The sequence below is a fragment of the Coenobita brevimanus genome, chromosome 38 (genome assembly GCF_032717465.1).
Source record: "Coenobita brevimanus isolate Jiangsu-jjx chromosome 38, ASM3271746v2, whole genome shotgun sequence".
NCBI lineage: Eukaryota > Metazoa > Arthropoda > Malacostraca > Decapoda > Coenobitidae > Coenobita > Coenobita brevimanus.
The window spans coordinates 13991866-14063954 of NC_136991.1; the positions used below are offsets into that span (position 1 = coordinate 13991866).

The following is a 72089-nucleotide window of genomic DNA, read 5'->3' on the forward strand; positions in this document are numbered from 1 at the left end:
CAGCCCTGTCGCCGCTCCTCTACCCCCACACACTTTGCCAACCTTCTCACCACACTCGACTCCAATACACTGCCCCCACACACCCAACTCACCACCCACACCCACCCTAAAGACCACCATCACATGCTCCAGCCGCCTGTTATGCCCACCCACATGATATGCCCCCACCCCCACACCACCCAGCTCACCAGAAAACCGCACTCCTTCTCCTAAAATGAGCCCCATCACACTCATGCTACACCAAGTGCAAATCTCAGCCACCACCACTCCCCAGAGACACCACGTTGCATTGCCCCATCATAAAACCCCACTTTCCCCTGTGATCTCCAACATTCAGCACAGCTCTCTACAGGAGACAAGACCTACCAGCATAAGAATCCGACGAGCCACATGGGCACTGCCCTTCAGACACAAACATTGCGTCCATGGGCCCCTCCACCTTCTGTGACTCCTCTGCACCACCACCGACACATCCACCCTCTTCATCACCTGTGCCACCCAAATGGACGAAAACCCGGCCACCACAGCATGGATTGCCCTCCTCCAACATCTCCAACCCATGAACCACACCGACAACACCAAAGTCTATCACCTCTAGTAAAGGGGACGTGACTTTTTCCCTGACGACGGTGGTAAAATGCCGGGAATAGTCACTGAGGGCAACACAACACCCCTGGGAGGAGCCTACGGAGGGGCAGACAGAGCGCGACCCGACCCCGGGTGACAGGGACATAGGTCCGCCTGGGCTGTGCACCCCTATGACCCGGAACTTGCCCGCCACCACCACAGCAGGAAATGGAGACTACCTTGCGGGCGAGCTGACCCTCGACAGGATCCGGGTGGAGCTACTTCTTTAGATCCAAGCAGCACCCCAGTGATGGCCAGGAGCCACACCCTTTGTGAGATGGCTAGTAGCTGCTCAGACCTCCCAGAGACAGCTGGTAGCCACTCAGAAGGCTTCCCAGAGTCGGTCTGCAGCCACTCTGTCCTGCACGAGACAGCCAGTTGCCCTTCCCCCCTAGGAGCCACAGCCTGTAGCCGGGCCACACTGCAGGAGATGGCCGGTAGCAGCTCTCCCGTCAAGTGCTTGTATACCCCTCTACAGGAACCAGCAACAGCTGGTAGCCACGCTGGGGAGAGAAGAGTATGTCTCCTCTCCTCCTGTAGTTGCCTCAGAGGACAGGACACAGGCAACGGCCGGTAATCGCGCCCGTCAGCAGGAGACAGCCTACAGCCGCTCCTCATCGGCACGTCGTCCTCTATACGGGGCTCAGGCGACGGCCGGTAGCTGCGCTGACAGGCAAGTGATGGCTGGTAGCCGCACTTCACCTGCATCTCCATCAGGGAGTCAGGCCCAGGCAACAGTCGGTAGCTGCACCTATGATGAATGGATGGCTGGTAGCAGCCCTCGTTTCGTTGCCCACAGGAACCCAGCGATGGTTGGCAGCCACGCCAGGATGGAGCTCCAAAGCCCTTCGCCCCCTGTGACTCCACTATGAGAGGGCGCTCTGCTATCAGACCTGCCAACCAGTGGGGACGCAGATGACCCTACTGTCCACCACCAGTGAGGCAACCTTCAGTAGGAAGGACTCAGCCTCGAGGATCCGTGGAGAGGCCCTGTACTATCTCCAGGCCTATTCTCCGCACAGTCGGCTCCAGAGGGATCCTACCTGAAGGACTCCCATAGAGGCCAACACCGCAGCCCACCCCTGACGGCATCCCTGACAGCGGGAGACTGCAGCCGACGGGCCCCCGAGGCCGCCCCCAGGACCCCCGGGCGAGGCCTCTCCTCACCTTGATGCAGACGACACTTGTTCTCCATCAGGTGCCTGAGTGAGTGCTTCAGGAAACTCTTCGGCCCCAGTCCCGAAGGCCAGACCCCAGTTCCCAGCCCCAACAGTGTGGGGCCATTCGCCGCATGCAGCCCCGGAGAGAGGATGCCCCTGATTGATCCCGTGGCTGCAGGACATGGAGGCTCCTGGCGGGGCTCAGCCTCCTTCAGGAGCCAGGCTGTGAGCTCTCTCGCCGCCCTCTGCCAATGCCGCCACCCTACCCAGTCCTGACAGTGAGTGACAGTGGAAGTGCAGTGACAGTGCAATAGTGACCTAGATATCGGGCAGTGTGTTAGAATAATAAAGGGAAACTAGGCCCAAATTCTGTGAGTGTTACAGTACTGGGAGAATAGACCAACAGTGAAAGAGTGACAGAGTGGGACGGTGAAAGAGTGAGAGAAGCGATGCAGTGATTACAGTGACCTGAGTAAATGTGTATCTCGGCTCTAGTAATATAATTCTTCCGCGTCATCAGACCTATAGCCAAGTCACGTATTCCAACCACAGTGTACACTTCCCTTCAAGTAACAGCGATCGATTCCCCTGCCCAACACCTTAGTCTGTTCATTGTACCATTCACTTTTATCCTGAAGTATTGTCTCAACTGTATCCTGCGAGATACTGCTACTCCCGATCTCAGTACATGCTATATAATTGACTAGATTCCTGTTTGTGACACCTACCTGTTCCACACTTAGAATTTACTAATATAAGTGTAAGATTGTTGCCCTGAGTTTTTGTGCCCTGTGTCTCTCTTAGTGTACTAAGCTCCAGTCTAGATGCAGAACAGGCGTTCAAGGGACGGGAGGCCGACCCTTAAACACCTAGGATAACAATTTCCACATAATTTAACAGCGCTCCAATCGCACTGAGCCGGTGAAGGTTTATATCCAAGGGATGGTTGGGGTTGATTGCTCATGTAATGCCACCCAAGGATGAGTGAGGCTGGTCACTCTCATCTTAAATGTCGGGCCCAACTGCCTAGTCCCGGGCTCCTACGCTCCTCATGGGGCAATGTAGGATTAGATGATGGATGGATGGATGAAAAGCAAGCGGTGCCAGGTACAACAAACCTCGCTCGAGAGTAGTTATTTTATTGCTATTAAATACTGACTCATTGCTGCCTTTTAGTGTCAGTACACTATTAAAGACTATGGTAATAGTCCAAATGAATTGAACTTAGACCCTCTGAAAGTCTGTAACCTTGCTTTGACCTTTCAAAAGTCACTCAAGGTCAAAGATCATGCTGCCAAACGAAAGCCCATATGAGACTTCCTATATCATGGTATTAGTAAATATCTCTATCTTCAATGAGTTTCGAGTTATTGCACACTTGAGTTTGACCTTTCAAGGTCACTAAAGGACATAAAGATCAAGGCATCAATTAAAAACCCATATGGAATTTCCTACATGTTGATAATAGTAAATATCGCTCTATTGCGAGTTCCTCTATGTTCCTAGTAGTAAATATCTCTATCTTCAACCGTTTTCAAGTTACAGCCCTCAGAAGATCGGTGACATTGATTTTGACTTTTCATGGTCGCTCCATTACCTCTAAAATTTAATCACTTTCTTTGGGGACCAGTGCCCACATATCTAGCTGAAAGTTTTATGTAATTTCATTCAGCCGTTTTTCCATAATGTTGCTAATAAACAAAGAAACAAACTCGACCAAAAACAATACTTCGTCGGACTCCTTCCGGGCAAGGTAACAAAAAAAAAAAAAAAAAAAAAAACACACACACACATACAAAGCTGACCAAACATTTAACTCCCTCGTTTTTTTCGCATGTCGGTATTGAGAAAAAAGTTAAGGGAACCGTGTGGTTAACCCCCGAACTACGTGAGGCCTCGCTAATCCAATAAGGAACGTATCGAAACCTCGAAAACAAATTTCTACGCCCGCTGTGATACGATACAGGAGAATGGTTTTATTTAGGAAGTGCACGTGTGTGTGTGTGTGTGTGTGTGGTAATGAAATAAACAGTTCTGACCCGATTATATCAAAACGTGCCCATTCAGAATCAGCCACAGCGTTAACCAATCATTTTCGATAATAACATAGCAGAGGTTTAGATCAGATGGCCAGATTAATATGAACAGGTTTGTCCCGATTTATATCAAACTTGGTAGAAAGGCTGAGGGGAGGACAAGGATGAAGAGATTTGATTTTTTTTATTTATTTATTTTCTAGTCAGCCAGTCAGAGGCCAAGATTAAAGGTCAACGTTCGCCCCGAGTGTGTCTGTGTATGACAAAATATCTAAAGGCAGATCTAATTTGAACAGAATTTGGTGGAAGAGTTATGGGTTAACCACGAGGTTGATCTGTCGCTTTGGAGAACAATAGGTCAATGGGAAAGCCACAGAGCAAAGTCAGTTTAGTCAGTTTTGTCTGATTTAAACCAAACTTTGTGGGAGGGATTGGCTTAAACGAAAGATGAAAGAATCCTAATTTCAAACCAATCCACTAAATGTTATGGTCAGAGAATAAAGTCAGATAATCCACGCAATAGTTCAGGTAATATTTATTTGATCTGAAACAACCTTGGTCAGAGAAATAAGGGTCAGACAAGGGTAAAAGAGATTCAATTTTGTGAATAACAAGTCAAAGATCAAGGTTACAGAATAAGGTCAATTGCTACAGTTCTGATCCGATTTCGACCAAGTAGGAATTGTGTGATTTGGGGACACTCGGTCAAAAGTCAAGGTTGCAGGGCAAGGTCAAATATTCTGCCCTTAAATCCTCTTTCCGGGTGCTGGAGTAACTAAATGCTTTTCTCTGTATTAATATATTATCGTACTGAAGGGATTAGTATAAGAGAGAGAGAGAGAGAAAGAGACAGACAGACAGACAGACAGACAGACAGAGACAGAGACAGAGGGTGGCATAACTTACGAAAAAAAAAAAAAAAAACAGAAATGCATCTATACCACTAGAATAATAAAGGAAATGAAATGAAAGCAAGAAAGCACATTGTCAAGAAGAAGGGAAAATAAGAATGAGAGTGAAAAATAATGCGAGAGAAGATTTTTGCTCGGCCACACGATCCATTTTCTTTTTTTTATCTCGTTCCCTTTTTAGATCCCGACTCTTGTTTTTCACGGTGGAAGCTGCCAAGATTCTTTTTTTTTTTTTTTTTTTCCTAATCACCTGTTTCGAGGAACTGTTTTGTTCTTTCGTGGGGTTATTAAATTTTATGGCGATTTTATACTGGTCTGTGTGTTTGTTTTATTGTTTAGTGTATTTTTTTGTCTGTTTCGTGATGTTTCTTTTAATTGTTTCTTGGATTCGTTTCCTCCTTGGTGCTTGATTCTCTGTCCTGCGAAATTGTTTACTTCTTCCGTGGCGTTGCTAATTTTCACGGCGCTAGTTTTACTGGTCCCTAGATTTGTTGATTTGTTTTGAATGTTGTTCAGCTAATTCCGTGGTTTGTTCATTTGTCTCGCAGGCTTCCAACTTTTACATCTGTTTCACGAGTTTGTTAATTTGTTTAGATTTTTTTCGACCATTTTGCAGGCTGGTTGTTTGGTTTTGTGTTATTTGTTTCCTATATTTATTTGTTTACTCACTGTTTTAGCTGTTTTGTAGATTTTTTTTTTTTTTGTATTGAACGTTTGCTTAGCTCTTTATTAGGTGGTTAATGATCGTGATATTTGCTGTATCGGTTCATGAATTTATTCAGTTGTTTCGTGTGCTCACCGTATTCATTTCCTTATTCTGCTTTGACTGCGATGGGTTTCACGGAACAATAAAACCATCTGGCGTTCACAGGAAAGATATATAGAGTTCTCAGTGTTTCGTGAGACGTCAATTGTGATGGATTAAAACATTTCTTTTCACAGTGCGTTCCTCTGAGCTTTATACAACTGTCAGACGTTAGACTTACTGAAATACGACTTAGAGCAGGCGGAATAGTTGGTAAACTTTGTCTTTTGTCCAAGTCACCCTCACAGGATGTAGCGTCAAACAGCAGAGACAGAAAGACAGGTAGATGGAAAGAGAGACAAATTATCGAATAGTCAGATTCAGATAGGAAGACTTAGTGAAGCCTTAGGTGGTCGGGTATGTAGCATGTTTGTGCCTGAGTCACAATACCTAAACAAATGAGTGCAAAACGAGCGTGTCTTGCCCTTGTTTTTATCTTTGTTCTTGATGATGGAGAAAAGCCTGGGATAGACCGTCACTGCACTCATGCCATTAATGCTACAGCACCCATTTTCACAGGGGATAATCTCATTGTCCCTCGCCATCCAAAACAACAGTGTCATCTCACTCGCGCATTTCTCTGATCCTCATGTCCATTCCTTTACCCTCCACCCAACCCCTTTCACTCTTGGATATTATAAAGTAGTTTCATTTCTCTCAGATCGCAATCCTAGACCACCTGCTTCCGCAGGGTATACTTCCTAACCCAGTCTTATTGCCGACCAGTATTTATATGCACCCCTCCTATTTCTTTGCACACAATGCCCATTTCTTAATCTCCACTCCATTAACAGATACTCTCTCTCTCTCTCTCTCTCTCTCTCTCTCTCTCTGTCCAGAAAAATAACATATCCATCAACGCGCTTGTTCTACCGCTTCTTAATAATACTTAATTCAGTATTACCAGAGAGATAACATTTAACGCTTTTTGTCCTAGCCGTCCCTACACAGCTGAATAAAATCGTCTGCCGGAAGGAATAACAGAATAAATATTGTCAGACCGAAAGGGTTAATGGTGACTGCTTGCAACCCCTTCAATGTAAAAAGCCTGTCATTCTTTTGGCAATATCAGTTGGTAGTGGAAAGAGGAAAATAAAAGAACACGAAAGTAAAGTGCACCGTAGTATGTCCTTGCATGCATTCTGCAATACTCGCTCTCTGATATTTGGAAACTCTCTCTCTCTCTCTCTCTCTCTCTCTCTCTCACACACACACACACACATACACACACACACACACACATATATACACACACACACACACACACACACACACACACATACACGCACTCACACACACCCCAGAAAACATATCACTTGTAAACATGTAGAGATGTATGGAATGTAGAAGGACTACTGCGCCTTGGGAGCTGGCTGTGAAGCCTATGCATAGACTCGGACACACACAAAAAAAGGAAGAAAAAAATAATACTGCCACACCTGTTCCCAAGAGTGTTGCACGGGGTTGGAGGCGGGTCACTTCCCCAAACAGCAGGAAGTGTTGTCCCTCGGCCGTACAGATCAGCTACCCCTCCAGGATCCAATAAACAAGGCCTGAACGTGTATAGAGCAAGCCCTTGTTCATGTGTAGCCGGCCGCTACAAGCCTAACGTGTACATTATATTCTCGCTCTCTTCTTCCCTTCCCCCCCGTGTGTGTGTGTGTGTGTGTGTGTGTGTGTGTGTGTGTGTGTGTGTGTGTGTGTGTGTGTGTGTGTGTGTGTGTGTGTGTGTGTGTGTGTGTGTTCATTTATCTGTTTTATCTTTAACTTCTTCCAATGTCCCTGTCCTCTCTCTTCTCACCTGTGTGTGTGTGTGTGTGTGTGTGTGTGTGTGTGTGTGTGTGTGTTTACTGATGTGCTTCATCGTTAACTTCTTCCAATGTCCGGTTTCTTTCTCTCCTCTCTTTCTCTCTCTCTCTCTCTCTCTCTCTCTCTCTCTCTCTCTCTCTCTCTCTCTCTCTCTCTCTCTCTCTCTCTCTCTCTCTCTCAGAATGGCATTGTCTGACCTTTTCTCCTCTTGTTGTAACCATCTGTAATACTATGTAGTATATAAGTATAGCATGTAAATGTATTGTAAGTGTGATCTAAGTAGGGCGCTATTGATCCCTTACTAAGGTCTGGCCTGATTCAAATTCTGCGTGAGTTTAGGGGCACGCCAGCCCTAGCCAGCTCTCTCTCTAACAGCAACAGCCAGGGGACGAGTAAGGGTGGTGATTATACGGCTGTGTGAAGATTATAAGGCTGTGCTTAATATATTATCAGAAATCCACTCCAAGACTGAATTCACCGACAACTGACGTCAAGGGGGATTTAACAAGTGGTGCTCGCGAGTGGGATAAGCGTCGCCGGCGGGCAATCTCGGTTTTATTGCCCACTTTCCCACGCTGCTGTTTCTCTGACAACGACACAGTCTATTTCCACTCCAGCCTCCAGCCCTTTTGCAGTCTTGGTGTGGTTCTTCCCTGGTTACGGGATCATCCTTGCAGTTTTGGTGTGGTTTTAGGACTCCTCCACACCAACACCCCACCTACCACCACACCCATTTAAGCCTCCACCATTACCCTCGCTACCTACCTTAACTGTTAGTCCTGTGTGACCTGTTATATTATCAAGCTGTACGGGGTTAGTTTTTGTCCCCCCACAAACTCCAACCAAACCCCCACTTCAGGAAGTAGCCCCCAACCGCCGCCCGACGCCGTTGTCATCGTCCCCCACCCTACCACACAGCCCTGATGTCACGCAGAGAGCGTGGCCACTCACAGCCACCTGCATCACACCCTCACGCTCCTATTAGCTTCTCCCATCACCCAATGCTTGCTGCCGCCCAGTTACATCACGAGTGTCTACGTCCAATCAACACCGTCAGGGGGAGGAGACAGTGTCGGAGAGAGGCTCACTCGACGCCCAGCTATCACATCGAACAGATCTTACCACAAGTATTATCCAAGTATTTTCTATGTGCATTTCCATGCATTTTTTTCTCTTCACATTAATCGATTCCTTTCTACAGAGATGGCGAGCTGTCTCTATAGATTGTGATAATTTATTCATTTACTCCTGTTCATTCATTGCACTTCTCGTCCCTCATTTTTCGTTCACTCAGATATTTCTCGTTCACTCAGTCCTTCTTCATCCCATTTTCTCCCATTTATATTCATTCTCATCTGTAAATAACACTTTCATTTCTACTTTCCCCCCTGGGGGTAGGGGGGTTTCAAGAATACTCCCCCAGTATCCCTGGTTGTCGTACGAGGCGACTAAAAGGGTTGGTGGTGGGTTAGTGCCCCACCCCGTAAAAAGAACTAACTAAAAATGCGAACAAAGCGCCTCGGACCCGGACGGACCATACGTTGACGACTAAGGAACGGACAAAGGACATTCTTAGGGTGGGAACGTGGAATGTGAGAGGAATGAATGATGAAGTGAAAGAGAGAGAGATTGTTCAGGTGCTTGAGGATGCAAAAGTGGATATATGTGGATTGACTGAAACTAAATGAAAAGGTGAAAGGGTGAGAGAATGGGAATATGGTTTAGGTATATGTGCGGGAGTCAATGAAAATGAGAGGGCAACAGAGGGAGTATGTCTGATGATAAGCAAGAAGTGGAAGGAGAATATAAGAGAGTATGGAACAGTGGGTGCAAGGATTGTATGGGTGAAGATGAAAGTAGGTATACAAGCGTGGGCGACTGTATGTGTGTATGCCCCGACAGAGGATCGTGTGGCAAGAGTGAAAGATGAGTTTTGGGCGAGTGTAGAAGCGTGTATGGACAAGTTTGAGAGGAGCGAGAGAGTGCTGTTGATTGGAGACATGAATGGCAAAGTTGGGAATGTACGAATGGATGGAGTGGTTGGTCAGTGGGGTGTGCCAGCTGACGTAGATGAGAATGGAAGTGCTTTGGTGGACATCTGTGCTGGTAATGGGTTGGCAATAGCCAACACCTACTTTCGGCATAAGATGATCCACCGGTATACACGGAGAGTAATGAGGAGGATGGATGGTGAACTTGTTGAACGAAAGGCAATGATAGACTACGTGTGTGTGGATGAGCGAATGAGAAGACAAGTGTTGGATGCAAGAGTGTGGAGAGGATGGGAGAATGGAGTCTTGGACCATCACTTAGTGATGGCCAAGGTAGAGCTGCAAAGAAAGTGGTTGAGGAGACGAAGGGGAAGACAGGAGGAAGCAACTCCTGTAAGAAGAGTGCAGAAATTGCAAGATATTGAGCAAATGACAGAGTATAAGAGCATAGTGGAAGAAAGACTGGGAAGGTATGAGCTAGAGCAGATGGAAGGGATGGAAGACGTATGTAAGATATTCACGGAAGAGATAGGCGCAGCGTGTGAGGCGGTTTGTGGAGTGAGGAGGAGATGCAAGGGTGTGCAAGGGACAGCATGGTGGAATGATGAGGTAAAACGAGCTGTGGAACAAAAGAAGAAGGCATATAGTGAATGGTTAGCGAGTAGAGGTAGGGGAGAAGATGAGAGAGAGAAGAGAGAGGTAAATGTGAGCAGGAGAAGGGAGGTTAAGAGACTGGTGAAGGAGAGTAAAAAGAAAGTGGATGAGGAGTTTGGGAGGAATCTGAGTGTGAAATGGAGGGAGAGTAAGAAATTGTTTTGGAAGGAGGTAAAGAAAGTAAGGCAGTGTGAAAGGGGAAATAGTAGGGGAGTGAAAGATAGGAATAATAGATTGTTGGTGGAGAAGAGAGAGAAACTGAGGACATGGAAGGAGCACTTTGAGGATTTGTTGAATGTGGAGAGTGAGAGCAGTGCGAGTATAAGTGGTTGGGGAATGGCTGGGAGAAGAAGAGATGAGAGGAGGGAGGAAGAGATCAGTAGGGCGGAAGTAGTGGAAGCGATGAAGAATATTAAGTTGGGAAAGGCCCCAGGAATTGATGGAGTGTGTGGTGAAATGCTGAGGTATGGGGGTGAGATTGTTGTGGAGTGGATATGGAAGTTGTGTAGATTGGCTTGGGAAGAGGGAAGGGTTCCAGAGGACTGGAATTCAGGTATAATTGTTCCTTTATACAAAGGAAAAGAGGAGAGAGAAGTATGTGGTAACCATAGGGGTATTTGCCTACTTAGTGTGACTGGTAAAATATATGGTAGAATACTCATTGAAAGGGTTAGGCATATGACAGAGGAGCTAGTTGGAGAAGTACAAGGGGGATTTAGGAAGGGAAAAAGGTGTGTAGATCAGATATTTGTTCTAAGATGTTTAGTGGAGAAGTATCTAGAGAAGAGAAGGAAAGTGTATGCTGCCTTCATGGACTTGGAGAAAGCTTATGACAGAATAGATAGGCAAGGTATGTGGAAGGTATTAAGAATATATGGAGTGGAGGGGAAATTGTTGAGTGCTGTGAAGAGTATGGACGAGGAAGCTAGGGTTACGGTGCGAGTGGATGGTGAGCTGAGTGAGTTCTTTGATCTCAATGTGGGACTGAAACAGGGTTGTGTGATGTCTCCATGGCTGTTTAATATATACATGGATGGGGTTGTAAAATAGGTGCAGGGTAGGGCAGTGGATGTGGGGGTGGCTCTAATGAATGTGGGTGAGATTTGGAAGCTTCCGGTGTTGCTGTTTGCTGATGATACAGTACTGTTGAGTGAAGATGAATGGGAGTTGCAAAGGTTTGGTGAATGAATTTGGGACAGTGTGTAGGAAGAGGAATCTGAAAGTTAATGTAAACAAAAGTAAAGTTATGGTGTTTGAGAGGAATGAAGTCACAGAGTGTGCAGTGAGGTTGGATGGTGAGGATATGGAGAATGTGAGTGCATTCAAGTACTTGGGTAGTGTGATGAGTAAGGATGGAACTTTGGGGGATGAAGTGCGTGAAAGGGTACAGCAGGGAAGGAAGGTTGTTGGTACACTGAAAGCAGTGATGAGAAATAGGGAGGTGAGTATGGAAATTATGAAGTCACTGCATGATAGTACTGTGATCCCTACCCTGACGTATGGAAGCGAGGCATGGACCTTGCAAGAGGGGAACAAGTCAAGAGTGAGAGCAGTGGAAATGAGTTGCTTGAGAGGAGGATGTGGAGTGACGTGGAGGGACAGGTTGACGAATGAAGAAATGAAGGAACTCTGTGGGGTGGATGTGGATGTGGTCGAGAAGAATAGGAGAAATACACTGAGGTGGTTTGGACATGTGAAGAGAATGGAGAATGAAAGACCGATTAAGAAGGTGTATGTAGGTGAGGTGGAGGGAGGGAGAGGGAGAGGTAGACCGAGCATGAGGTGGAGGGATGGAGCTGAGAGGTATATGAGGGAGGGGGGGTGAGTTGGGGGGAGGGTAGTCAAATGGTGGGTGACAGAGCGACTTGGAGGCGTTTTGTCTGCGGCCACCCTTTGCGGGATTAGGGCATCGGGCTATAGATAGATAGATAGATAGATTTCTATTGATATTCATTGTACTGTATATAAATCATTTCTTCATATACTGTAATTATTTTCATTTATCCTTCCCTTCATTCATTTAATCATCCATTTATTCATTTATTCATTTACGTGCTTCCAATTCTATTGATGTCCTTTTTTAAAAGAGTAGATCTCGCCCCAGTTGAATCTGATAGTGAAACAGATGGTCCTGTGTGTAATGATAGCGTAAAGTATCTTCGTAGTGGCAGATCTTATAGTAAGCATGCCATAAGTTCCCTAACTACTACTGTTACGAGTACTCCTACTACTCCTGCCACACCTACTACCACCTATATTGACGCTACTATCGCAATCCTTAATCCAGATATATCGACACCAGATACTCTATCATCTTCCCCAACTGATTCTCTTGAAGTCACACAACCTTCTCCACAGCCACTATCCTTGCCTTCTACTACACGTACACCACCACTAACCACGATACACACCACTACCGCTACCACAGTTCCTTCTCACGCACCGTCTCAGCCTACTACTGTGCCTGCTTCCTCACCTTCGCAGCCTCACTCTCTTCCTACGATGCCGAATCAGGATCCCCCACCTCCCCAGTCCAAATATTTGGACGATACTAACCTACCCAAATTTACGGGAGATGACAGTACAGTTTCCATCTATGACATCCTCAGAGAGGTCGAAACAGACATTCGTAATCAGCAAATCACAACTGAACCCTTAAAAGTTTCTTATCTAAAGGCTCCACTACACCAAGGCAGGTCACTAATAGGAGCTCCTATTTGTGCAGGGCACTTCGAAGATTGTGAGACATTTGATGCCTGTTGCCAACAATTAATTCAGCTTTGTTGTCAACATTCCAATGCCGCATCTCTCATTGGGTTGACAAACCTTCTTAAGCAAATGGAGGAGGATATGAAAATATCTCCCCAACATGCAAAGGTAATTCAAGCAGCCGCTACGATGAAGACGACGACTTCTGAGATGCGCCAATTGTTCTGTGGTACTCAATGGGTAACCGAAGTTAATGGAGACCTTATGGTTTCACTAAACAAATTTGGAGATTTGTGGGGTTACCTAAGATTTATTAACTGGCTTACAGACCATCAGAGAGAAACAGCACTACAGATTGGCTTTAACCCTGGTGACAAAATAGTTAACATCTCAAAGGCCATAGTAGAAAGATTGGGATCAAACTTCACTTGCCAGGCCAGTACTCACACCTCAGCATCTCACTCCGCGGGTAGTACTGAGAGAGGACTGCACACCACCACTACTTCATTGGATTCCTCACGTTCGCGGTCAACTATAAAAAGCAAACCTAGCAATCGGTCTCACTCTCAGCACTGATCACCGTCTAGCAGTCGTGACAAATCCTCGATCGTGTGCTGGCACTGTGGTAATGTTGGTCATCGAGAGTCTAGTTGTACACGCAAACAAAGATGATTTCGCTCATGGGAACGGCAGCGCTCACCTTCGCAATACTGTCGTCTTACATGCAAATATCACAAGAATAGTACAACTCACTCCACTGACGAGTGTCGTTACCTTAAGAGCCATCAGTCGGGGGAAGAGAAGCACTCGGATCAGAAAAATGTAACCTAATAGCGAAAGATCTGTCAGTGTCTGAAAGTAATGTAACAGAATATCAACTCCCCATTTGCCAGGTGGGATCCAAAACTTCTTTAGACCTAGTCATTCTAGGATGGAGTGAAGGGGTATAAAACTCTTTTTTCATGGACACCGGATCTATGGTAAATTTGACTTCTGATTCCTCTCTAAATCACATTAGGGGAACAACTAAAAGGGTTGGGTTTCTTGAACCTCCTGACATTCGCCTATGCGGTGTAGATGGCTCAGAATTTCAGGTCAAATGAAAGATCACTTTAGAAGTAAAATTTGATAAAGCCTTAAAACCCTTCGATGACAAATTTCACTTAACAAATGATCTTAATTATCCAGCGGATATTCTCATTGGCCTTCTGACAGTGGCTCAGCAATCAATTGCCCTCTTACCGGCTTGTCATAGCATAGATTTCAATGGGTTCCCGATATCTAGCATGGAATATCCACGTCCGGTACTCTCCCAAATAAACTCAGTTATTCACTCTCACATGATTCCACCATTACCCGGGAGTAAAGAGGTAAACACACCACTACCTGAACAGCCATATTTACTGACATCTAGTACTACATCATCTGAGCATTTACCGGTGGATACACCCTCTGAGCATTCAGCTGTGGATCATATCAATCCCTCTAACAGTGGCACATTTGCCGACTCAGACACGTCTCATTTAACTACCTCACATAGCGAGAATGATGTTTTACAACACGCAGAGACAAGGCGTGCAGTAACAAATCAGTGCACAATTTTGTTGCTGCATAAATTTACCAAAGTCTCTGTTCGTGTTGTGTGCGAAAGAAGGTGTGGATGTACTAACCTTACCTGAGACGTGTTGTGTGAATGGCTAAGCTTATGAGTCGGCATTGTGTACGGTGCTGGAGGATAACTTACGCTACTTGTATCTAACCAACACTACTAATGCTCCACTTAAGCTGCATACAGGGACACAGATTGGTGATTTCTTGGTATACCCAGTGGCCGTACATGTGTGCCAAAATTTCCCACTCTCTGTTGCAGATGTGTGCTCAGTGACTCAGTTCACCAACATTCTGTCTAATCTTGAATCTCATATGAAACAGAGTGATCACCCAGAATACAGAAGTCAATTGCTTAATCTCCTGTGAGACTATTGTGATGTAGCCCTACCCGGTGAGAACATGGGCAAAACAAACTTAGTCCAGTACCAAATTACGTTACAGCCTGGAGCTCAGCCAGTATATATACCTGCCTACCATTTACCACATAGCATACGCCAACAGGCTGATCGTCTTATTTGGGACATGTTGGACAACAAGGTCATTGAACACTCTGATAGTCCGTTGAACAGCCCACTATTTCTCGTTTCAAAGAAACGAGGTGAGTTACGACCAGTGATAGATTACAGATGCATGAATGAGCTGACTCTCCCGGACAGATTTCCAATTCCTGTATTCACTAATTTGCTGGAATCCATAGGAGAAATCAATTGTGTTTTCTTCTCCCTAGATCTTTTGAGTGGCTACTGGCAAGTAGAAATGGAGGAATCATCTCGTCCTATCACTGCCTTCAGCACCATATCCGGGCATTACCAATTCCATAGACTTCCAGTCGGCTTGAGAAATGCACCATCGGCGTTCATGAGGCTAATTCATACAGTTTTCACCGGCATGATAGGTCACTCAGTCTTTGCTTATCTAGACGATGTCATAATTGCTGGTCACTCAGTAGAGGAACACTTAGAAAAACTGGCTGAAGTATTCACAAGACTCAAACAAGCTGGACTTAAAATCAAACTGTCAAAGTGTCACTTCTTACGTAAGAAACTCCAATTCCTAGGACATGTTGTCAATGCTCACGGAATTCATGCATCAGATGACAAGGTCAGAGCCATAACAACCTTCCTTACTCCAACCAACATCGATGCAGTATGCAGTTTCCTTGGTCGTAGTGGCTATTATTGTCGTTTTATTAACCCGTCACGTCCCGAGGTTTTCCGTACCTATGACATCCCCCAGTCCCGAGCCCTTTTGGAAATTTTTTTTTTTTTGCTAAAACTTCCGCTTAGGTCGAGAAACGAAGGAAAATCACAAAGAGAGTGGTTCCCGCGGTCTATAAGTGGTCCGTACAGGTGCGGTTCCCCCCCGCAGGTATGGTGTTCTCTAATGGGCTGGATATGCGTTTACGTTTTCTATGGTAAGGAATAATGGGAGAAACAACACACAACGCCTCTATATTTATTGAATTTGAACTAATAAACAATAACAGTAACAATATAACGGATTTCAGACACATATATATGAAAAATAAGCATTGTACCATCGCGCGAGCATAGCGAGTTTAGTCCGAGTCGTAACATGCTATATGCTAAGTGTCTGGTAGGAGTCAACCTATCTTTTTTTTTTACTTGTATACTTCTGTTTCAATGACATTTTACCAATTACAACTGTTTGTAAGTGTTTTCAGATGTTTTCATTCATTATGATGACATGCAGCATAAGTATAGCGCACATCAGCTTAGTAAGCGCACTCGCTATGACTCGTATTTCAACATACCAAATTGTTTTATCACTTTCCAATTATTTTCCCCTTTACATAGAACCTTTCCCCCACCACTGTAAAGGTTTTCAATTATTTTCATTCATTACGAGGGCATTTAGCGATATGCTAGCGCATATTCACGTAGCAACCACGATCTCAAACACTCCTGTTTCAGCATCTACTTTATTTATTCACTCCACTTATAATTTCCCACTTACATTACACACGTTTACACCCCTATAATGCACTGTACATACTTACTGCCATTATTTATTCAAGTGAGCGTGAGAATATCGCCTGAAAATACCCTCGCAAGGAATGTTTCGACAAACATAATACTCACACACTTATATACTAATTCACTCACACACTTATATACTAATTATTCACTTTATCACTTGCTGACTTTTATTTTGACTAATACGTGCCTTATTCATTCAACTGAGCGTCAGGAAATCGCATCTCTATACACACGCTATGAATATTTGACTTAGAATATATATCATCACATACAATAATTTGAACTTATATTATACCCGTAAGAATGTCCCATAATAATAATTATATAATTACGGGCCGTATTTATTGCACTGAGCGACAGAATATCGCATCATAAAACCCTCGCTATGTAAGTTTCAACTTAGGGCAGATTTATATACTTACATACAATGTTTTCACTTATGTTCTACCCGTATGCACTTTATACTAATATTTGGAGATCGACATGACTGATAATTTCACTGAGCGTCTGTCTGTCGCATTTACCTCATAATTTCAGCGTCCTTTCGCATTCACACCATACTAAAATTGCATCAACGTGTGATATTCACTAAAACATGGGTGAATACAGAGACCCACGTCACACTGCACGCACTCATAGCGGGTGTCCTTCCTCTGTGTCGTGAGTCTCACCTGGGAATTACTGCACACGTGACACCTGCGTTGGGGCCTAGGTCTGTTTGGCTGGGGAGGGATAGGAGTGGGGAAATGGCGGCCGGATATTCTCTGGGGAGTTTGGGCAATATGGGCAGTGCGGGTGCGATGTTCGGGCATTTCAACAGCATACTTTGCAAAGATTTCTCTTGTGAGCTCCCTCACAAACCTTCAGATGTTTCCTGAACTCCTGTGGTCATGGCGTGAAGGTGGTGGCAATTCAGAGCAGTGATATCTAGCAAGTGAAAGAACAGTTTTTTATACCACTTCATCGTGGTCCAGGCACACTCTACCGTCGATATCATGGAGTCTGACTGGTCCATGAGGCACATGTTTGTATTGTAATCCATAACACACTCAGGTTTCCAAACACGACGCCTGCTCTCGCTACGGTAATCTACTGAATCAGTACGGTGCATCAAGGGGCGGTGAACCGTGGACAAGAGGCTTACTTCTCTGTTGTGGTTCCACATTGTTGCAAGAATGTTGTTGGCTTTGAAGAAGACAACCTCATTCCTTGCAAGTTTCCGCCCTACCTTGGCCATGTGACGCCGGTTCACCTTTAAGGTTCCACAGACTCCCGTTTCATGTGTGTGAAGATAACGAGCGAGAAGAGGGCTAGTGTACCAATTGTCGAGGTAGAGAACGTGACCACGATGAAGGTAGTCTTCTATCATCGTCTTTACCACTGCTCCCGACAGTCCAATACTTCGATCTTCTATTATGTCTGTCTGTGCACCGGTGTACAAGACTATGTCTTGCACGTATCCAGTCCTACAGTCACACATAACAAAGATTTTGAACCCAAAACGGTGCCTTTTGCTGGGTATATACTGTCTGAATGAAATATTGCCTCTCCACAACACGAGACTCTCGTCTATGACGAGGTCTCTATAGGGATAGAATGAGGAACGAAAGGTTTGCCTGAGGTGATCAAAGACCAACCGAATTCGCCTCATTTTATCAGTGTTGTTGCATTTGCAGGGTCATGAGCATCATAGAAATGGAGGCGACTTAGAATTTGTTGAAACCGATTACGGCTCATCACTTGACCAAATATGGGGGTAAACATGACAGGGTCCCTAGTCCAGTAAGCAGGAATTCTATTCTTTCTTATAATACCCATCAAAAGGACCAGGGCAAAAAATAAGAACATTTCTGGAAGGGAGACAGGGTAATCATAGATCATAGAATGCCTACTCCTTGTTCCCAATCTTTCACTCTCTAGGCGCTGGGCGCTTGCAAACAGGTTTGTTTGGTATACAATCTGATCAACAAATGTCTCACTGAAAAACAGGTGGAAAAAATCCAACCTGGTGGAATTACGGTCAATTCCTGGTGCAATGCAGCCAGATCGCCCCTGCTCAGTGAAGGGGTGAATGAGGGGAGAAAAATCACTCCCATCCTCCCAATCCCACGACACAAATCCCTCGTCCCCATCAGCCCCATCACCGCCTTCGTTTGGGTGGGGAGGAGATCCTGGTTGGGGAGGTTGGGGAGAAGGAGTGCGGAGGGCTTCCCCACTGTCACTCCTCTTCCCTTTGCCTTTACCCTTTCCCTTTCCCTTACCCTTACGGCCTTGAGGAACATTAGGGGGCTGTGGGGATGAAATAGGGGAATATTGGGGAGCAGAAGACGTGCTGGGGAGTGGTTCCTCCCCACCTTCCCCCTCCATTACAACACCACGTGCTCTCTCATGCAACTTAGCTCGACCACGTGTTAGGGGATATTGGGGAGCATAAGACGTGCTTTAGAGTGGTTCCTCCCCACCTTCCCCCTCCCTCACAACCCCACGTGATAAGGAACGCTCCGCACTGGCCCACGTGATCCACTACGCCGCCTCACACTACGTAGGGAGAGCAATGACTCACTCACATCACTGTCACTTTCCCTAATCCTCCCTGGACTTTCCCTTTCACTCCCCACTCCCTCCACTTGACTTCCTAGCTCCCCAAACAGAATGCTAGGCCCATACCTGCTCATACGACGTGGTGTGCGCTCTGGGCCACGATGTGTAATCACCTCCCATCCATACCACGTGGCAGCACGTCCCACGGCTCCGTTCTCGCCCTCGTCCTCGAATTCTGGTTCCAAATCACGCTGGGGATAGGGATAGGATATAGCACGTGCCTTCTTTGCCTCCTGCTCCTCTCTAGCAGCACGGTAAGTCATGTACTGCCGCTTCCTGGGAGACGGAACTTCCTCGTCACTGCTGGTGGTTTCTTCCTCCTCTGGCTGAACATAATCCTTGTCCATATCCTCGTCGTCCAGTGGGGAATCACTGTCGCCGGTAAAGGTGTCCAGGGCGACTTGAATTTTGCTGTCTGAGAGACCTCTCTTAGCCATGTCTGAGCAGGACCGTGGCTACCAGGTGAGTGGACGAGTGGTGGGCTAGCGCGGGTCGCGCGGGGTCGCCGAGTGTCCCCGCCTGGTGGCAGGTAGGGGAAGGTCATGCGAGGGTACGTACCACAAATCAAGGGCGAAATTTGAAAATTGTCGAAATTATGCAAATTGCAATTGCACGACGTACTGGTATGTCACCGGGACTGGCAAATGCAAATCGTTGCAACGTACCCATACGGTGACAGGACGGGGCGGGTTAAAGGGTACGCCCAGATAGCTGTGCCGTTAACAAAACTGCTAAAGAACGATGCGCCTTTTGTATAGGCTGATGAACAAGCAACCGCATTTACAACAATGAAAAATGCCCTGGCACAAGTCCTGGTTTTGGCATTCCCTGATTATTCAAAACCATTTCTTCTCAGTACTGATGCTTCCAGAGTAGGCATAGATGCCATTTTCATGCAAAATGACTCCGAAGGAATGAAATGTGTCATTGCCTATGCCAGCCGTTTGTTAAACTCTGCAGAAAAGAATTACAGTGTAACTCATTGGGAAGCTCTAGCCATGGTCTTGTCTCTTAAACATTTCTGCGACATCATCTGCGGTCATCCTGTTCACATCCAAACAGACCATCTTCCCTAATGTGACCTGTTTTGGGGATGTAACCTTACCGGTCGACTTGCACGTTTACCAATCACTGTGAATGACTATTATCCGACATTTGAATACGTTCCTGGAAAGTCCAGTGTCGCAGCCGATGCCCTTTTGCGGCATGTAGCCACAGTCTCAACTGGTTGTGTTGTAAACTTAGCCTTCAGTTGTGACACACTCCATGGGTTCCAGCGCGTGAAGCCTATATGATCACAGGTTATATATTTTCTAGAGTCAGGCTATGATTCTTTCTTGCCCAAGTTACCAGTCCCTGTATCTGATTTCTTCCTCAACAATGAAATGTTCTATAAACATTCAGTACTGAAAGGTATACATGGAGAGTAATGCGGAGGATGGATGGTGAACTTGTTGAACGAAAAGCAATGATAGACTACGTGTGTGTGGATGAGCGAATGAGAAGACAAGTGTTGGATGCAAGAGTGTGGAGAGGGTGCGGGAATGGAGTCCCGGACCATCACTTAATGATGGCCAATGTAAAGCTGCAAAGAAAAAGGTTGAAGAGATGAAGGAGAAGACATAAGGAAACAGCTCATGTGAGAAGAGTGGAGAAATTGCAAGATAGTGAGAAAATGGCAGAGTATAAGAGCATAATGGAAGAAAGGTTGGGAAGTATGAGTTAGAGCAGATGGAAGGGGTGGAAGACGTATGTAAGATATTCACGGAAGAGATAGGTGCAGCGTGTGAGGTGGTTTGTGGAGTGAGGAGGAAATGCAAGGGTGTGCAAGGGACAGCATGGTGGAATGATGAGGTGAAACGAGCTGTGGGAAAAAAGAAGAAGGCACAATAGTGAATGGCTAGCGAGCAGAGGTAGGGGAAAAGATGACAGAGAGAAAAGAGAGGTATATGTGAACAGGAGAAGGGAGGTGAAGAAACTGGTGAAGGAGAATAAGAAGAAAGTGGATGAAGAATTTGGGAGGAATCTGAGGGTGAAATGGAGGGAGAGTAAGAAATTGTTTTGGAAGGAGGTAAAGAAAGAATGGCAGTGTGAATGGGGAAATAGTAGGGGTGTGAAAGATAGGAATAATAAAATGTTGATGGAGAAGAGAAAGAAATTAAGGAGATGGAAGGAGCACTTTGAGGATTTGCTGAATGTAGAGAGTGAGAGCAGTGCGAGTATAAGTGGTTGGGGAATGGTTGGGAAAGAAGAGATGAGTGGAAGGAGGATGAGATCAGTAGGCGGAAGTAGTGGAAGCAATGAAGAAGATCAAGATGGGAAAGACCCCAGGAATTCATGAAGTGTGTGGTGAAATGCTGAGGTATGGAGGTGAGATTGTTGTAGAGTGGATATGGAAGTTGTGTAGATTGGCTTGGGAAGAAGGAAGGGTTCCAGAGGACTGGAAATCAGGTATAATTGTTCCTTTATACAAAGGAAAAGGGGAGAGAGAAGTATATGGTAACCATAGGGGTGTTTGCCTTCTTAGTGTGACTGGAAAAATATATGGTAGAATACTCATTGATAGGGTTAGGCATATGACAGAGGAGCTAGTTGGAGAAGAACAAGGGGGATTTAGGAAGGGAAAAATGTATGTAGATCAGATATTTGTTCTAAGATGTTTAGTGGAGAAGTATCAAGAAAAGGAAAAGAAAGTGTATGCTGCCTTCATGAACTTGGAGAAAGCTTATGACAGAATAGATAGGCAAGGTATGTGGAAGGTATTAAGAATATATGGAGTGGAGGGGAAATAGTTGAGTGCTGTGAAGAGTATGTACGATGGAGCTAGGGTTACGGTGCGAGTGGATGGTGAGCTGAGTGAGTTCTTTGATCTCAATGTGGGACTGAAACAGGGTTGTGTGATGTCTCCATGGCTGTTTAATATATACATGGATGGGGTTGTAAAAGAGGTGCAAGGTAGGACAGTGGATGTGAGGGTGGCTCCAATAAATGAGGGTGAGATTTGCAAGATTCCAGTGTTGCTGTTTGCTGATGTTACAGTATTGTTGAGTGAAGATGAATGGGAGTTGCAAGGTTTGGTGAATGAATTTGGGACAGTGTGTAGGAAGAAGAATCTGAAAGTTAATGTAAACAAGAGTAATGTTATGGTGTTTGAGAGAAATGAAGTTACAGGATGTACAGTGAGGTTGGATGGTGAGGATATGGAGAATGTGAGTGCATTTAAGTACTTGGGTAGTGTGATGAGTAAGGATGGAACGTTGGGGGATGAAATGCGTGAAAGGGTACAGCAGGAAAGGAAGGTTGTTGGTTCACTGAAAGCAGTGATGAGAAATAGGGAGGTGAGTATGGAAGTTAAGAAGTCACTGCATGATAGTACTGTGATCCCTACCCTGACGTATGGAAGCGAGGCATGGACCTTGCAAGAGGGGAACAAGTCAAGAGTGAGAGCAGTCGAAATGAGTTACTTGAGAGGAGCATGTGGAGTGACATGAAGGGACAGGCTGACGAATGAAGAAATGAAGGAATGTTGTGAGATGGATGTGGATGTGGTTGAGAAGATTAGGAGAAATACACTGAGGTGGTTTGGACATGTGGAGAGAATGGAGAATGAAAGACTGACAAAGAGGGTGTATGTAGGTGAGGTGGAGAGAGGGAGAGGGAGGGGTAGACCGAGGATGAAGTGGAGGGATGGAGTTGAGAGGTAGATGACTTAGGGGGGAGTGAGTTGGGGGGAGGTTAGTCAAATGGTTTGGTGACAGAGCGACCTGGAGGCGTTTTGTCTGTGGCCACCCTTTGCGGGATTTGGGCTTCGGGCTATAGATAGATAGATAGACTGAAAGGTAATAACATACCTCATTGTGAAGTTAAGCAACTAGTCATGCCAACAGACTTAATTCCTGCTGCTCTTCATTTAATCCACGACACCCCTCATGCATCACACCCTGACAAAGACAGAAGCTTACGGGAAGCACGTCTGTCATATTATTGGCCCACAATGCGAAAGGATATAGAAGCGCACTGCGATGGATGTTTATCGTGTGCCCATCATAAGGAAACAACATGTCAGCCTGCTCCTATATTGCAGTACCTAGTACCGTCAAAGCCTTGGCAAACTCTCTCTCTTGATCTTCTGAAGCTGCCTCGTACAGAATCTGGCTTCGTCTACCTATTAGTGAAAGTCAATCATTTCTCTAGATTTATTATCTTAGCCCCATTGTGGGACAAATCTGCTGATGCAGTGGCACGTGCCTTTCTTAATTCAGTAATTTGCCATTTCACAACACCAGAAGTAATTTTAAGTGATAACAGGTCAGAGTTCAATAATTCAGTGCTGGAAGAAATTTGTCTTTAATACAGAATTAGGAAATGCAACATAGTGGCCCATCATCCAGCCTCGAATGGCCTAGTAGAGTTCCAGAATAGGAAGATATTGGAGAGTCTGCATCACATAGTGGGATATCAGACTTCCACTGGGACTAGTGGATCCTGCACGTAGCTCCTTCAATTAATTCATCCATTAATAAGTCAGTTGGTGAAACACCATTCTTTGTCATCTATGGCTTTGACAAAAGACTACCTTATTCATTGTTGCAATCCAGACCTGATCCGATCTACAACTATGATGACTATGTACAAGTCCACTTGTCCAACTTCCAGAAAATTCATAAATATGTTCAGGATAATCTGGCCCTTACAAATGCAGAAATGATACATAACCAACATGCCGCTGCCTCAGATGTTACCATCCAAGTAGGTGACTTAGTTTTTGCCCTAGATCATGACCAAGATTCATAACTGGATAGTAAATTCTTGGGTCCCTTCTGTGTCATATCTCGTAAGAGGAATAAATTCGAAATAAAAGATCCATACAAGGCAGAGACAAAATGGGTGCATGCAGATGATCTAAAACGTGCATCGAAGCACATAGTCTTGGAGGAGCCACTGGGAGAGGCCACATCTCCTCAACAAGGAAATGCTTCTTTTTCAAGTCCTGCTTCTGACACTTCTACTCCACCTTCCCCTGCTACTGATAACTATCGTGAGAAATTGCGTTCTGCCACTAAGTCCCCTGCATAATGCCATCATCTCACACTCTTGCCATCCTCTGCATTAACGTCACCTCTAACATCAACTAATTTTATAGGAAAGATGTTGTGTGTTTACGTGCTGGCAGTGCTGGCATTGGTCGGGTCTGGATTGGGTGAGGACGATGGTGTTGTACGGCCTGGGGCCTCGGTTGGCGCAGGAGGCAAGGTAATGATGGTGAAGGATGTAGTCTCCTTGCGCTACGACCTAGAGCCGATGGCCACCATGACCATCGCCCTTCCTGACTTTGCATGTCAGCTAGATGACCTACAGGGACTCTTGTCAGGTATTAATTAAAGACAAACATCCTACAGATACATTTTGGTACCCACTCTACCTACCAATCTGCTGGAAACTGGAGTATGTTCATTACCAGTTCAACCATCTCCCAGATTCCTTCCCTAATCAAACACATGTGGGCCGTTCACGAGTGAAACGTGGACTCTTTGATCTTGGAGGAGAAATTATGAGCGGATTATTTGGTGCAGCGACTACCCGTGACCTTTCTGGATTTAAGGAAGACTTGGTTCAATTAGAAAATGCTTTACAATCACATGAAAAGGTAATAAGTGTTCAACATTCTATGCTACAAGAGATCACACACCATTTACATGATGTTACAGACACGTTAAGTAATTTTACCGGAATTCTTAAGCATGAAGTGTCGAAGGTAAATATTGTATCATATTTGCTCTATGTCAGACTACATGTAGATAATTTGCAAGGTTCTGTGGACTCTCTTGTCTCCCAAGTATCTAGCTTAATTCGTATTCTAGTCAATGCTGTCGATGGTCGTGTCACCCCATATTTAGTACCTATCTCTGACCTTTGCTCTACATTGGAATGGGCTCACTCTACTTTCGACTTGTCTCCTGTGATTTCATTTTCTTCTTTAGAATACTACTACCCCAATAACTGAGGTCACATTCCTTACTAAAGATATAATTGTTCATATCCCTCATCGTTCTTCTATCGTATTCGACCTCTTTCACATCATTCCCTTTCTCTTTTGGTACAATAATTCCCTGGTACAAGTCTCTGTCTCTTCAGAGTACTTCCTTCTCTCCCATGATCATCTCTATATTGCCTTCACTTCCTCCAGTGACCTTGACAGATGTGCTTTTCTTACACCAAACTCTCGAGTTTGTGCTGCATACCTCCTAACAATCTTTCCTGGCAGAGTTGCTCCTTGCGAATCTGCCTTAGTCTGTAACTTCTCAGTACAACCTGTCTGTACCTTTGTTCCGGCCCCCAAGCTCCAAGTGCACCATGCTTGTCTGAATCACATCCGCTATTTCTTCTTTAGTGTCTCAACTCCTGTCAGTCTTATTTGTCCAGGAACTCCTGTCCGCTCACTATCCGCAGTTGGTTCGTATAAGGCACTTGATTACTGTACAGTAAAGTCTGAATCAGTAATAGCCCACCCTACATATTATCACATCGCACTTCGCTCCCACAAATATGACATCTTTAACCCCTGTACCGCAGGCTTGTTTACCAATGACTTGCGTGTCCCGCGGGGTTATTTGGGCTCCAACAGACTCTCAAAAAATATTTGCCAAAAATCAGTTATTAGTCCTAGAATAATAAAATTACATATGCTTATGGCACATACCTTCAGCTTTCACCTGGAATGATTGTTGAGCCTTCGTCTGTTACCGTAGGACTTGTGGAGACCTCTGAAGTAGGGTAACGAAGTCTCCACTTTACACTTCCCGACAACCCGTAATATGATTACCACAGCCAGATTCAAACACTATAAACACTATTCTACAATTTTCAAGTAGTTTGGGATCCATACTAAAAAAAAAAAACACTGTGAAAGCAATGGAAATTATGAGCACGTCTGATCGTCACACTTGCGCTAGTTCGCTCTAGGCACTCTGTCATTTATTATTCATAAAACCCCTCACACTTAATATTTCTATTACTATATCACACTTATATATATCTGGAGTCTTTCTCCATAACTTTCCTTCAGTCGTATTAGTTTATTGTCACTGAAGTCATTAAATTTTTCAGTCAGTAAAATACGTAGAGAGCCACGGATTCACTCTCACTGTTATAACATAAATTATTTGTACTCATATTCTTATATTACTAATTACTTACATTACTATTTACATTTTCTATTCTATTTTCAATATTTACCCTGCTATTTTACTTGCACTATGTTATTCACTGTCACTTTCAGTAAGATAAAACTATAATACACTGTTCAATCACATGAACTGAACATCCATTGCTTTCACCTGCTATTTACACATTATTTGCACATTATTTCCAAATAATTCTGCTTCCACACTTACACTGTTAGAACTGCTTCTGGCTGTGGTAATCGAAGAAGCAGGTAACACAGAGGGGAACCTGGCACTCAGCGCACTGCCAAGAGGTGCGTTTATGCTCAGGTGTGCGGCGTGTGGTATGCGCACATACCTGACACCTGCGAATCGCAGCCTTCCTTTTCCCTGTGGCAGGCATTAGCTCAAGTCTGTGCCGATCCATATACGCCCTCTGCTCAAGTCGGTCGGGAAGTGTTACTGGATGGCACCTTGGAGTTGCTGCTTTCTCCCTACCATATCTTTCCAGCAGCTGCTGTACACAAGTCCTGGTGAACAACCTCAGGGAGAAGGACTTGGGTGGCTTTACCTTCATCTTGTACAGGATGAAGGCGTTCAGCATCGTCATATCTATGAGATGCAGAAAAACTTTCCTGTACCACCTAGTGTTCTTCCTGAGGCAGTCGATCTCACCAATCATCATGTCGGACTTGTCCACCAGCTGCATGTTGATATTATAGTCCAACACAGCATCAGGTTTCATCACAGGTTCGCCTGTCCTACGGTCGACCTTCCCACTGTCTCTCATCTCCCCCTTATGTACGGTGGTGAGCATGTGCACAACTCTCTTGTCATGCCACCGTATTGCCAGCATCTTCTCACACTTGCATAGGTGCACGTCTCCTCGCTGCGAGGTTCCCGCCTCTGGGAATTTGGGTAAGTTGGCACGATTACTTTTCAGAGAGCCGCAGGAGCCAATGCCGTGCTCAGAAAGGTATTTGGCAAGTTTCGGTGCTGTATAGTAGTTGTCTGTATACAGCACATGATTCCCACCAAAATACTTTTCTAGGAGCACTTTCACTACACAGCCTGAGAAGCCAAGGGGGTGTGTTTTATCGAGATCGACAGTGCTGGCTGAATATATGACGAAGTCAAGGATGTACCCCGTCTTACAGTCGCACAGTACAAAGAACTTAATTCCAAAGCGATGGCGTTTGCTTGGAATGTACTGAACAAACCGAAGACGTCGTCTGAACAAAACCAAGGATTCATCAATGACAACCTTCTGAAATGGGTGGAAGAATGACATGAACTTATCCTTCATTCTGCTCAGAATCTCCCGGATCTTCCAGAGTGGGTCGGTTTGGGAAGGTACATCGTTGTCGGCAAAGTGCAGGTTTCCCATGATGTTCCGGAAGCGATCTCTGGCCATGTACTTATTGAAGGTGGGTGAGGGTAGTAAGGGGTCCATGGACCAGTATTTTTCCAACTCATGCTTCTTGGAGTGTGGCATGAGAAGCATGAGGGCGAAGAACACATACAGCTCCTGCACTCCCAGCATGGACCACTGTTGCATCTTGGCTGCACCTGTACCACTAGCAGCACGTTGTGATTCATACCTGTTGGTCTCATCACATATGTGCTGCATGACTTCGTCATCTAGGAAGGCCAAAAGGTAGTCAACACACTCAGCATTTTCGTCCATAGTGAAGGCAGGCTGAACTCCCGAGGAGCTCTCATCGAAAACAAGATTTTCGGGGACAAAATATGACCCTTCCATCCACGCAAAGGCGTCCAGGATTCCCTGTCGTGGCGGTGTAGGGCGGGTGGTGGTGGTGGTGGTGGAGGTTGGCTGTGAGGGAGGCTTATCTCTGTCAAGGTCACTCTCACTGACCCTAGGTTGCCGTACAGCACTAGCAGCCCTTACCCTACTAGCTACACTACTTTTCACTCTCTTAGATCTACCTCTACCTCTACGGGCTGCCTTCACTGTTGATGCTGGTGGTGACTCCGACGACGAAGACTCCGGAGATAACTCAGCCGACAATGATGACGAGATGAGTAAAGCGGGGTTTGGGGAACGGGGAGGTGAATGCACTCGTGACTCATGGCGGGCTGGGTCACGTGGGGGCATTGTTCTGGGGCTAACACGCCGCCTTTTCACTCCCTTCCCAAATTCTTGTCCTTTCTGCACTAAAGGCTCCTTTCCCTTGGAGCTAGACACTGATTCACTTATTGAAGCACTCGTCGCTGTTTCTGGCGCGATAACCTCACCCGGCTCATCACACGATTCACCCGAATCGTCATAGTCACTGTCCATCATTATCATGGACAATTCTGCCAGTTCTCGTGCCACTGCAGAGTCACTGAGGCCTTTCCTGCTTGCCTCGCCACTTTTCTTTGGAGTAGAGGTCACGGGGCCCTTTGCAATGGGCGCAGAAGCGGCAGGAATGGCAGGGCGCGAGTGCGACATGTTTTCTCTACAGCGGAGGACAAGGAACTAAATGCCGCGGCTTATCTGAGAAGGGAAGGATTGACAATGACACTTTAGGCTGACTGCTGCTAACTTACAGGCTAATTTTTTATAGGTAGAAAATCTCGGCAATAAATAAAGAAATAGGTAGTTCCAGGTGAATGTAAATGTCAGTTAGGATTCTCCCTTCCTTTCTGATATATATTTTTATTACAGACATCGATTACAAGGCATAAATCAAAGGGGAAATTACCGTGGAAATGTAGCGAATGAATGCACGTGAGGTTTTGTCAGGTGATAATTAGCCAATTTCTGGAGTATAACACTATCACTTACCTGTGTTTTTTTTTGGTATATATTATTTGGTATAAATATAGGGCATAGGGCTTATTTCAATGGATGAAATCTGTGGAAAAATCAGGGGGAAATTTCCATAGCGCAGTGCGGCGTGGGAGGTGAGAGAAGAGGGTAATAGAGGGCAGGTAGGGAGGGGAGTCACGAAGGGGGTAAAATCGCTAAAATGTCAACAATGGATGGGAGTACAGATGAGATTAGGAGTGCTGACTAGTGTTGGACATTGGCAGTACTGATAGATGATACAAGCCACCACTTGAGAGCCCGGGATAATTCAAAATAACACAGAATCACAAAAGTGACGCCCCGCGGTATGATCCATTGTGGCCGAGCGTCACGAAAGTGACGCCCCACGGTTAAGGGGTTAAACCCATTAATACTACCTTTCATATACCAACAGACAATCTTTCCATCACATCAGACAACCTACGTATGTTGAACTTTCTAAATCAGTCTTATTTCCTTATGAACCAGTTGTCTTCAGCCTTTAACCGCTCCTGGGTACATCCAGTCATTGTATTTCCTCCAGTGGTACTTTGTCTTATTGAATTTTTTGTTTCTATATGTATCCTATACTGTTGTGTCAAGCGAATGGACAAAAGACTGCACGAGATTCGTGTTGCAACAAAGTTAGTGCGATAACCAAGAGACCTGGAAACTGGTAGCTCTAAGTGACACTCATTATGACTGATGATGTGAAGATTATACTGAAGCAAAAAAAAATCCCTGTGGAAAAATTGAAAGTTGAACTAATTGAAACAAATGTAATAATATCAATATAATAACTACACAGTGAGGCAACGACATCAAAATTAGTAAAATACAAATATAATAGGAGAAATGAATGTATGATCACCCTCAAACAGTGCCCTCTATGTAAGATAAACTTTAGTGTATTTAATGGTGTATTCAGTTGCTATATGTTGCTTACCATATATATATATATATATATTATTCATTTCAATATTTGATCAAACCTATATATGTATACTATCACTACGCTTTTCATGTACTACTTGCTTAGTTAATTTGCAGCCTAAACCATGATAGCACGATTGTTCATTGTTTACATTCCATCTCTCTATAGCCCGACGCCCTAATCCCGCAAAGGGTGGCCGCAGACAAAACGCCTACAAGTCACTCTATCACCCACCATTTGACTAACCTCCCCCCAACTCACTGCCCCCTCCCTCATATACCTCTCAACTCCATTCCTCCACCTCATCCTCAGTCTACCCCTCCCTCTCCCTCCCTCCACCTCACCTACATACACCCTCTTAGTCTTTCATTCTCCATTCTCCACATGTCCAAACCACCTCATTGTATTTCTCCTAATCTTCTCAACCACATCCACCCCACAACGTTCCTTCACTTCTTCATTCGACAACCTGTCCCACCATGTCACTCCACATGCTCCTCTCAAGTAACTCATTTCCACTGCTCTCACTCTTGAAATGTTCCCGTCTTGCAAGGTCCACGCCTCGCTTCCATACATGAGAGTAGGGATCACAATATTATCATGCAGTGACTTCTTAACTTCCATACTCACCTCCCTATTTCTCATCATTGCTTTCAGTGAACCAACAACCTTCTTTCCCTGCTGTACCCTTTCACGCACTTAATCCCCCAACGTTCCATCCTTACTCATCACACTATCCAAGTACTTGAATGCACTCACATTCTCCATATCCTCACCATCCAACCTCACTGTACATTCTGTGACTTCATTCCTCTCAAACACCACAACTTTACTCTTGTTTACATTAACTTTCAGATTCCTTTTCCTACACACTGTCCCAAATTCATTCACCAAACCTTGCAACTCCCATTCATCTTCACTCAACAATATCATCAGCAAACAGCAACACTGGAATCTTCCAAATCTCACCCTCATTCATTAGAGCCACACCCACATCAACTGCCCTTCCTTGCACCTCCTTTACAACCCCATCCATGTATATATTAAACAGCCATGGAGACAACACACAACCATGTTTCAGTCCCACACTGAGATCAATGAACTCACTCAGGTCACCATCCTGTAGCCCTAGCTCCATCGTGCATACTCTTCACAGCACTCAACTATTTCCCCTCCACTCCATATATTCTTAATACCTTCCACATACCTTGCCTATCTATTCTGTCATAAGCTTTCTCCAAGTCCATGAAGGCAGCATACACTTTCTTTCCCTTCTCTAGATACTGCTTTACTAAACATCTTAGAACAAATATCTGATCTACACACTTTTTTCCCTTCCTAAATCCCCCTTGTTCTTCTCCAACTAGCTCCTCTGTCATGTGCCTAACCCTATCAATGAGTATTCTACCATATATTTTTCCAGTCACACTAAGAAGGCAAATACCCCTATGGTTACCACATACTTCTCTCTCCCCTTTTCCTTTGTATAAAGGAACAATTATACCTGATTTCCAGTCCTCTGGAACCCTTCCCTTTTCCCAAGCCAATCTACACAACTTCCATATCCACTCTACAACAATCTCACCCCCATACCTCAGCATTTCACCACACACTTCATGAATTCCTGGGGTCTTTCCCATCTTGATCTTCTTCATTGCTTCCACTACTTCCGCCCTACTGATCTCTTCCTCCCTCCTCTCCTCCCTTCTTCTCCCAGCCATTCCTCAACCACTTATACGCGCACTGCTCTCACTCTCTACATTCAACAAATCCTCAAAGTGCTCCTTCCATCTGCCCTCAGTTTCTCCCTCTTCTCCACCAACAATTTATTATTCCTATCTTTCACTCCCCTACTATTTCCCATTCACATTGCCTTACTTTCCTCTTCCCAAAACAATTTCTTACTCTCCCTCCATTTCACACTCAGATTCCTCCCAAATTCTTCATCCACTTTCTTCTTACTCTCCTTCACCAGTCTCTTCACCTCCCTTCTGCTCACTTATATCTCTCTCTTCTCTCATCTTCTCTCCTACCTGTACTCGCTAGCCATTCACTATATGCCTTCTTTTTTTGTTCCACAGCTCGTTACACCTCATGATTCCACCATGCTGTCCCTTGCACACCCCTGCATCTCCTCCTCACTCCACAAACCACCTCACACGCTGCGCCTATCTCTTCCATGAATATCTTACATACGTCTTCCACCCCTTCCATCTGCTCTAACTCATATCTTCCCAATCTTTCTTTCACTATGCTCTTTTACTCTGCCATTTTCTCACTATCTTGCAAGTTCTCCACTCTTCTCACAGGAGCTGTTTCCTCCTGTCTTCCCCTTCGTCTCTTCAACCATTTTCTTGCAGCTTTACCTTGGCCATCACTAAGTGATGGTCCAAGACTCCATTCCCGCAACCTCTCCACACTCTTGCATCCAACACTTGTCTTCTCATTAGCTCATCCACACACACATAGTGAATCATTGTCTTTCGTTCAACAAGTTCACCATCCATCCTCCTCATTACTCTCCATGTATACCTGTGGATCATCTCATGCCGAAAGTAGGTGTTAGCTATTGCCAACCCCTTACCAGCACAGATGTCCACCAAAGCACTACCATTCCCATCTACTTCAGCTGGCACACCCCACTGACCAACCACTCCATCCACTCGTACATTCCCAACTTTGCCACTCACGTCTCCAATCAAAAGCACTCTCTCGCTCCTCTCGAATTTTCTATACATGCTTCTACACTCGCCCAAAACTCATCTTTCTTGCTTACCACTCGGTCCTATATCGGCGCATACGCACATGCAATCGCCCACGCTTGTATACCTACTTTCATCCACACCCATACAATCCTTGCACCCACTGTTCCATACTCTCTTATATTCTCCTTCCACTTCTTGCTTATCATCAGATATGCTCCCTCTCTTGCCCTCTCATTCTCATTAACTCCCGCACATATGCCTAAACCATATTCCCACTCTCTCACCCTTTCACCTTTTCATTTAGTTTCAGTCAAACCACATATATCCACTCTTGCATCCTGAAGCACCTGATCAATCTCTCTCTTTCACTTCATCATTCACTCCTCTCACATTCCATGTCCCCATTCTACTTTTGCATTTATTGGTACTTATCACCTTCCTTGCCTTTCCAACATGGCCATGTATTGTAAATATATTTCTTCTTTATTGCATCCAGCTTCTTACATTATACTATAATACCCCTTATATTATTATACTCCCATGTAGTCCCCAGTAAACTATATAATCTATCCAATTACATACACTCTTGCCACATTATGATTTAATGCCTCCACCACTGTCAGGATACCCTTTTTTTTTTTTTTATGAGGGGGAAAATTGTTGTAACCATCTGTAATAATATGTAGTATGTAAGTATAGGATGTAAGTGTATCGTAAGTGGGATCTAAGTAGGGCGTCACTGATCGCTTAGAAAGGTCTGGCCTGATTCAAATTCTGCTGAACTCTGAGTTTTGGGGCGCGCCAGCCCTAACTGGCTCTCTCTCTAACAGTTAGCAACAGCCAGGGGACGAGTAAGGGTGGTGATTATACGGCTGTGTGGAGATTATAAGGCTGTGCTTAATATATTATCGGAAAACTACTCCTGGACTTTGAATTCACCTACGGCTGACGTCAAGGGGGGTGTAACACTCTCATTTCTGGCCAGTTGTGTCCTTATATATTTTTTCCAATTAACCCTGTATCGACAAGAGATCTTATTGTTCTACAGAATAGCTTGGTTCTTTTTCTTTTCTTTTCGTGTCAATGAATGAAAATGTGAACTGAAGAGACTGACAAATGGAGAGAGCTAAAAGGCAGGGAATGAAGATAGGAACGAGAGAGAGAGAGAGAGAGAGAGAGAGAGAGAGAGAGAGAGAGAGAGAGAGAGAGAGAGAGAGAGAAGGGGGGGGACTGGCAAAAGGAGAGAGCTAAAAGACAGGGAATGCAGACAGGAAAGTGAGAGAGAGAGAGAGAGAGAGAGAGAATAGATGTAAAGTGAGCGAAGTCAGGAAAGGAGAAGTAAAGGATAGGTAAGAAAGAGGCGAGGAACAAAGAAGGAAGAGGTAGAAGGTATGGAAAAGGTAGGGAATAATTAAGGAAGAGGAGATAAGAAAGAGGCAGGAAAGAAGTAAGGAAGAGGTATGAGGTAAGGAACATCTGAGAATGAGATATGAAGAAAAGAAAAGGGGACCAGAGAACTGAGGGACTGAAGAAGAAGCAAGAGGAAATCAAAGACATGTTGGAAGAAATTAAAAAAAAAAAAAAAGGGAAGGAGTTAATAGAAATAGGAAAGAGATTAGGATTAAGGAGAAGACTTAGAAGTGAAAGAAGTGGAAGACGTAACAGAGCTAAAGGAGAGGGAGATAGGTTTAAGAGGTGAAAGAGGATGGAGAAGAGGGGAGATGTGAATGAATGGGAGAATAAGAAAAGAGAGTGAGGAGAGAGGATAGAAAGGGGAAAGGGTGGGGAGAAAGAAAGAAAGGAAATAGTGAGAGATAATAGTGAAGAGTGGAGAGAAGACAGAGTGAGAGAAAAATATGCAAGGAATGGAGAGAGAAAGGAAGAGAAAATAATGCGATGAGAAGAGATTAGAAGAGTGTTGGAGAAAACACAGATAAGATCGATGCGGTTTGTTTGGAGAGAGAGAGAGAGAGAGAGAGAGAGAGAGAGAGAGAGAGAGAGAGAGAGAGAGAGAGAGAGAGAGAGAGAGAGAGAGAGAGAGAGAGAGAGAGAGAGAGAGAGAGAGAGAGAGAATCGGGAAGTATGTGAAGTGAGAGAAGAAAGAGAGGGGGGGAGAAAGAAATAAGAATGGTAATAAGTATATAACAGAATAATCAGGAAGAAGAAACGAAAAGATGTAAGAGAAGACTAGAGGGAAGTTTGGGAAAATAATGAAAAGAGAAGAACTATACACGTAGAGAAAATAGACAGGAGAGACAGAGAGTTTGAAAAATGTGAGGAAACTGAAGAGGAAAAGGCAGATATGAGTGGAAAGGGAGGAGGAAGGAGTAAGGAAAGAAAAATATGAAAGGAGAAGAGAACGAAAACGAGAGAGAGAGAGAGAGAGAGAGAGAGAGAGAGAGACGCAGATAGATAGACCACAGCTACATTAATATAAAACATTCAACCAGTAAAATATTTACAGTACAAAATATTCTATCTAAATTAAAAAGAAAACTGTAGTCCACAAAATACAGTATTGCACCTTATACCACAATGCAAATATAAACCAAATGAACAACAAACGAGCGAAAATTCTATTTGAACACCTCCAGCACATCATGCATAATCTTACAACTTATGTCACGGGGAAGAGTATCAGTGAACAAATCATTCAGACTTAATATTATAGTTGTGTCTTATATCTGTTGTTAGTGGGGAGGCTTCAACCACATGCCTCTCCGTTTATACTTGGCCACAAATACATAATCGTTCCTCAAGTGGAAGGCATCCACGCCCCCGCCTATTCCATCGCCTTGTCTCCGCCGCCGGGTTGTGTCCAGATACACGGAACTGTGTGAATGATATTCGGTGGAACTCACTGATTAGTTATTTTTTGTAAATGTCGTGTCCAGAGTAACTTTAGTTCATCTCTTTGTATGTTAGACACCTTGATGAGTTTCAGTTGGCAATCGCGTTACGAACATTGCTGATTAATGAAACATTCGGAATTTCATTTCTGACAGAGTCTGCCACTAGTTTCCCTGTACAGGTATCCATAGAAATTTTAATAGCCAGTGATAAAGGATCGTCATGCATAGTGGACCTTTCGGACCACATCTTGTTGGAGAATTTATGTTGATAGTATCTGACCAAATCTGGTAGCGACGGGCATCCTACTTCAGTGTAGCACACCATGTTCGATGTGGTCCTGTTACCCCTGACAGTTGTTTTAATGCCCAGTTGTACAATTTGATGACTGGCTTGATATCAGCCCCAACCCACATCTCATACCCGTATATGAGAGACGACATCAACGCCGCATCAAATACCCGTCGCTTCACAGTAAATGACACATCGTTTTTCTTTTTAATAAACGATACAAACTTCAACAGGTGACACATCTTATTCTTTACATGTACTCTGACAGCCGATGACACAGAACCGTCGCTGGTGACCGGTGAACCTAAGTAAGCATAACTTGTACAGTGTTCAACCACAAATTCGTTCACGCAATTAGGTTCATCGTCCCCATCACCACCATTTATTACAAAGAATTTGGTTTTTTACTATTGTTTACAGTCATGCCACAATATCTACAAAATTGTTGCAATAACTATCTTTTATCATAGTTTGCTTACTTGTTAATAGCACAGTATCGTTCATTAGTACAAAAATGTGCAAACATTCTAAAAATCTTTCCCTTTCACAGTTTTGTTTCATCACTCTGATTAACTCATTCACAAGAAGTATGAAAAATAAACATGAAGTTGGTGAACCTCGCCTAACCCCCAGTGTGGTTGTGATGACGACACCACCTAATATACCATTGGTTACATGGCACATTGCCACTATCGCTGCCAGTATCAACATCCAACATCACAGTCCCTTTAATACCGCGAATAACTTTTTCCTAGGGACTAAGTAGTAGGCTTTCGTAATGTCAGCGAAAGTCACAAACAGCTTTATCTTTTTATGTCTAGCTGTATCAGTGAGATGACGTAAGGCAACAATGTGCTCCACACAACCTCTGCCTCTCTGTGCCCCTGCTTGCTCTCTAAATGGCCGAAACCACTGACTCAATCTCTCGCACAGCACCTTGTTATATAGTTTAGAAATGCAATTAATGACACTGATCCCTCGATAATTATTGATGTTTGATCTATCGCCCTTCTGAAAAATCGTGACCACTTTAGTCCTTAACCAAGACTGGGTACACACCTGATACGAATATACTATTAAATAGGGTCGTTATAGATAATATCCACTGTGCTGGCAGGAGTGAAAACACACCCGGTGGGAGTCCGTCTGGTCCACATGCTTTCTCAGGTTTCATCATCGTCACTTGTTGATACACCTCGGTGGGAGAGATAGAGTCATCTAGGACAGGAATATAGACACCTGTGTTCACATCACCTTCGCCCCCACCAGCCACATCTGTGGGATTCAGGACAGCCTCGAAATGTGCCCTAAATTCCTCATCACTGGGACTCGAAGCATCACTGTGTTTATCAATACTATAATCACCCTTCCAATTAATAGCTCTCCACACCCTGGCATCGTCCGAATCACGTAACAGCCTCTCCCATCTCCCTAGATTTCCACCATTCTGTTTCTCTTCGTGTTCAATTGCACACACACTGCTCTTGACACAGTCATATAAGACACTTGTTATATTTCTTTCAAATCATCAATATCCAAGTTTCCCTCAACAGGACTAGACTATGAGACACTGTATAAAAACATTTCCTGATGAATTTTGTTAAACTGCAATAGTCTCCTAACCAGCCTCGTCTTCCCAGCACTGCCATGGAGATGCGGCGTGATCCCCCATCATAGTCGCCCTGGCCAGTAGGCCATCCAAATCAACACCTGTGCTGGTACCAGTTACCGTGATTGGGGCGTGATCAGAGGGGAGATCACCTCGCTGTAACACAGAGAAATCACTTAAATGGCCAATCAACGCCGGAGACGAGACACATGTGTCCAACTCAGAGATCCATGCGTCATGCCTCCGGTACGTTTTATTCCCTGAATAATGTTTATGACGACACTGGAGATTATTAATCACAAGAAGAGTACTGTCAACACATACGGTACAATAATTCAGCATTGTCATTAGGGACACTGATTTCATCGGGAATCTCTGGATAAGAGAATTCATGAAAATTAGGCAGCTCTATTAATGACAATAACTCCCTCACACTCCTACCAAACTTCGCATTCATGTCGCCAATTATAATAACCTCATTATTTATATACCTAGAGTTTAGCTTTTCCTGAATTGATGTGAAAGAGATAAGGGAATAATACTGTGAATCATTTGGCGGAATATAACAGAAGCCAAACAATATCCCTTGTATATCGCAAAATTGCATCCACGCTAGGTCTCCTGTGTTTGTGTCAATATCATGCACCGAATGAGAAAGACAACTTCTAACACATACCACTGTACCTCCCCAGTCAGCTGAGCCAACTACCTTACTTCTGAACGTTACATATCCAGGGAATGACACTGGTAGGGGAGTCTTAACTTCGGTAATGCAAATCACATCATAATCAAGTAGTAATCGTTGTACATTGGGCTTTTCCAATTTCATACATACACCATTAATATTCCACGATAATATTCTCAAGTTGCTCACATGCTGTGGTGGATTTATAAAAACTGCGAATTCCAACCATCGATAACTACATCATCCTTGTACAGCTTTCGTTCTCGCGTGTCAAGACGAATGATGCACAAGCATTATCTGGGAGTGCTTTCTCCGTTGCCTCAGCATCCCGCAGCCGACGCCACTCCCTCCTGACTCTGGGGTGGACATTTTTCTTTATGTATATTCTACTAAAATTATCTTCGGAACTTTTCAGATGATTAACGTTGTCCAGGATACAGGTAAGTTGACTCTCGTCTGCCAGCGTGAACAAGATGGGGCGGCGGCGAGACGTCCTAGTCTCACCGGATCGTGTGTTGCCTCCAAGCCGACGATGTGTAGGCTACCAGCTGCGCTATCAACGCCAGTCTTTGACCAGATCTTGCAAATTTTATCTTGATCTGATATAGTGCCATCCAGAGCCTCATGCTCATCAGGCACACCCAGGATCACGATGTTGGCGTCTCTCTTCCTCTGATCCAGCACTTCCCAGAATTGTTGCTGCTTCGAAATAATTTCCGCCAGCATATCCACCCTAGACTTCAGTTCAATGTAGTTCTTACTAATCTGACTGTCAGGAGATGTAATCATATCTTTCAGCCTCTGCATTTCATTCATGACCACTCCAAGCCTCTCATTGATCCTTGCGAGCTCGCCTTCTTCATTAGATGATAATATACTATCTATTAAGTCATCTTTGTTGATTTTCACAAGCAGGTGACACTGTAATTTCCGCAGCTCAGTAAGTGGTTTGGTTGCCATGGTTACGCGAAGCCACCACAGCTGAACCAGCTGTCGAAGAAGAACAGTCAGGTGTTGACACAGGCTCGCTTGTTTCTGCGCATGCACATAAGCCAGGGGACGGGGTCGAGGGGCTGTTTCATATATCAAATCTGTAATATCGGACTCTGAAACGGAAAGCAATCGGCAGTACCATGCATATTTCAGCAGTAATGTGAATCATCCACCTCAGACACCGGACCCAATCAGCACGCAGGGAGACCCCACAACATAGCAACACATGCCAGCCATTCACGATGTGTTGCCAGAGCCGTCTACCAGATGAACCAAGCCAACCATCCACCCCTCCACCCCTCATGCCTCACTCGTTGCTGCATTGCTGTGATTTCGCTTATGGCCCCTTTGTGCACCATGCCCTTGTGCCCTGACTACTGTACCCTAGTTCTGCATGATGGCTGAGACTGTGGCTTTGTAGTGATGCTAATACCACGTGAGTATGATTATGATTATAGTATTTACTGTATTACTGTACTATATGCGCACTCACAAGCAGTGATTTCTGCTCAGGGGTGCCCCCTTCCTACAACTGTATACTCAGCGAAGGGGGAAGAGAGGGACGGAACGAGCTCCACCAACCTATACCCCAGCTTCCAATCTTCTCCCATACCCCTACCCAACCTCTCCCCACCCATCATTTTTAACTGGAGGTTAAATGCAAAGGCAACCTCATAGTGAACATTCTTGGCCACACTATTATTACACAAGCATGAAACACTGAGGTATGTAAAAAGTATATGATGTAACTATCGGCTCCCTGCAGCAAGAAAATAATGAACTGTGCCATTGACAGTAAAACAATAATGTTAACAACGGCCACTCCAGCCCTCATGCGTTGGGTGCACTGCTTTGAACACACACACATCTACACACACAAGGAGTAAAGGAGAACAGATGTGCGTCGACAGCGCTCCATACCGAGCCAGCATGGCCAGTGGCATTACCTAAATTAGTATCTTTATATGAGTCAAGCTCTGTACCAGGTTAGACTAAATGATTTTTTATAAAATAAAAAAAATAAGAAGTTTAAACAAGACTTGTTCAAACAGAAAAGAGAACCGAGTGGCGAAAGAATGCGCTCAGTCAGTTGAAGTTTGTTTAAACTACAACTGCCCCGGGGAATGTAAGTACACTGTGCTTTTAGTATTGCAAAATGGACACATACTTTAGTAAAGCAAATTTGGAAAAGAAAAGGGATCAAGGTAGAAAGCAAGATGATTTCTACCAAGAACTGGTTGAAGTGGAGACACAATAGACTAGTTGAACGTGTACACAAACTGGAGATGGCTTTCAAAAATGAAATTGATGAAATAAAGAAGCAGATGCACTTGCAAAAGGAAGAAATAGAAAAACTAGGAAGGGAGGCCAACAAGAAAGACACAACCATCAGTGAACTAACAGTGGAATTGAGTACACTTAGGAAGAAAATGAGTGAAATGGCAAGTACAGTATTCAATCACGAGAGTATTATGGAAGAGTTCAAAAATGATACAGAGACAATTAGGCAAGTAAGCAGTCTGATAGACCAGAGCAGTGATATTGATAAGATAACACAGGTGAATGAAGCTGTGCAAAGCTACAAAAATGATGTGGAAACCACTTATGCTGAAATGGTGAAAGTAAAGAAAGACTAAGAAACAAGGGTTGAGGAAAAAATCATTAAAAAGGAAGTGAAAAGAATAATCCAAAACAACCCAAAGTTAGTCAGAGATTCAGTAGATATCAACAAATCTATAGTAATCACTGGTATAGAAGAGGAAGAAGTAAAAAACAAGATCACAAGAGACAAAAAGGAGATGGCAAATGTAATGAGCTTACTGCAAGAAGTATCAGAGGAAATCTGTAGTAAAGATATAGAGGAACACAAAAGGTTAGGGAAATACGAAAAAAGCAAGACAAGACCCCTAAAGGTAACTTTCCAGAGTGTAAACACTGTGGAGGAGATACTAAAAAATGCAAAGAATCTTATGGAAAAATAGTTCAAAAATGTATGGATAAAAAGATCCCTAACACAAGAGGAACTGGAATTACTGAAAGAGAAGAGGGAGGAAGCAAAAACAAAAAATGAGGGACGATCAGAAGAGGAGAAGAACACATTTTTTACAAAGTAATAGGATTGCAGGTACGAAAATGGTACACAAACAGGAGGGAATAAAAAGGAGGAAGGTAGTAGAACCATGTCATGACAAGTATATAAACAAGATGATAACGTTGATGTACTCAAATGTGGATGGAATGGTATCTAAATTACTAGAGACGAATGATTATGTCAGAGAAAATGAACCACATATAATATGCCTAACTGAAACAAAATTAACACCAAGGATATCCAATGACATACTAAACTTAGAGGAACACAATATATGGAGAAGAGACAGAAATTTAAAAAAAGGAGGAATTATAATATTAACTAAGAAAAATCTAAAAGTCAATGAAATAAAACTAGATATACCATCACAAGTAGAACTGATTGCAATAGAGATCAACAAATCTGAAGGGAAAGTAATTGTAGCCAATTTGTACATGCCACCCAGATCAAACACATGGGAAAGAGACGAATATGAGGACCTGGCAGAGAGTACAATTCAGAGTTTAAGATCATTACTACATAAAATGGAAGAGAAATCGGAAAGAATTATACTAACTGGAGATTTTAATACAAATATAAATTGGAATACTCTAGATATAATTAGCCAAGAAAGCTGTTGGGACCAAAAGCTCCTGGATCTCGTGCAAGAGTTTTTCCTAACGCAACATGTGAGGGAAACCACCAGAAAAAGAGGACTCGATGTACCTTCAATGCTAAATCTAATATTTACTAGGGAAGAAAATGATATTGACAGTTTAATATATCACCCTCCACTCGGCAAAAGTGATCATGCAGTACTAAACTACAACTTCAGGATTGTATATGACATAGTTAACAGCAATGAAAGTTACAAAAAGAGGCTAAAATATAAAAAGGGAAATTATCAAGACCTAAAGAAGTATTTCTTAGAAGTTGATTGGGAAAATGAGCTTAGAGGACAAAATATAAATGCTGTATATAATATATTCTGTGAATTTTATGAAATAGGAGTCCAGAAGTACATCCCACAGCACAAAGAAGCAGATAAGAAAATACAGAAATGGTTCAATACAGAATGTAAAAAATCAAAAGAAAGAAGAGATTTGTTGTGGACTAGATACAGAAGACACAATAGTGAAAGGGCGTATAATAATTACAAACAGGCAAGAAACGATTATACAAGAATAAGGTTGAAACCCAAAAACAGTTTGAGGAGGATATAATAAATAAAAGTTGTAATCAACCAAAGCTATTTTACAGCTACATCAGAAGCAAAACCAAAGTAAAAGATATAATACAATCCATTACGGACGAGAGAATCACCTATACACAAGAGAAAGATATTTGTGAAGCGCTAAATAAGAATTTCCAATTAGTTTATACAGAATAAAAAAATTTTGAGAGGGACTATGTGGAACATGTATGTCCACACATACTACCAGATATACAAATATCAGAAAAAGTAATACAGGAGGAGTTAAGTAAATTAGACAGAGGAAAAGCAAGTGGTCCTGATGAAATTTCATGTTGGGTACTACGAAAATGTGCAAAGGAGTTAAGTAAACCATTATTTTTAGTTTTCAAGAAATCCTTGAGTCAAGGTAAACTACCTGATATTTGGAAGAAAGCAAATATTGTCCCCTTATTCAAGAAAGGAAATAGACAAAATCCACTCAACTACCGACCAGTATCGCTGACCAGTGTTGTAAGCAAGGTATTAGAAAAGCTTATAAGAAAAGCTTGGGTAAATCATCTAGAAGAACACAGTATGATAACAGAAAGACAGTTTGGTTTCAAAAAAGGAAAATCATGTGTTACTAATCTGTTGAGCTACTATGACAGAGTAACAAACACAATACAGGAAAGAGAAGGATGGGTGGACAGTATCTATTTAGATTTCAAGAAAGCATTTGACACAGTACCACATCAAAGACTTTTATGGAAACTGTACTACCAAGGAGGAATTCGAGGCCAACTGTTTTGTTGGATGCAAGATTTTCTCATAAAAAGAGAAATGAGAACAGTACTAAGGGGAAACTACTCATCATGGAAAGAAGTGACTAGTGGAGTACCACAGGGTTCAGTGCTGGCACCGATCATGTTTTTAGTGTATATAAATGATGTAAACAGTAACACTGGAAATGAAAGCTATCTGAATATGTTTGCAGATGATGCAAAAATACAAAGGAGAATTACTAACACAGACTCTTGTAAAGAGCTGCAAGAAGAATTAAATAAACTTCATGAATGGAGTAATACATGGCAAATGGAATTCAATGTGGACAAGTGTCATGTAATCAAGTTTGGTAAAAGTGGAAAAAGACCTGATTGGGATTATACGTTAGGAAATAAAACCCTATACACATCAGAAAGAGAGAAGGACCTAGGTGTGATTATCAATAACAGACTATCTCCAGCTGACCACATCAGCGAGAAGGTACGGAACATGTATACACTGCTTGCAAATATGAGAATAGCATTCACATACATAAATGAAGACATGCTAAGAAGGATAATAACATCATTCATTAGACCAACCCTGGAATATGCATCAGTAGTCTGGAGTCCTCATCTCAAAAAACACATAGACAAGATTGAAAAAGTTCAAAGGGCCACTACAAGATGGATACCAAGCTTATGGGACCTAAGCTACGAAGAAAGACTAAATAAACTGAATCTACCAACACCACAGGAGAGAAGGAAAAGAGGTGACATGATAATGCTATATAAATGCATATCAGGGAAGGAGAAAATAGACATAAATGATTACTTACCCTATGTGGAAGCATCAGCAAGAGGACACTGCAAAAAACTGCATAAGAAGAGAGGTGATAAAGACGTAAGGAAATTTAGTTTCCCAAACAGAGCAATTGATCAATGGAATGCACTACCGCATGAAATAGTGTGTGCCAAAACAATTCATAAATTTAAGGATATGTACGATAAATATGGTTTAAGACACGGGACAGTACGAGCTTGACTCATTCCTGTAAAGAAACAATTAGGTAAGAACATACACACACACACACACACACACCGAGGAGAGCAGACGCACGCCGCCACTGCTCCATACCCGGCCAGCTTGACCAGTGGCATTACCTAAATTAGTATCTTGATATGAGTCAAGCTCTGTACCAGGTTAGACTAAATGGTGTTCTAATATTAAAAAAAAAAAAAAAAAAAAAAAAAGTTTTAAGCAAGACTTGTTCAAACAGAATAGAAAACAAAGTAGCACAAGAATGTGCACAATCAGCTGATCGTTTGTTTAGTCTACAACTGCCCCAGGGAATGTAATTACTATATGTGCGTTTAATACTGCAAAATGACCACATACTTTAGTAAAACAAATCTGGAAAAGAAAATGGATAAAGGTAGAAAGCAGGATGATGATTTCTACCAAGAACTGGTTGAAATGGAGACTCACAATAAACTGGTGGAATGAGTACACAGACTAGAGGCGGCTTTTCAGAATTCGATTGATGAAATTAAGAAACAGATGCACTTGCAAAAGGAAGAAATTTAAAAATTAGGAAAGGAAGTCAACAAGAAAGACACAACCATAGATGAGCTAACAGTAGAAGTGGGTACACTTAGGACGAAAATTAGTGAAATGGCAAGTACAGTAGTCAACCACGAGAGTATTATGGAAGAGTTCCAAAATGATACAGAGACAATTAGGCAAGTAGGCAATATGATAGATCAGAGCAGTGATACTGAGGAGAAGATAACACAGGTGACTGATGCTGTACAAAGTTACAAAAATGACGTGGAAACCACTTATGCTGAAATGGTGAAAGTAAAGAAAGACTTAGAAACAAGAGAGGAATAAAAAAAGCATTAAAAAGGAAGTGAAAAGAATAATCCAAAGCAATCCTAAGTTAGTCAGAGATTCAGTTGATATCAACAAATCTATACCAATCACTAGTATAGAAGAGGAAGAAGTAAAAAACAAGATCTCAAGAGACAAAAAGGAGATGGCAAATGTAATGAGCATACTGAAAGAAATATCAGAGGAAATCTGCAGTAAAGACATAGAGGAATACAAAAGGTTAGGGAAATACAAGAGAAGCAAGTCAAGACCCTTAAAGGCAACTTTCCAGAGTGTAAACACTGTGGAGGAGATACTAAAAAATGCAAGGAATCTTATGGAAAAAGAGTAGTTCAAAAATGTATGGATAAAAAGATGCCTAACACAAGAGGAACTGGAATTACTGAAAGAGAAGAGGGAGGAAGCAAAAACAGAAAATGAGGGAAGATCAGAGGAGGAGAATACATTTTCTTACAAAGTAATAGGATTGCAGGTACGAAAGTGGTACATACACAGGAGGGAATAAAAAGGAGGAAGGTAGCAGAACCAAGACATGACAAGTATATAAACAAGATGATTAAGCTGATGTACTCAAATGTGGATGGAATGGTATCTAAATTATTAGAGATGAATGATTGTCAGAGAAAATGAACCACATATAATATGCCTAACTGAAACAAAATTAACACCAAGGATATCAAAAAATATCCTAAACTTAGATGAATATAATATATGGAGAAGAGATAGGAACTTAAAAAAAGGAGGAGGAATTTTAATATTAACTAAGAAAAATCTAAAAGTCAAAGAAATAAAACTAGATATACCCTCACATGTAGAACTGATTGCAGTAGAGATCAATTCATCTGAAGGGAAAGTAATTGTAACCAATTTGTACATGCCACCCACATCAAACTCATAGGAAAGAGACTAATATGAGGACCTGGCAGAGAGTACAATTCAGAGTTTAAGAGCATTACTACATAAAATGGAAGAGAAATCGGAAGAGGAGATTTTAATACAAATATAAATTGGAATACTCTAGATATAATAAGCCAAGAAAGCTGTTGGGACCAAAAGCTCCTGGATCTCGTGCAAGAGTTTTTCCTAACGCAACATATAAGGGAAAGCACCAGAAAAAGAGGACTCGATGTACCCTCAGTGCTAGATCTCATATTTACTAGGCAAGAAAACGATACTGACAATTTAATATATCACCCTTCATTCGGCAAAAGCGATCATGCAGTACTAAATTGCAACTTCAGGATAGCATATGACATAGTTAACAGCAATGAAAGTTAGAAAAAGAGCCTAAACTATAAAAAGGAAACTATCATGACCTAAAGAAGTCTATCTATCTATCTATATACCTAGGCTGCTTCCCCCAAGGAAAGGGAGGTAGCCGAGACAGGACGACACACTCTCCATTTACTCATCCATTTAAACACATTCATTCACATCTTAGCCCCAAAGGGGAGAACGGACAGATCCTCACCGCACCACACCGCACAAGGGGCAACTGCGCAATGCAATCAGTGACATCCGCAGCAGGGCCCGACAGCAGAGCTGGTTTACCCCTGCCACATCATAACATACCCATCCCCTTACCCGCACCTGACCTGACTAGCTGATCAGACCAAATGCGGGAGAATATCCCCTCAGGGCTGCGTCATCACTTATTTATTCACAATTTCTCTCCATTTATTTCTGTCACGCACAGCCACTCTTCCTTGCTCGACAGACATCCCTCTCGCATCCAGCGCTCTCTTCACACTATCCATCCATCCTATTCGTGGTCTTCCTCTCAGCCTTACACCTCTCACATCAGATCTAGTTATCTTTTTCACCAATCGCTCATTATCCATTCTCTCCATATGCCCAAACCATCGCAACACCCTCTGCTCAACTCTACCAGCCATCTCCTGAACAACTCCAGTTCTCCTTCGCACTTCATCATTTCGCACCCGATCCATACGCGTCACTCCACACATACTCCTCAGACACCTCATCTCCATTACATTCAAACTTTTCCTCTCTGCTACACCCATATTCCATGTTTCAGCCCCATATAATGCAGTCGGTACCACAACACCCTCATACAGCCTTCTCTTTACATCCATTCTAAGCGAACGACATTTAAACACTTTTTTCATTCCTCCCAGCACCTTTCCTACTTCATTTATTCTAAACTTCACTTCTGCATCTATTCTTCCATCCACAGCAACATGTGACCCTAGATATTTAAAACAATCTACCTCCTCAAGCAACTCACCATTCAAAACTATATTCATCCCCCTACCATCTATCAACCTCGTACACTTCATCACTTTACTCTTATTCTCATTTACTTTCAAATTCCTCCTTTCACACACCCTTCCAAACTCCTCTACCAACTGTCTCAATCTCTCCTCTGAATCAGTCACCAGTGCAGTATCATCTGCAAACAGCAGCTGCTTCAGATTCCAATCTCCACCATCAACATTTACCAGACTCAGACCACCTAAAACTCTTGCATTCACCTCCCTTACAACACCATCCATGTAAATATTAAACAACCAAGGTGACATCACACATCCCTGTCGCAGCCCCACTCTCACGGGAAACCAATCACTCACAGCATTTCCCACTCTTACACATGCTCTACTATTTACATAAAAACTTTTCACCCCTTTTAGTAACCTACCATCAAGTCCATACAATCTTAAAACAGTCCACAAAGCCTCCCTATCAATTCTATCATACGCTTTCTCTAAATCCATAAATGCCCAAAACACATCCTTGCCTTTCGCTAAATACTTTTCACACACTTGTCTCACAGCAAACACCTGATCAACGCATCCCCTCCCTCTCCTAAAGCCACACTGCTCATCACTAATCACTCCCTCTGTACCCTCTCTAACTCTCATAATTAACACTCTACCATACACCTTACCTACAACACTCAACAGACTTATACCCCTAAAGCTAGTACATTCATACTTATCACCCTTGCCTTTATACAACGGGACCACACAAGCACTTGCCCAGTCAATTGGCACCATACCTTTCTCAAAGCACACATTCAACAATCTTACTAACCAGTCAACAATAGTCACTCCACCACCCTTCAGGCATTCCACAGCACACCCATCCATACCTGCAGCTTTCCCTGTTTTCATCTCCTTTACTGCCTTCTCCACTTCCTCCTTCGTGATCAAAGAATCATTCAACTTTCCCAACACATTTATTCCTTGCACCCTTCCATCCGCCACAATCTCAGCCACCCTTTCCTCCTCTACATTTAATAATCTTTCAAAATACTCTGCCCATCTCTTCCTTACTGCATCCATCTCAATTAACATCCTTCCATCCTCTGCTTTTACTCGTTCTTCCTTCCCAGACTCTCCCTTTCGCACCCTTTTCACCTCCTTCCAAAACATTTTCTTATTCTGTTGAAAATTCTCTGTCAGCCGCCTACCCCACCTCTCATCTGCTGCCACTTTAGCATCACGCACAGCCCTTCTCGCTCTATTCCTCTTTTCCTTATACCTTTCATATGACATCTCATCCTTCCTCTGCAGCCACACTTCATATGCACGTCTCTTCTCGGCCACAGCCATACATACTTCCTCGCACCACCATTCACTTCCTTTTCTTACACCACCACCCACACGTCTCACACCACACACCTCTTCTGCATGCCCCACCACAGCACTCTTAAACAACTGCCATTCCTCCTCCACGCTGCCATTTTCCCGATCTTTCACTGCGCTCCACTCATCTTTCAATTTCTCCTGATACTCTATCTTTTTCTCTCTTTTATGCAACTGACTCACTTTCAAAACCTCCCTGCCACACCTAACCCTCCTAGCTCTCACCCATCTCTTACTTCTTAGAATTGATTGGGAAAAGGAGCTTAGAGGACATGATCTAAATGCTATATATAAAAAATTTTGTGAACTTTATGAAATAGGAGTCCAGAAGTACATCCCACAGCACAAAGAAGCAGAAAAGAAAATAAAGAAATGGTTCAATACAGAATGTAAAAAATCAAAAGAAAAAAGAGATGTGTTGTGGAACAGATATAGAGGACATAATAGTGAAAGGGTATATTATCACTGGCCTGCATTTGGGATTTGATTTTTTTTAAATTTTATTCATGGTTGTGATCTTACATATTCTTGGGTTGCTGATTTCAAATATCTAAACCATTTTGCTCTATCACATAAGGATGTTGAATAAAATACAAATAAATGATAATAAAAAATGTGAATTTTTAATAAATTGATACTTTATTAAAATTAAGCAAGTAATCATGGAAAAGCACATTCTGTTAGTTTTAAGAACATATGTATTCCAAATCAACATGGATCACGTTCATCATGAAATGAATCACAATCATCAACATCAAATCAAATGATATTGTTAAAAAATAAGCTCCTAGTGGTTAGCCTACATATCGATTCAAAGGAAAGAGGACCGCTTTGATTTTCGCTTGTGCTGTGCATCGAGACCATCACGTTTCAATGACCAGCAGTAATCCGCCATCATGCTGACATTCCATTTGCCCTGGTATCGAGTTTCCATGGTGCAAATATCCTGATGGAACCGCTCTCCTTGTTCCTCACTGTAGTCTCCACAATTCTTGGGAAAATAGTCAAGATGTGAGTGCAAAAAGTGCATCTTCACACTCATTCTAGGCCCAAGTTGCTGGAAACTTGAAATCAGGTCTTGGATCGTTTTTTCATATTCGGGGGAGCGCCCGTTTCCCAAGAAGTTTTGAACAATCTGCTTGAAGGAAAACCAGGCATTCACCTCGACACCTGCTAATGCTTCCTCAAAATGCTTGTCCTTCATCAATTCCCGAATCTGAGGGCCAACAAAGATTCCTGCCCTTAGCTTGCCTTCACTTATACAAGGAAACTTTGACTCCAGGTACTTGAAAGCAGCTCCATTCTTGTTCAGGGCCTTCACAACATTTTTCATAAGCCCTAATTTGATGTGGAGTGGTGGCAGCAGAATTTTCTTGAGGTCAACTAGTGGCACAGCTTTCACGTTGTGATTTCCGGGTAAGAAGCTGGTCCTTGGTGGCCAGTCTTTTTGTTCATAGTGCTGGCTGTCTGCCCTACTATCCCAAAGACACAGAAAACAGGGACACTTGGTGTATCCCCCTTGAAGACCTAGTAGGAGAGCAATAACGTTTAAATCACCACAAATGAGAAAATTGTGATTCTGGTACTTGATTGTAGTTATTAGTGTCTTCATATTTTCGTAAGTTTCTGACATTTGGACACTATGGCCAATTGGCACAGATGCAGCTGTGTTGCCATTGTAGCGAAGAACAGCCTTTAAACTTCTTTTAGAAGAATCAATGAAGAGCCTCCATTCATCTGCTTTGTACGACATCCCCATGTGTTCAATAAGGCCAGAAATATCTGAACAGAAAACTAAAGAATCCTCTTTCTCAAAGAACCGAGTGAGTTCCGCTTCGCGATGACGGTACCAAGCAAATGTTGTTCCAGGAGCTAGAAGCCTGTGTTCCTTCAGTCTAGAGCCAAGTAACTGTGCACTTTCTTTTGGAAGGTTAAGGTCTCTCACCACGTCATTGAGCTCAACTTGGTTGAAGAGTTTGGGATCGTCATTTGTTGGTGGTTCATAGTCTACTTCCATCTCATTAGTATCACTAGTATCAGACTCTGATTAAATTTCCAATGTCTCAGGTGGCATAGGTACAGGAATATCATCAGTGTGGAACAGGCCTTATTGCTGAAGGAATATTTGGGTATATTATGCGATCTTTAGTCTTCTTGTTGAATCCCGCTACTTTAGTCATACAAAAGTAGCAGTCATCATGGTGGTTCATCTGCCCCCGCCATACCATTGGTACTCCAAAGGGCATACATTTAAGTTTTCCAACTGACCACATTTGGAGCTTACTGATCCAACTCTTGCAAGCTTTGTGTGGTGCAAATGGCATGTCCTGGTCTCCAAGTTTGCAGCCAAAATAAGCAAAGTAGCAGTGCTTCAACAAAGGAATAATATTGCTCCGGGAATCTGAAGGGGTGAATTGTCCGCAGACTTAGCAAAATATGTCTGGTGAATTTATGCAGCCTCTAGACATATTAACAATCAGAGAAAAAGAAAAATATATTAGATTTAACACTTAAGTCAATATAAGGTAAGCATTTTAATTGATAATATACTTTATCATTTACTTATGTTATACAAAAAGAGAAAAGTAACGTCTTCGTATAACTTGACAACCTGATGTGATAGAGATGAATAAAAAACACAATGAATCACTATTTTTCATATATATTTCGAAAAAGATACCATACAGTCAATAAAAAAAATCATGCAGACCAGTGTAATAATTACAAACAGGCACGAAACGATTATACAAGAATAAGGAGGGAAGCCCAAAAACAGTTTGAGGAAGATATCATAAATAAAAGTAGTCATCAACCGAAGCTATTTTACAGCTACATCAGAAGCTAAACCAAAGTAGATGATAAAATACAACCCATTGCGGACGAGGGAATCACCTATACACAAGAGAAGGATATTTGTGAAGCATTAAACAATCATTTCCAATCAGTTTTTACAGAGGAAAAAAATAATTTGGAGGGATTATGTGGAACATGCATGCCCACACATACTACCAGATATACAAACATCAGAAAAAGTAATGCAGGAGGAGCTCAGTATATTAGACAAAGGAAAAGCAAATGGTCCTGATGAAATTTCATGTTGGGTGCTATGTGAATGTGCAAAGGAATTAAGTAAACCATTATTTTTAATTTTCAAAAAAGCCTTGAGTCAAGGTAAACTACCTGATATTTGGAAGAAAGCAAACATTGTTCCCTTATTCAAGAAAGGGAATAGACAGAATCCACACAACTACCAACCAATATCATTAACCAGTGTTGTAAGCAAGGTACTAGAAAAGCTTATAAGAAAAGCTTGGGTAAATCATCTAGAACAACACAATATGATAACAGAAAGACAGTTTGGTTTCAGAAAAGGAAAATCGTTTATTACTAATCTGTTGATCTACTATGACTGTTAACAGACACATTACAGGAAAGAGAAGGATGGGTGAACAGTATCTATTTAGATTTCAAGAAAGCATTTGACACAGTACCACACCAAAGACGTTTATGGAAACTGTACCATCAAGGAGGAATTCGAGGCAAACTGTATTGTTGGATGCCAGATTTTCTCATAAAAAGAAAAATGAGAATAGTTCTAAAGGGAAATTACTCATCATGGAAAGAAGTGACTAGTGGAGTACCACAGGGCTCATTGCTGCCACGAATCATGTTTTTAGTGCATATAAATGATATAGACAGTAACACTGGAAATGAAAGCCATCTAAATATGTTTGCAGATGATGCAAAAATACAAAGGAGAATTACTAACACAGACTCTTGTAAAGAGCTACAAGAAGAATTAAATAAACTTCATGAATGGAGTAATACATGGCAAATGGATTTCAATGTGGACAAGTGTCATGTAATCAAGTTTGGTAAAAGTGGAGACCTGATTGGGATTATACATCAGGAAAATAAACCTACACACATCAGAAAGAGAGAAGGACCTAGGTGTGATTATCTATAACAGACTATCTCCGGCTGACCACATCAGTGAGAAGGTACGGAACATGTATACACTGCTTGCAAATATGAGAATAGCATTCACATTCATCAATAAAGACATGCTAAGAAAGATAATAACATCATTCATCAGACCAACCCTGGAGTATGCATCAGGAGTCTGGAGTCCTCATCTCAAAAAACACATAGACAAGATTGAAAAAGTTCAAAGGGCCGCTACAAGATGGGTACCAAGCTTAAGGGATCTAAGCTACGAAGAAAGACTAAATAAACTGAATCTACCAACACCACAGGAGAGAAGGAAAAGAGGTGACATGATTATGCTATATGAATGCATATTAGGGAAGGAGAAAATAGACATAAATGATTACTTACCCTATGTGGAAGCATCAGCAAGAGGACACTGCAAAAAACTGCATAAGAAGAGAGGTGATAAAGACGTAAGGAAATTTAGTTTCCCAAACAGAGCAATTGATCAGTGGAATGCACTACCGAATGAAAAGTGTGTGCCAAAACAATTCACAAATTTAAGGATATATACGATAAATATGGTTTAAGACATGGGACAGTACGAGCTTGACTCATTCCTGTAAAGATGCAATTAGGTAAGAACAGATACGTACACATATATACACGCACATACTGACACATGCACACACACATAGTCAGACACAGATGCACATACCCACACGTGCACACAGACATACACACCTACACATACACGCACACGAATTCACATACATACAAACACGCAGATGCATACACATACATACACACATAAGCACACACACACATATATACACACATAAGCACACACACACATGCAGAAACCCATGCATGCAAACACACACACACACACACACACACACACACACACACACACACACACACAAACACCCCCCCCACACACACAGGTACGCTCTCTCTCTCTCTCTCTCTCTCTCTGCATATGGGTTTGTCTGTCATTCTCTTTTAACGTCACTGCCTGGCTGCAATGCTAACTCTTTAGCTGTTCTTGTCTGTATCGCGTTCAGTGTCTGTCTGTCTGACACACACACACACACACACACACACACACACACACACACACACATGCAATGAAGAAGATATTTGTGAAGCACTAAACTAAAAATTCCAATCAGTATTTCCTAAAGAAATTAGATTTGCGAGAGATGAAAAGAACAAGCATACCCACACATAATAAATATATATACTGTATATCAAAACAAGATGTCCAGAAGGAGATGAGGAAATTAGGCAAAGGAAAAGCTACTGGCCCTGACGAGATTTCGTGTTGAGTATTACAGGAATGTGGAAAAGAGCTATGCAGCCCATTACTTTTAATATTTAGGAAATCCCTAAGACAGGGTAAACTACCTGATATTTGGAAGAAAACATTGTACCCCTTTTCAAGAAAGGAAATAGACAAAATCCACTTAACTACCGGCCAGTACCAGAGACCAGCATCGTAAGCAAGATTTTAGAACAACCAATACGAAAAAATTGGGAATATCACCTGGAAAAACACAATATGATAACAGAAAGACAGTTAGGTTTTAGAAAGGGAAAATCATGTGTTACTAACCTATTAAGCACCAATTGAGTTACTATGATGGAGTTGCAGAAATACTACAGAAAATAGATGACTGGGTAGACAGCATATATTTGGATTTCAAGAAGGCATTTGACAGACTACTACACAAAAGACTTTTATGGAAACTGTACCATCAAGAAGGAGTTCAATGTTATCTGTATGATTGGATGCAAACTCAGTCAAAGAGAGATGAGAACAGTGCTAAGGGGAAATTACATATCATGGAGAGAAGTGACAAGTGAAGTTCCACAGGAATCGGTGTTAGCACCAATTATTTTTTTAGTATATATATAAATGACATAGCAACATCGGAAATGGAATCTATCAAAATGTGCTGATGATGCAAAAACAAAAAGGAAAATTACACAGACTTTTGCATAGAGCTACAACAGGAATTAAATAAGCTTCATGAATGGAGCAGTAGATGGTAAATGGAATTCAGTGTGGACAAATGTCATGTAATAAAATTTGGTAAAGCAAAAAGAAAAAAAAAAAAAAAAATACAGACTGGGACTATATTTTAGGAAGTTCAACCCAACACATATAAGAAAAGGAAAAGGATTTAGGAGTGATTATCAATAACAGACTATCACCGGCTGAACACATAAATGAAAAAGTAAGGAACATCTACACACTGCTTGCTAATATGAGGGCAGCATTCACAAATATATATATATATATATATATATATATATATATATATATATATATATATATATATGATGACATGCTGAGAATGACAATAACATCAATCAATCAGACCAACTCTGGAGTATGCATCAATAGTCAGGAATCCACATCTCAAAAAACACACAGATAAGATTGAAAAGGTACAAATGGCCGCTACAAGATGGGCACCAAGCTTAAGGAATCTAAGTTATGAAGAAGGACTTGAAAATTAAACCTACCAGCATCACAGAAGGGAAAAAGGAGACATGATTATTTTATATAAATGCATCATAGGAAACGAGAAAATAGACATAAATGAGTATGTAACTTATGGGGAAGCAACATTTAGAGAACGCAGCAAAAAACTATGCAAAAATAGAGGTGATAAAGACGTAGGGAAATTCAGTTTGCCAAACAGAGCAATTGATCAGTGGATTGTACTAGCCAATGAAATAGTGTGTGGCAAAACTATTCATAAACTTAAAGTCATGTATGATAAAAATGGTTCAAAACACGGGACAGTACGAACTTGACTCATTCCTGTAAAGATACAATTAGAGACTTCACCAGATCCTGTTTCAGAAATCTGCCACTAGGTTCGCTTCCATCGCCCAGATTTGATGCGGGGTAGGCACTGAAAAAGTAGCCAGTGCTTAATTTCTTTTTAATTTTCACACAAAGTAATACACCTTAAACATATTTTACTCATTATATTACCTAGATGGCATGATATGCTACAAAGAAATTACAATATGGGAGCCCTTTGATTATATAAAAAATAATATGTGTCATTTTGTAAACTCAGCTTTCGTCAGTTTACTCATCTCTGTAAGCATAACGTAGACACAGATCTTAGGCAATTTTACTAGAACCATCCATAAAGCACGATAACAATGATTAAAATATTTGTCATTCGTTAGTATCCACAAAAGAAAACGGATATGTAGCCGCATATTTAGCAGCACCTTTCGATATGCTGCCCTGCCTGACGTATGACTTTTCCGAACAATACGGACCTGTTGGACGTCTTGGTTATCTTAGTAACCAAAGTCTAACACAAATAATTCTTTTAAATGTTTCCCTGGCTCCACTGCACAGTTTAGTAAGTTTACACTTCAGCTCCTCGTACTCTGTTATGGTTATAGTGTCGTACCACACTGCCGTTTGTTTGAATTAATATGGCTGATTGACCAACTAAGCAATCGTTCAGTACATTATTTTCAGTGGAACTGCTTACTTCTTTAAAGCATGCTAAAACACACACATCAGAAGTCCTGAAAGTAATCTCCTTTTACTAACTGCACACTATTTTTTCAGATATATGTAAATAGATAGCACACTATTTTAGTCCCCAAGCTAAGATTCTCTGCAAACCTGGTTATTCTCTCTTTACAGGTATACGTATATGTGCTTGATTGAATAGGAAAAAAAAGTCCTATATATAGCAATATTATTATAAACTTAGTATTAGGTACAATTTCACAGGTCTTTAAAACCCCCAAAAAAAATTTAATCAAGGCTGGGCGACGCTAGACCACCTGGTGGCAGACCTCTAAAACAGGGTTTGGTGAAGCCTCTAATTAGGTAAGAACAGAGAGAGAGAGAGAGTACATGTGCGCGGGTGCATGCATGAGTGCGTGCTTCTCTGTGCGTGCGTGTACATGCGTGTGTGCACTTGCAGGTACGCATGCGTGCGTGTGCGTGTGTGCTTGTGCATGTATCTTTATGTTTGGGCGGTAAACTCTAAGTCCGTCACCAGAGATATTCTCTACTATGACTAAAGGTAATACAGTCTGCCCAAGATGACGACCTGGTATGAGTCCCGCGTGCTCCCAGCCCTAGCTTTCAAAAGCTGCTACATAATTAAAATCAAGCAGTGGCGAGACCTAAAGAAGTGAAATCAGTCACGTAGCCTTTCTGACAGCTAAACACAGTTACACACAGCTACATACTACCCACATTAACATTTACATAAGCATAAACAAGGTTGACAAATTATACTGTGTCCTGTTAATAAGAAAATATTAGTAACAGCTTCCTCGGGGTAACTAGAAGTTGTTTCTCCTGACACAGTGGGAAAATACATAGATAAAAAGTCCCATTACCTCGGGAATGAAGAAAAAGAGTATAATACTAAGAATACAATACATAAAAAATGTACCTAGGTTGCTGATCATTGATGAGTACAATGGATCTTGTAAAAGAAGGAAGGTATGCGTTGCAACGTAAATAGTTGGCTTACGTAAGATCAGTGAAAATAAGAACTATAATACAAACGCCTGACCATGGTAAAAATACAATAAAATATGAGTTAAAGATGGTATGAGAAGAGTATATATTATTAGTAACAATTTATCACTGCTGCTAGAAATCACAGGGGAATTAAGTATATATATATATATATATATATATATATATATATATATATATATATATATATATATGTATATATAAGAAATAAGGACAGTAGGGAAGATATTAAAGAAAGGGATAGGAGAAGAATAAAGTTCAAATGGATTTTACAGTAAAGTGGCATATAGTCGTGAGACAATAGAAATTTAGAGTCCAACAGGAATTTAGAATACAACAGAGTACAACAGGAAGGAATTTAGAGTACAAGAATAATGTATTAAAAGTGCCAATGAGAGGTAGATGGAAAGGTATCGGTTGGAAGAGATGAGAACAACTGCAAAACGATCAGGAATATGATAGTAAGAACATAATAACATATAGAATTAAGGATGAAGTGAGAGTGAGCCCTGGGTGAAATCAGATGAAACTTGACTTTGGAACAAAGTCTATGGTAATACAGCAGCTGATAATGTCATAACTTGCAGCATAAATTGTTGGAGAGTGGCATACATTATTTCTGTGATAACGCCGAAATTATCATTTCCTTAAGACTGCAGCTATTTCAGTCATATTTGTGTCAATACTACCTAATTACAAGAGTGAAATGATATCAGTCATGATACTAGCTAGTAACAAAGATGGAATCAAGGTTGCCTACACTCTAGACAATGTCATATTTATGAAAGGCTAAATCAATGGCCAGGTCGAAGAGATGATAATGAAGAGGACTTGGTTGTGACTATATGGCATCAATGATGTTGCTTGGGTGACACAAGAAACCGGAGATTTGGACGTCAAACTAATTTTGGAATAATAGTTATTAACAGCAGGAGATGGTGGCAGTGTCTCCGAATGAGAAGGAGAAGATGAAGGAGTGTCAGAAAAAGGAATGGGAGAGGAAGCATTTCCTGGCTGAGAAGAAGGTGAGGCATTTCCAGGTGATTCCTCCACTGGTGATTCCTCCAACACTATGTCTCTCGGTGCACGCGCTTAAGGTGATCGACATGCACCCATTTGTTTGCGTCGTTAGACTGATCCTTTGTTTCAAATTTGTTACCCTTACAAGAGATGACACGGAAAGAACCTAGGAATTTACTGTCAGTTTTTGATGCATGCTTCTGGTCCAGGGTAAAAACTAAGTCACCTTACTGGATGATTACATCGGAGGCAGGTGCGTGTTGTTTATGTACCATTTCTGCATTTGAAAGGGCCAGATTTCCCTGAATGAACTTATGAATTTTCTGAAAATTTGAGAGGTGAACTTTGACATAATCATCGTGATTGTAGATCGGATCAGGCTTAGATTGCAACAAAGAATAAGGTAGTCTCTTGTCAAAGCCATAGATGACGAATTGACTGATTCAGTGTTTCATTAATTGCCGTAGCTATCTGCGCCATCCATTCTTCCACATGGAGTTCTGATCACCCACGATATGACAGGCGTTCTACTATCTTCCTGTTCAGGCACTCCATGAGGCCATTAGAGGCTAGATGATGGGCAACAACATTACACTTACCGTACTAATTCCATAGTAGCAGCAAATTTCTTCCAGCACTGAATTGTTGAACTCTGACCCGTTATCCATTAGAATTACTTCTGAAGCTGCGAAGGGACAAATGATTGAATTAACAAAAGTATGGGCAACTGCATTAACAGATTTGTCTCGCAATCACGAACCTGGAAAAATGATTGCCTGCCACTAACAGATAAACGAAGCCAGATTCTGTACGTGGTATTTCAGAAGATCAAGGGATACAGATTGCCAAGACCTTGATGGTACAGGGTATTGCAGTATGGGTGCAGGTCGACCAGTAGTTCTTTTATGATGAGCACAAGATAGACATGCATAGCAGTACGCTTCTACATCCTTTCACATAGTGGGCCAATAATATGAAAGATGCACCTGTCGTAAGCATCTGTCCTTACCCGGGTAATATGAGTGAGAGTGTCGTGGATTAAATGGTAGGCAGCAGGAATTAAGTCTGTTGGAATGACTAGTTGCCTAACTTTGCGACGTGGCACATCGGTACGTGTGAGTACCGTCTTTTTGAAAAGTAAGTCATTATTGAGGAAGAAATCAGACACAGGAACTGGTACTGTAACTCTGGCAAGGAAGAATCGGCACCAGACTTAAGAAAGTATGTGACCTAAGATCATAGAGGGTCAACATGCTGGAACTCATGGAGTGTCATAACTGAATGGCAAATTTACATCACAACCAGTCGAGACTGTGGCAACATAACAAGAAAGAGCATCTGCCACAACATTTACTTTTCCAGGAACGTATTCAAACGTTGCATTATAGTCATTAACAATAACTGACTTGCGTGCAGGGCGACCAGTAAGATTACATCCTCGAAACAGGTCGCAAGGAGGAAGATGGTCTGTCTGGATATGAACAAGGTAACCATGGATGATGTTACGGAAATGTTTTAGTGACCAGACCACGGCGAGGGCTTCCCAGTGGTTACACTGTAATTCTTTTCTGCAGAGTTTAACACTCGATTGGCATAGGCAGCAACATGGTTCCTCCTTTCAGAGTCATGTTGCATGAAAACAGCACCGAGGCCCACTCAGGAAGCATCTATGCATAGTAAAAAAAAGTTTGGAATAACCAGGAAATGCAAAACCCAGAACTAGAGCAAGAGCAGTTTTCAGGGTGGTAAACACGGTCGTTTGTTCATCTGACCACATAAAAGGAACTTCTTTCTTCAACAGTTAGTCAGTGGTGCAGCAATTTGGGCACACCTCTTGATGAAACGACAATACTAGCCACTAATACCAACGAAACTATATAGTGCACCTGTGTTGGTAGGAGTAGAGAAATTGTTTACTGCATTTACCTTTTTGTCTGATGTATGGATGCCATGAGCATCGACAACATGCCCCAGAAACTTCAGTTTCTTGTGTATTAAATGAAAGTTTGAGTCTTTGACAGCTTGATTTCCAACTTGTTTGAGTCTAGTGAATACCTCTGCCAGTTTCTTCTCTAAGTGATTCAGAACAGAGCGACGAGCAATTATGACATCATCAAAATACGCAAAGACTGAGTGACCTCTTATGCCAGCGAAGACTATGAATTAATTGCATGAACACCGAAGGTGCATTTCTCTAACCAAATGGGAGTCTAAGGAATTGGTAATGACCAGTAGGGGTGCTGAAGACAGTGACTGAATGAGAAGATTCTTCCACTTCTACTTGCCAATAGCCACTCAAGAAATCTAGGGAGGAGAAAACACAATTGTTATCTCCTAATGACTCGAGCAAATCAGTGACCGCAGGAATTGGGAATCTGTCTAGAATGGTTAAGGCATTTATTCAGCGGTATTCGATGACTGGCCATAGTTTACCATCTTTCTTGGGAACGAGAAATAACACACTCTTCCACAGACTGTCAGAGTGTTTGATAACATCTGATTACAACATTTCCTGCATGGGACGATCAGCTTGTTGACGAAGACTATGAGGTAAATGATAGGTATGAACATACAGTACACGGGTTGAGCACCAGGCTGTAATGTAATTGAGTACGTTACAAGATTAGTATTGCCCATGCTCTCACCGGGTAGGCTACAACTTGATGAAAGTCTCACAAAAGATCAAGCAAATGACGTCTGTACTCAGGATAATTGCCTCATTTCACATGAGATTCATGATTAGTTTGGGTAGTACTATCAGTTCAATGAACAACTGGGCACACATCTGCGACAGAAAATGGGAAATCTTGGCACACACGTACAGCCACTGGCTATACCAAAAAATCACCAATCTGTGTGTACAGGTTGAAAATTAATGTCAATAATATTTTTACACCTTGCACTACAATATTCCATGTGTTATACATTATTACCATGATATGTATTCTTTACATCGATTCAGTATTTATTTTTTTCAGTTGAACTATGACACTTGAGGCTAATATGTTACCAGTGAGTTCCTATATATTATGTGCTATTTATCCATATTTCTAAAAGAAAATATCATAGGCAGTTTAAAAGTTCTCTTTATCATAAGTGTCCCTAAGGGGAGATTTGGCATCACTGGAGAAAGGAAACGAGTTAATCCTGGAGATGCCCGGTCTCTTTTCTGTGTTGATTTCTTTGGAGCAGGATCACGGCCTCCTGCCTGGAGTTCTCTTTCTCCTAGCCCCATTATGAGTTAGTGCATCGACTTCTATTCCCCCAGAAGGTATTTCGATTGTATTGTGCCTATGTCAGTAATGTCTGGAAAGTGAAATCTGCCCTAGAAACTGTATGATATGAGAAGAGTACAGACCAGCCGTGTGCAAGGAGAGGCAGAAACAGCTGTTGTCAGCAGTTTGACGCCCTGGGATAAGGCCGGCGAGTCACGTACACCACTGTGATACTAAAATCTGTGTTACTGTATAATTATGAAATAAGGCGACGAATTCTTATCCTAAGCAGTATCATCCTAACACCTAGAGGTTATGGTAGTCAAATGGCAGCTGCATTGTCTAATTCCTTGAAAAATTCCCATGAAAAGTTGTGATTCTTCACATGAAAGTATACTACTTTTATTTTCTTACTTTGCTTGAACCTGCCTGAAAGTTCTACTTTCAGGGGTGCAAGTCTTGGAGCAAGTCTTGGAGTAAGTCATTGTGCAAGTCTGAATATATGTCTGGGAGTGGACTCGCCTTTGTCAGGTCCATTTATTTTTCTGTTTTAAAATGGATTACTAATAACAGTTCCAAAAACGTTTCATATACTCATAAACTTTTTTAATTTTAAATGTGCTGGTCACTTATTATTAATATTTTTTTTCCCATCAGTACATAATGGTGATCAGTACATGTGTCCCAGTATGCAGCTGAGTGGGGCATTAGTAGTATTGGCTAGGCACAAATAGCATAAGCCATCGTCTGAAACCAAGCACATCACAGATTCGTAACTCAAGCCCGTAACACGACAGGTCTCATGCTGAGAAATAGCAGACACCATTAGGTGACCAAACAATCCTCAGGGCAACCTGAGTACTGTATATACACTGGGGGGTAAAACCGTGCACTGTTTTGTTGAGGACTGCATAAGGTTTGCTAGGGGCAATGAGGTAAATAATGGCGAGTCCAGTGACTGCTCAGTGCCAACGGATGGCTCACCAAGATCAAGCATGGATGAGTACAGTTCATCATTAAGGGAATCAGACAAGTCAGTAACTGGATCAGGTAAATCAGAGAAGGATGGATCTGATGATGGATCATTAGGAGGGATAGTAATTATACGAGTATTTACTAGTGACTGTGAAGCCTGGTCTGTGTTACTTGGCACAAACATGAATAGTGACTGCCCCTTTTGCTGGTAACACATTGCTATTTTCATCAAACATGGTTTGAACACCGGTTAAAACATTGGCAGGGCAGCTAATCCAGGGTGTAACATAGAAATCAGCATTGAATGGGTCTGCCAAATCATGTAAAGAAATTCTAAGCTGGGTTTTGCCTTTAATGTCTATATATGACCCATCTATCATACAATCATACATAGATTTCGGTCCGGGGGCTCAAGGAAGCTAACACGTTATAATCTCTTACACTTAATTCTTTCTAACGCCGCTTCAGATAGTTGGTTGATGGCAGAAAAAGTGAGGCATCCACCTGACTGAAACTTCCTCGCACAACTACCCCTAAGTCGTCTAATAAAGGAACAGTATTGAGGGGCAACTCATTGTTTTCTGTAACTATTTTGGAAGTATTTGAACGTTGCACTGTTCTTCGGCCGAATACTGTCTTCTCAGGTAGCGACATTCACAAGTAGTGTGACTTATGGAATGTTTGCGATACTTACACAGCTCATTACTGGACCCTGGCATTGTCGCGAGTCATATTGGCTATAATATCCATTTCCAGACCACGAATTACGGGATTGTCTGTTTTCACGGAATTGTCTCTACCTGCGATAACAATGTGACTGGCTATGTCCAGAGACACCACACTTCCAGCAAATAAGAGAGGATTTCGCTCTCTGACATGAAGTTGAACGGTAATGCTCATCAGACTGACACGAATTGAAGCAGATGTATGTAATCTGCATTGCAAGTATTGTCAGACACTGTTGATCGGTGAAAATGAGCGAGTAGAGGAATACATAGTGGTGCATGTCTTTTTTGTTCGCATAAGTGGATGAAATCGTGAGAATGTTTAAGGAGTGGGTTAAATATGCAGAGTAGAAAATGAGAGAGATAAAGGGGGTAACTACAGCTGAGTGAATGTTGAGGGAGTTTAAGTATGCACGGAAGAAAATGAGAGAGAGAGAGAGAGAGAATGAGGGGTAACTAAGGTAGAAGTAAATGTTTAAACAACAGTTGAAGCATACAGGGTAGGAACGAGAAGCTTGGGGGGGGGGGGGAGTACTTCTGGAAAAAGGAGTAAGTTATTCGACAGAACGCACAAATACTATTAGAAGTTGGAGTAATAGTTGCAATAGCAGCAACTGTGTTAGAATTGCTTTTACGTAAAAATTAGATGATACGAACATAATCATCTCTAGACTACTGGCGAGTTGGGGAAAGTTGAAGTGATGGGATATAGGCATATTGCTTATGATAGGTAGGTCAAGTATAAGCAGAGGAATATATATATATATATATATATATATATATATGTGTGTGTGTGTGTGTGTGTGTGTGTGTGTGTGTGAGGAAAAAAAAATTATAGACATTACACACAAAATGACAGGAAACAGGGAATTTTACACAGAAGGAATAAAGTGTGTATGAATAAACGAGAGAATTAATGAATGAAGAATGACCGAATGAATAAATGAATCAAGGATTAATATACGATCTAATTAGTATAGGAGTAATAAATAAAGAATGAATAAAAACGAATTATACATAACAGAGTTAGTATGAAGGAAAATGAAAATATACAATGAATATTATTTTAAAGAGTGAATTATAGGGGTAGGGGGATACTCCCCCAGGATCCCTGCTTGTCCTATAAGGCGACTTAAAGGGTTCGTGGTGGGTTAGTGCCCCACCCTGTAAAAAGAACTAACTAAACAAGCGAATAAAGCGCCTCGGACTAGGACGGACCATACGCTGACGACTAAGGAACGGACAAACGACATTCTAGGGGTGGGACATGGAATGTGAGAGGAGTAAATGATGAAGTGAAAGAGAGATTGCTCAGGTGCTTGAGGATCCAAGAGTGGATGTATGTGGATTGACTGAAACTAAATGGAGAGGTGAAAGGGTGAGACAATGGGAATGGAACAGTGGGTGCAAGGACTGTATGGGTGAGGATGAAAGTAGGTATACAAGGTTGGGCGATTGTATGTGCGTATGCACCGACAGAGGACAGAGTGGCAAGAGTGAAAGATAAGTTTTGGGCAAGTGTAGAAGCATGTATGGATAAGTTTGGGAGGAGCGAGAAATTGTTTTTGATTGGAGACATGAATGGCAAAGTTGGGAATGTACGAGTGGATAGAGTGGTTGGTCAGTGGGGTGTGCCAGCTGAAGTAGATGGGAATGGTAGTGCTTTGGTGGGCATCCGTGTTGGTAAGGAGTTGGCAATAGCCAACACCTTCTTTCGGCATTAGATGATCCACAGGTATACATGGAGAGTCATGAGGAGGATGGATGGTGAACTTGTTGAATGAAAGGCAATGATAGATTACGTGTGTGTGTGGATAAGCGAATGAGAAGACAAGTGTTGGATGCAAGAGTGTGGAGAGGGTGGGGGAATGGAATCTTGGAACATCACTTAGTGATGGCCAAGGTAAGGCTGCAAAGAAAATGAGTGAAGAGACGAAGGGGAGGACAGGAGGAAACAGCTCCCGTGAGAAGAGAGGATAAGTAGGAAGATAGTGAGAAAATGGCAGAGTATAAGAGCATAGTGGAAGAAAGATTGGGAGGGTATGAGTTAGAGCAAATGGAAGGGGTGGAAGCTGTATGTAAGATATTCACGGAAGGGATAGGCGCAGCGTGTGAGGTGGTTCGAGGAGTGAGGAGGAGATGCAGGGGTGTACAAGGGACAGCATGGTGGAATGATGAGGAGAAACGAGCTGTGGAACAAAAGAAGAAGGCATATAATGAATGGCTAGTGAGTAGAGGTAGGAGAGAAGATGAGAGAGAGAAGAGAGAGGTATATGTGAACAGGAGAAGGGAGGTGAAGAGACTGGTGAAGGAGAGCAAAGAAAGTGGATGAAGAGTTTGGGAGGAATCTGGGTGTAAAATGGAGGGAAGTAAGAAATTGTTTTGGAAGGAGGTTAAGAAAGTAAGACAGTGTGAAAGAAGAAATAGTAGGGGTGTGAAAGATGGGAATAATAGATTGCTGGTGGAGAAGAGAGAGAAGCTGAGGAGATGGAAGGAGCACTTTGAGGATTTGTTGAATGTAGAGAGTGAGAGCAGTGCAAGTATAAGTGGTTGGGGAATGGCTTAGAGAAGAGATGAGAGGAGGGAGGAAGAGATCAGTAAGGCGTAAGTAGTGGAAACAGTGAAGAAGATGAAGATGGGAAAGGCCCCAGTATTTGATGGAGTGTGTGATGAAATGCTTAAGTATGGGGGTGAGATTGTTGTGGAGTGGATATGGAAGTTTTGCAGATTGGCTTGGGAAGAGGGAAGGGTTCCAGAGGACTGGAAATCAGGTATAACTGTTCCTTTATACAAAGGAAAAGGGGAGAGAGAAGTATGTGGTAACCATAGGGGTATTTGCCTTCTTGGTGTAACTGGAAAAATATATGATAGAATACTCATTGATAGGGTTAGGGAAATAACAGAGGAACTAGTTGGAGAAGAACAAGGGTGATTTAAGAAGGGAAAAGTGTGTGTAAATCAGATATTCGTTCTAAGATGTTTAGTGGAGAAGTATCTAGAGAAGGGGAAAGAAAGTGTATACTGCCTTCATGGACTTAGAAAAAACTTAAGACAGAATGGATAGGCAAGGTATGTGGAAGGTATTAACCCCTTAACCGCGGGTATTGTTTTGGTCTGACTGTCCTCTCCCGCGGGGGTTTCAGCCAAATGTAAACAAACCTTTAAACCTTAATAACTCTGCACAGAATAAAGCTAGAGAAAAAAATAAGGTACCATTAGAAAGTACAAACCTTCAGCTTTCCATTGATGTAGGTTTCATGACTTCGTTGACTTTCACAGGACGGGAAGAGCCGTTAGAAGTGAGGGGTGTGAAATAACTATTTTACGCCCCACACACCAGTACCAAATGCCAACCACTCTCTCATAATAGTAATATAAACATATATGAACACTGTACATACGATAAACACCCACTCTGTGTTCACTGAGGTAGGTAAAAGGCACTTCCCTGCGGCTGCGCCCGCTCTTCACTGCGGCTGCGCCTCACTTCACTGCGGCGGCACCCGCTCACTGACGTTTCCTGCGATCTTTTCATTCTTTCTAACTTCTAATATTATTTTACATATAATATGGGCAATGTACATTATATTTACAATGCACTTATTACTATATTGCGTCACTGGCGCATCACAGAATTACATAAGTGCCGCAGAATTCCACAAGTGCCGCAGATTCTCTTATTACAATATCACTTATTATACTGGCCAATATTTCCTTTATTTTCTAGGCAAAATATCCCTTATTACTACATTATCCATTATACAATTATTGGCAAAGCACGTCACTGTCGCATCACTATATATCACTGTCACTTTCAGTATTTACTCAGAGAGTGGTACTCGGCAAAGCACGGAGTTACACATAGAGCGACTTGGCATTCAAGGCACTGGTGTGTGCTCATTTTTCTCGTCGTAGGCCTTCGTGTGGTGGTTGAACATACTCTGCAGCGGCCCTGTGACAACCTGCCGCCTGCTTTAGGAGGCAATTTCACAAGCTGGTGCCGGCTCATATAATTGCGGCACTCAAGACGGTCAGGTTGTGTGTCAGAGTGTCGCCTCGGGATCAATGCCGTCACCTGACCAAATCGTTCAAGTAGCTGCTGGACGACAGTCTTGGAAAACTGTCTCAGTGATGGTTGCCTTATGCCCCCGACTTTTGTCTTGTAAAGAATGAAGGCATTGAGCATGCACATATCGAGCATGTGCAGGCAAGCCTTCCTGTACCATCGGGTGTTTCTCCTGAGACAGTCTATTTCGCCAATCATCATATCAGACTTATCAACGAGTCTCATATTTACATTATAATCAATGACGGCATCAGGCTTCATGATTGGCTCTCCCGTCCTGTAGCTGACCTTCCCAGTTCTCTTCATTTCCCCCTTGTGGATGGTGCTGATCATATTGACAACCTTCTTGTCATGCCACCTGATCGCAAGAAGCTTGTCTGACTTCTTCAGGTGAACATCTCCCCTGGATGATGATGATGCTTCGGGGAAACTAGGCCACTCTTTCCTATAGCTCCGTACAGTGCCAACAGTGCCAATGCCGTGTTCAGCAAGGTATTTGGAGAGTTTCGGTGCTGTGTAATAATTGTCTGTGTACACCACATGATTACCACCAAAATACCTCTCCATCAGCACTTTTACAACGGAGCCAGAGAAGCCAAGGGGGTCTTTCCTGTTCACATCCATTGTGCTAGCCGAGTAAATGACAAAATCCATTATATACCCCGTCTCACAGTCACACAGCACAAAGAACTTTATCCCAAAGCGGTGGCGTTCGCTGGGGATGTACTGCCTGAATTTGAGACGTCCTCTGAACAATACCAGGGACTCGTCTATGACGACTTTCTGCATAGGCCTGAAAAATCGCATAAATCGATCCCTAATCTTGTTGAGGAAATCCCTCACTTTCCACAAAGGGTCAGTTTGGGACGGGTTGTCATTATCAGCGAAGTGCAGGTATCCAAGCAGCTGTCGGAACCGATCCCGTGACATATACTTCCCGAATATGGGGATAGTAGTTATGTCATCCACGAGCCAGTACTCCTCCAACTCATGTCTCTTTATATGGGGCATCAAAAACATGAGTGCAAAAAACATACAGCTCTCTGATCCCGACAGGCAACCACGACACTTGCTTTGGCGAGCCAATAGGTCCCAGCCCTTGTGCTGCACACTGAGTTGCATACCTATTGGTCTCATCGCTGACATGCTGTACAATTTCATCATCAAGGAAGGCCAGGAAGTAATCAACAAACTCATCACCTGCGTTGCATGGGAAGGCAGGCTGTATTCCAGCATTTGTCATATCAAACGGTGGATTGTGTGGCTGGAAATCTCCACCGTCAGTCCAAACAAATGCATCAACTTGCCCTGTGCGTGGTTCAGTGGCAGGGGCAGGTTGCATTCCACTCGTTTCCCCGTGAGAAGGAGCTGATGTAGAGGCAATGGGTGAGGCAGGAGGTGAGGCAGGAGGCAAGCGGGAGGTGGGTGAGGCAGGAGGCAACGGGGAGGGGGGTGAGTGCGGGGGCGGTGAGTGGGGGGTGGCGCGGGTGAGGGAACTGAGCGGGGGCAGGCGGGGGGTTTCTGACCTGGTGCGTGGTGAAACTTGACCCTTTCTACCCCGCTTATCACCTCGCTTATCGCCTCGCTTATCGCCCAGCTTTGCCCTCCAACTGCCACGCATCCCCTTTGTTCTAGGCCTGCCTGCATGGCCTGCACGGCCTGCCTTCCCTCGCTTTGCAGGCTTTGGTAATTCGTACTCCTCAGATGATGTAGACTGAGGAGAGGGCACGACAGATGATGATGATGATGATGTGAGGGCAATTGGGCTAGGGGAACGGGAAATTGATGGGAAATGCGTACTAGGGCCTGGTGTGGGAGACGTGAGCCTGCGCTTCACTCCCTTCCCACGTGCAATACCAGATTTGCCCATAGGAGCCTTTCCTTTCCCAGAGTAAGTTGGGGGTGGTGGGGGGGAATCAACACGATCACTTTCATCACTGTCACTATCAATGGAAAATGGTTCACCACCAATCACTGCCAAATCATCACTGCTTGCTGTGAGTGTGTCACTTTCACTGCCACAATCAAGAGTAGTACTTACTGTTTTGTCCAGCTCAGTTCTAATTTCAGGAGTGCTCAACCCCTTCTGCCTCGCCGTCGGCAGTTCCTTTACCGGTGTAGAGGTAGAGGGAACACTAGCACTAAACATTGTAGAGGAGGAAGCGAGCGACGATGAGTCGGGACGGAGCGCCATTATCACGCACAGAGCTGGACAGATACTGACTGACGCGGGTCAGGGCAGGGGTGGGGGGAGTCCCCTCGGGGTTGGAGGAGGGAGGTGTGGGATGGCTGGCGTGAAAGAACTCGACAGCTACTCTTGCGTGAGAATATTTGCGCGCCGGGAAAACGCGCGGTGTTCAAAATATTCATGATCATTCCAGAATGCCACCCGCGGTTTGGTCCAGTTTTGTCGCCGTCATTCTGGAATGACACCCGCGGTTAAGGGGTTAAGAATATATGGAGTGGAGGGGAAATTGTTGAGTGCTGTGAAGAATATGTACGAAGAGGCTAGGGCAACAGTGTGAGTGGGTGGTAAGCTGAGTGAGTTCTTTGATTTCGATGTGGGACTGAAACAGGGATGTGTGATGTCTCTAAGACTGTTTAATATATACACAGATGGGGTTGTAATGGAGGTGCAAGATAGGGCAGTGGATGTTGGGGCGGCTGTATTGAATGGGGGTGAGATGTGGAAGATTCCGGTGTTGCTCTTTGCTGATGATACAGTATTGTTGAGTGAAGATGAATGGGAGTTGCAAGGTTCGGTGAATGAATTTGGGAGAATGTGTAGGAAAAAGAATCTGAAAGTTAATGTAAGCAAGAGTAAAGTTATGGTGTTTGAGGGGAATGAAGTCACAGGATGCACTGTGAGGTTGGATGGTACTCAAGTACTTGGGTAGTGTGATGAGAAAGGATGGAACTTCTGGGGATGAAGTGCTTGAAAGGGTACAGCAGGGAAGGAAGGTTGTCGGTTCCCTGAACGCAGTGATGAGAAACAGGGAGGTGAGTATGGAAGTCAAGAAGTCACTGCATGATAATATTGTGATCCCTACCCTGAAGTATGGAAGCGAGACATGGACCTTGCTAGAGGGGAACAAGTCAAGAGTGAGAGCAGTGGAAATGAGTTACTTGAGAGGAGCATGTGGAGTGACATGGAGAGACAGGTTGACGAATGAAGAAGTGAAGGAACGTTGTGGAGTGGATGTGGATGTGGTTGAGAAGATTAGGAGAAATACACTAAGGTGGTTTGGACATGTGGAAAGAATGGAGAATGAAAGACTGACTAAGAGGGTGTATGTAGGTAAAGTGGAGGGAGGGAGAGGGACGGGAAGACCGACGATGAGGTGGAGGGATGGAGCTGAGAGGTATATGAGGGAGGGGGAGTGAGTTGGGGGGAGGGCAGTCAAATGGTGGGTGACAGCGACCTTGAGGCGTATTGTCTGCGACCACCCTTTGCGGAATTAGGGCGTCGGGCTATAGATAGATAGATAGATAGATGGATACTGATAGGGGGTTAGGAGATGAACAAGAATAAAAGATAATAAAGTGAAAGAGCTAAGACACTGAATAAAATCAGGAATCAATAAGAATCACAAAATGCAAAGAAAATTACTTGCAATTTCTAAAGAAACCGAAAGGATGATAATTATATATAAGGTGTTCGCTGAGGTGAATGTTGTTTTAGAATGAGGTGGGAAGGTAACAAAAAATAATAATTACAAAAATATACACTAGGAGGAAGTTCCTTTCAGAGAGTAGGGTGAGACAGTCTTGATGGGGAAGTTAAGCAATCCGGGCAGCGCCTCACAGCAGAGAATTGTGACGTAATGCCTGGGTGCTGCTGCCAGGCAGCAAAGGTGAGTGAGGGGAGTGAATTTTTCACCAGTGGGCCGTTATACTTATTTTTTATTATTTTCTTATTGCTTCATAGACAATTGTAATAAATCACTACATAGATAAGGGGCACACACTCTTCTGTTCTATACAGTGTAAGGCAGTAAGTGTAGGCCCCGAAATAAACAATATTCACATTGTTAACTAGAGGGTATCCTAGTATAGGAGATTGTTGTAAGGTAAGGATGGTCAGTAGGGTGGCATTGACAGTTTATTATTACTCACACAACAGGCGTAATATTCCATGCACAACAGACCTGATTTGGGGCGATGATAGGTTAACCACACTGCGAAGGCGCAGGACACACAGAAAATAGGACCACACAACGAAGAGTGGTACTCACTGGAACTGTTGTTATAAAGAACTGCAGGTTCAGGACAGGCAGGGTACATGCAGTGTGAAGGCAGGACAGGTAGTGGGAATTATTTAGGCCACCAGAAGGATATAAGCGAACAACCATAAGGCAGGTTTGCAAGGTGTAGAGGGCAGGGCTGGTGGAGAAAGGTGGCTGTGGTTTGGAGGCTGATGGAGGTTGAGTCAGCAGGGTTTAGTGGGGCGTCTTAAGTCCAAGATACGTTATAAATACAACTGGCTCTGCGGGGTGCTCGCTCTGGTTGTGGTAGGGTGTGGAGGTAGGTGACGATAACGTTATTTTCACACAGCAGCAGGACAGGATCTCACTAGAATTCACAGGACACAGAGGCAGAACAGGATCTCATCAGATATGCACAGGACACAATGGTAGGACACACACCAGGCGAGTGGAGGGATGCAGCAGGGTGTTTCAGGACGCCTGGCAGGTTGTGACGGATTTATTTTTCCCAGAAGTGGCAGGGCATGAGTAAAGTCAATAATAGTTTCACGGACTTCAGGTCACTGGCAGGCTGAGGTGCCAATTTTGGGACTAGGCTTTAGAGAAGACCAGGGCGTTTTGCACGTTACAGGGTGTGGCAAGGCAGCTTCCCACAATACAGGGTGTGTCTTGGTGGCAGTTTTAGTGAAAATAATTGTAGGAGACGTGCTGATACGTGTTCACCGCTGCCACCTTTATAAAATGAATTAGTTATGCAAAGGGTTAACTCAAAGTTCGTCGCCAGACTTCTTCTTTACTATGAATAGGTGTAATGCAGTCTGCCCTGGATGGCGACCAGGTATAAACCGCCAGAGAACCGGGAGCACTCCCAGCCCTAGCTTTCAAAAGATGCTACATAATCAAAATCCAAGCTGTGGCAAGACCTAAGTCAGCAAACTCAGTCATGTAGCCTTTCTCACAG

General features: G+C 42.8%; 1 pseudogene; it reads right to left on the bottom strand.

Annotated features, from left to right (window-relative positions):
- Positions 1-38148: 38148 nt before the first annotated feature.
- Positions 38149-38905, bottom strand: LOC145396445 (uncharacterized; annotated as a pseudogene).
- Between the last annotated feature and the right edge of the window lie 33184 nt (positions 38906-72089).